This window comes from Martes martes (genome assembly GCF_963455335.1).
Source record: "Martes martes genome assembly, chromosome: 4".
Classification (NCBI taxonomy): domain Eukaryota; kingdom Metazoa; phylum Chordata; class Mammalia; order Carnivora; family Mustelidae; genus Martes; species Martes martes.
Window position 1 is genome coordinate 98,558,855 of NC_137891.1, and position 70,031 is coordinate 98,628,885.

Here is a 70,031-nt window from a genome sequence, read left to right on the forward strand (position 1 = left end):
TGAGGTGCTGTATGTGGGATAGATAAAGTGACCGCTCCACCGACACCTGTTAAAGCAATTCTGCATCAAGTGACAGGTTGAATTACGTCCTAGTCTCCTTGGCAGGATTGGCAGCCAGCCCTCCCCCTACCCCACCTTCTTCTTCCCGGAATCGCTACATGTCATTCAATTAATCCTGCATTTCCCAGAGCAGGAAGCCATGCAGAGTTTAGCGAGATCTACGTGCCAGGGCTGTCCTCAAAAAGCGGGTACCGGTCCCAGCTCCTGCCCTGGCCTCCTCCCAGAGGCAAATGGGCCACAAGACAGACGGGGAGATGCTGCAGGGGCTTTGCAGGTCCGTGAAGATCCCACGAGGGAAGCCTCGGGTCAGAAGAGGCCGCCACTATGACCCTGACTGCCTTCCTGGGCTGCAGGGGCTCAGATCCTGTGGCTGGCTGGTTGCCTTGGAGCAGGGAAAAGGGGCTGGGCTCCTGGAAGCACCCCACCGCCTTCGGGCCATCTGGCTGAGTGAGAAAGAGGATGGCTCCACGCAACCCGATTCTCCTTTTTGGCAAAGCAGCTCCGGATCAGCCTGATGGGGGCATCCACTGTCTGAGGGAGGCTTCTCTGCGTCTGGTTCCCTCCTGGAAGTCTGCGGGCACAATAGAACCTTGACTCCCTCTGCTTGGATTATTTCTTCCTTTGCCTGAGGCCCTCGCTGTTCTCTGATTGCTTTTCTTTCCCTTCATCCTGGAGAAAGGATCCTGTGGTTACCTGTCACATAGTCACATAGTGGACCACCTGTCCCTGCTGGCAGCTCATGCAGGGCCTTGGAGCCAAACAGGCACTCCACAGACCCAAGACCCTGCTCGAACCCTTTGGGGGGACACGGGGACATCCTCTCTTGGACTGGAACGTCCCTGCCGAGTGCTGATCCTTTTCAGGGCTTCCCCTGAGATGTTTCTAACCACCCCTACTGTCTGCGTCAGGCTGCCCTCAGAGCCCCTCTGAAGACACCTTCAACACACGGGGTGCCAGCAGGGCCCTCCCCCCCCCCCCCCCCCCCGCTCTGTGGAAGAAGAAATAGCAGAGAAAACCAGCTGCTCAGGGACACCATTCCATGAAATAGCTGAGCCTACATTCTAGCAAGAAGCTGGTCACCTGGGCTGGGACCAGCCCCTCTGAACCTGTACAACCACCTCACAAGGTCTTCAGGAAGATTCAGCCCAACCATGGACACTCTAATGCTTTGAACAATAACATACAGATGTGTGATTTATTCAACACCTACTAGCAGGCTATACTGGCCCCAGGAGACTCCGAGCTGCCCCATCCCTTCCTGTATAGTGCTCCCTAGGTGCTCCTTCCTGTGGCCAGTCCTTAGATCACTGCCTGGAGCAGCCAGACAGCTCACCATCATGGGCTTGGTCTCTAAGACTCCCTAATGTGGGACACCCCCCATCCCTACCTTGGACCTATGCAGTTAGGAGAGGCAGCCTGGAGTGAGCAAGAACCCTGAACTGGGGACAGAAAAAGTAGCGTTAAATCTCCTCGTTTCCTTCGCATGCACAACAGGACAGAGTCCTGACGACTCATCTCCCAGGTTTGATGTGAGAACAATTTGAGTTAATGTCATCCTCACACTTTACAAATAATCATGAATGACCAAGTTGTTTAAATACTTCCCTCTCTCTTGGGCAAATAATCCCAAACCCTGGAGTTCAAATCCTGTTACTCTTTCTGCTACACATTTTCATGTTCATGGCCTGTGGTGCTTAAAGCCCTCTAAAGCAGCTCTCTAAGCCAAGCTGGTCCCTTGTGCAGCACGGGATACCGAGGTCCTGCAGGGACTCTGGCCAATGAGCTCCCCTACCTCGGGGGTGCTCCCCACTACCCTCTGGGTATGAGCAGCTGTCACCCTGGATACCTGGCTATTCTCTGTCACCTGTTACTGCCCCCCCCCCCACCCCCTGGCTGGCTCAGAGCAAGTTTGGGTCTGGTCATTGGGCCGGTGGGGCAAATGAAGGAAGGAGGGAAGGAATACTTGTGTTAAAGGTGTCACAAACAATTCCTCCCCTAGGGATGTGGTTTTCCTCGGGACATGAAATCTCTACCAACATTGAAAACTCCTCCTCCCCTTCCTTGGGCCAGCCACGCGGGCATATTTCTCTGAGAGGATAATTCCATCTCTTTCCCTGGGAGTTTCCAACCCCAAAATGGCTCAGACTTGCGCAGTGGTGCCAAATACGGCACACAAATTATTCTGAGCAACTCCCAGCCTGGTCTTACACGAATAGTGAAGTAGAAGAGGATAATTCTGGTTTTCTCTCCTTCGTGCCTGTCTTCCCTACTGTCATTGATTGAGTGAGTCACTCATTGATTCATTGATTCAAACTGTTCCCCGAGTGCCCGGCACTGGGAGGTTCAGGTGATGCGAAGGGACAGTGTGAACTGCGCCCCGGAGAGCATGTGGCCGGGAGGGGGTTCATACATAAACAGGTAACACAGAGGGCAGGGAGCCTAGTCGACAGAAGGGAGTCCAGGGAAGCTAGTGGGAGGGACCCATTCTGGGGTTGTAGCTGGGAAGATTTCTGGTGGACATAAGGCTGGAGCTGGGGCGTGTGGGCTTTAGCCAGTAAATAAGGGAGGCCTGGGGATATGGGAGGAGGAGGGGTAGGAGGCCAGGGGAAAGAGGAGCTTTGTCTGGGAACCGTCTGGAAGGCAGTGTTTCATTTGACCTGGGGAAAGGGGAGGTGATGACCCATTCTTCTGTGATTCCTGCTAGGATGTTAATTGGTTTTTGTTTTTGTTTTTGTTTTTTAAGATTTTATTTATTTATTTGAGAGACAATGGGAGAGGGAGAGCACAGGCAGGCATAGGGGCAGAGGGAGAAGCAGACTCTCCACCGAGCAGGGAACCCCGGGGAGAACTAAGGATCCCAGGACTCTGGGATCGTGACCTGAGCCGAAGGCAGACGTAACCACCCAGGCACCCCTAAGATGTTAACTGTTAATTAAAGAAAGCATTAGCCACCAAAAGCTTTAAACCGTGGCCCCTCTTTTTGAAGACCATATCTGTTTTCATTGCCTGCTGCCTGGGAAGAGCTTGACCTTGGAATCAAGCCGACCTGGGTTCAAAACTTGACTCACAGTCACTATCTGTCACCTTGAACAAGTCATTTAGTTTCTGGAATCTTCACTTTTTATAAACTGGAGACAATAATCTTCATCCCACAGGGTTGTGATGTGGATTAAACAAGATGTCATGTGGAAAGGGCCTAGCTCAGAGCTGGTACCACACAGGTGCTCAGAAATGTTGCTTTTACCTCAGCAAATTAAACAAGTACTACCCTACGATCCAGCAATCCCACTTCTAGGTATATACCCAGAAGAACTGAAATAGATCTCAAGGAGATATCTGTAGACCCATTATTCACAACAGGCAAAACATGGAAACAATCCAAATATTCATTAACACATGACCGGATAAAAAAAACGTGACACGCACACCAGACATGATGCTAAGCCAATTACCAAAGGACAAATACTGCATGATTCCACTTCTGTGAGGTCCGCACAGTAGTCAAGTTCATAGAGACAGACAGCAGAACCGTGGTTGTCAGGGGCTGGGAGGAGAAGGGAAAGGAGGGCGTTGTTGTTTAATGGACACAGGGATGATAGGAAAGTTCTGGAGATGGATGGTGGTGACAGATGGTACAACAATGTGAATGTACTTAATGCCCTCAAATGATACACTTAAATATAGTAAATTTTGTTATGTAATAAACATAATAAAAAATAAATAATAAAAAAATTTTCACAATGAAAAAAATGTTGCTGGGGCGCCTGGGTGGCTCAGTGGGTTAAAGCCTCTGCCTTTGGCTCGGATCATGATCCCGGGGTCCTGGGAATGAGCCCTGCGTTGGGCTCTCGGCTCAGTGGGGAGCCTGCTTCCCTCTCTCTCTCTGCCTGCCTCTCTGCCTACTTGTGATCTCTGTCTGTCAAATAAATAAACAAATAAATAAATCTTTAAAAATAAATAAGTAAATAAATAAATCCCTACCAGACAAAAATCTACAAGTTAAGGGGCACCCGTGTGGCTCAGTCAGTTAAGCGTGTGCCTTTGGCTCAGGTCATGATCCCAGGGTTCTGGGATTGAGTCCTGCATCAGGCTCTCTGCTCAGCGGGGAGCCTGGTTCTCCATCTCCCTCTTCTGCAACCTCTGCTTGTCAGATAAAATAATAAAATCTTTTTAAAAATCTACAAGTTAACATGCAACTTGACAGTCTGAGTTCTTTATTAGTAAAGGCAAATGACAAAGTCAAACAATGAAACACTCTTCTTCAACAGCACTGTCCCCTAGATCTATAACACAAGCCATGTGTGTGATTTAAATTTTTCCAGTAGCCACATTAAAAAGTAAAACTGAACTGGAGAAATTAATGTTAATAATACATTTTGTTTGACCCAATGTGTCCTAAATATTGTCATTTGAACCTGTGGCATTCACACTTAAATGTCAAGTGTTCAAAAGTCCTATGCTGATAGCAACAGTTCTAGAAAATCAAGAAGTCCTTATGTAGGTCTATTAAACAAAGCTTCACTATGACATTGCAGGTATATACAGTCATCCTTCTGGCCTTTTTTAAATTTTGGATAATTTTCCCTAATATATTTACTATCCTAGTATCTACACAGGTCCCTTGGCCGAGTTAGCAGAAGTACAGAAAAGGTGAGTCCGAGCTATGACTCTTTAAAAGGTGGCCAGGTAAATACCTAGTGTGAAGAAATGCTCTCATAAAGGTGTCTCAGGGGCTGTGAGGGCCCAGAGTTCTGCTGGTGGGCTGCGCAGATCAGGAAAGACTTCACCAAAGATGAGTAGTTTTCACAAGGTGGAGCGAGAGGGGGTCACTGTAAGGAAAGGGAAGAATGTGACCAAACGTAGGACAGGGTACAAGTTGGAAGAACACTGCTACTTGGGTGTGTGGGGAGGGACGGTCAGGGACTGAGGCTTGATGGGCCAGATGGTCTTGGGCATCTCACTTTTATCTGACAGGGAACCATAGCAGGGTTTTCAGAAACGGAGGGATATGGCCAGACTTGTCTTTCAGGAAGACCTTTCAAGAAGGTGTTGGAATCTCCCAATTTTTTCCCCTCTCATTACCCCTGTGGTGAATAGGGATGACGTCTGCATCAAGGTTGGTAGCTAAAAATATTTCCTAGGCATCAAATTACAGATGCGATGCCCAGATTCAGAGCGAAGAAAGCACTGACAAAAAGGCCAAGGTGGTTTCCGAGGTCAGAACAGAGTTGAGATTCCTTCTGGGATCTAAGGAAGGGTGTAGATGGCTTTTATGGATTAATGGCTTAGTAGCTGATACCCTGGCAGCCTTTGGGGCCAGGTGAGTACAAAGTAAGAAGAATCTCAGCTTGGCATTAACACAGCACTGGCCAAGTGAGACAAGCAAGGGCACAGCCTTGGGTTATGTTTTGCTTTTTTTTTTTTTTTAAAGAATTATTTATTTATTTTAGAGAGCGGGAGTAGGAGGAGGGGCAGAGGGAAAGAATCTCAAGCAGACTTTCTGTTGAGCGCAGAGCCCAACACATGAGTCAATCTCAAGACCCTGAGATCACGACCCGAGTGGAAATCATAAGTCAGGCACTCAGCTGACCGAGCCACCCAGTTGCCCCGATCGCTATCGTCTGGATGGAGATAAGAGGTGGCTTTGATTTCTCTTGCCCTTTACAACTGAGAAGCTCAGAGTACTTGATGGGCATTCTCGGAGATGCTGGTCTCTTGTCTCGGCGAGAGGAGGCTCACACAAGGGCAAGGAAAGCTGGAAGAGTCACAAATGGTACAAGGAACCAAGAGGAACTCCTGAATTTTCTGAAAAACCCTCTTTGGTCCCCCAGCGCATCAGTGTCAGAGAAAAGGAAGCTAACTTGTTTTACTTCTTGTTCTACATGAAGTGCGTAGAACAAGCCGCTCTAGTCCAAGAGCCTGCAGCCCAGAGGAAGGGGAGAGGCAGTGGAGTGAAGGGGAGAGTTCAGGATGGCTCTACATTCAATGTCTCTCTTGGTGGCATATGCAGTGGGGGTGGGGGGGTCGAAGAGTCTTAAATCAGCTTCCTTATGGCTGATGTGTTTCTAAGCATCCAGTTTGGGAAAGCAATGGACACTGGGGGCCCATTTCCACTTGGGGTTTTATATATAATCACCATGTCCAGGACTAACCACCCAGTTGAAACAGGAAAATTCTTAGAGATAAGACTTCCTCCTTGCTTGTTGCCATGAACTGATCTCCAACAGGGGCTTCGTGGGAATGCCTTCTGATGAAAACTGGAGCGCAGAGCAGCAGAGGAAACAGAGTCAGAAGTTGGGGAATGGACCCACACCTGCCGGCTCCCAGGCTCCTAAGCCTTCCTCTCTTCATCCACCCCCAGAGCTAACCCCTCGGCCCCAGCACCTCCTGGAGAGGCCTGTGTTCTTTCTCTCCAGTTTAGGTCTCCCGAAACATCCTCTAGTGGAGTCTACCTGCTCAGTTTTGAAAGGTTCCTCAGTGTTCATCCAGGAAGGAAGAGAGAGAGGAAGGAAGGAAGTTAAGCTTTATGAAATATGTCAGGTACCGGGCTAAGCAGCCAGGACATGGGATCTTATTCGAGACTTGGGAGAACCTGCTAAGGTGGGCAGTATTATCCCCAATTTGACAAAGGCAGCTGCTCAGCAAGCAAGTGGCCAAAGATAGCATAGCCAGTGGTAATTGCAAAGCTAGAGCTCTGGCTCCCCGGTTCTTTCCTGTCCACGTTCGTCCCAAGGAGAGTTGAGCTGAACTCCAGAGAAATCCGTGATGGAGCAAAAGCCCCAGAGTGAGGAGGACTAAAAGGAGTCTCCAGGGGTCACCTGGCTCCAGCTATTTTCATAGTCTGTGCTGGCCCTACCTCTAACTTCCAGACTACTTCTCAGGGCATCTGAGGACAGCTCAGAACCTCTCCTGTGGGATGTAACATTCAAACAGCTTTGGCAGCAACTTCAGGGGGCTCAAGGGCCCTGAGAGTCAGCAAATGGTCTTTGAGACCCAAGAGTCTCCCTAGGAGCCTAGGTGGGAAGGCGTGCCAGGGTCTGGAAGGGTGGAGGGAGATGGAACAGCACTATGGGGGTGGGGCGGGGCGGGGGTGAGGAGCAGAGACTAGGCTGCCACTGACAGCCAGGGCAAGAGTCCCGTGGCAGAGCCCCAGGTGGGCAATGCCCCTCCTGGGGTGAAGTGTGCTGGCATCAGGTGAGGCCACCAAAAGGCATCATGGAGCCCTGGGGTGCTAAGAGAGACAGGGTCCCCCAGGCCAGTCCCGGCCCATCCCAGAAGTGGGTTTTGTTCTAACAAGGGAAAGTGGTATCCAATGACACAGCTCAGAGTCCTAAGCCTCCATTCGGAGAGCGAGAGCGGATTAAGATTTCTTCCCCTGAAGCCAGACGTGTCCACGGTTACAATAAAAATCCGGGAGCAGTCTTGGTCTCTGAGTAACTGAAGCCTCCCACTTGCCAAGGATGGGGTGGCGTCAGGCTAACCCAACCAGCAAGGCAGCCTGTTAAAAATAATGCTTACGTAAAGAAAACACCCTCGGAAAAAGAAGCCTGAGTAATCTGGGCGGGCTGGAATAAAGGCCTCCTGTTCTGACCTACCTCTGAGATGAAATGATCTATTTCTTCCTCGAATTGCTCCCCCAGTTCTGTTCATTCACGTGCTTGCTCAGCAGACACCCAAACAGTGTTTTGGGTTTGCCCAGCTGTTCTATTTCCAGCCTGTTGAGTTCATTTTAGGTCCCACAGTCGGGGATTGGTCCCTCCTGCTTCTCCCTCCTCCCCTCCTCCCCTCCCGGCATTTTCTCACTCCTCCCGCCATGCTTCCCCTCCCACTCCTCCATCCTCCACCCTTCCTCTCTGCCCCCAATCCTTTTCCTCCCCGTCCCTCTCGCCCCCCCTCCTTCTCCAGGATCCCTCCTTTCTGCCTCTCCTCTAGCGCTTTCTCCTGCCTACTCGCTCTTTGGCTCCCATTCCCCATAGCTTGCAGGTGTGTGTGGATAAGACTTGGGGGACAGGGAGAGGGCAGGCAGCTTGGTGGGCTCTCCCATCTCACTGCCTTGGGAAGGACATACACAGGAGCTCCTGGGTCACCAAGAGGGAAATGGCCACCCCAGCTGGTCATCTCATGAGCATTTCCGACCCAGGGCCCCGCATCATGCTGGATGGTCTTCGTCCCGTCACCCCACAGTGAATGGCCCTAGCAAGGATTTCTGGAAGAGGGTTTCTAGTCGGGCCCACCAAGCCCTACTCCCCTGATTGTCTAAGTATAAATGGGGGACATGCCCAGAGCACCATCCGCCCGGCTGAGTCTGGCTAGCTGTTTCGTGCCTTACACCTCTGTGTATCCTCCCAGGGCAACCTCCAGGAGATGCCTCATTTCACAGGCAGGGGGACAGCGCCCAGGGAGGTTAAGTCATTTACTCGGTGTCACACAGGTCACAAGCAGCAAAGCCGTGGGGGGGGGCAAAATTCTGGGTGTGGGCAGTTAATGGGTGACAGCGGTGGCTCCAGAGCCAAGCGGGCCAGCTTCAACCTGTGGCTGCGTGTGGCCACAGAGCCAGTGGCCAGGGGTGTGGGGGCCAGAGCCAGGCGGAATGGGTTTGGGTCAAAATCGGCATGGGCAATCTATTTGTGAGATCTCTGTCAGGCTAACCTCTGTGCCTTGGTTCCTTATCTGTAAAACGGAAGTGATTAAAAGAGCCCTCACCTCCTGGGTCTCCTCTGAGGATTCATCCACATAGAAGGCTCAGAACAACACATGGCCGGTTACCCACTCAATGTGAGCTCTTACTATTTCCAGAGGCATCTGCTCTCCTCTTCTGGAGGAACACCCCAACCCCTGAGAGAAGGTCAGAGGAATGATAAACTTTCACCTCAGGTAGTACTCTAGGGGTTCCAGAAGACTCTTCTACCCACTTCCTCATTTAACCTTCATGCCTCCCTTGGATGAAGGTAGGGATGGTTGAATTCCCATTTCACAGATGTGGAAACTGAAGCCAAGCAATGACCTGGGACTGGCCCCGGCTCCTGTGGGAACAATCATCACCAGTCTCTCTCTCTCTATGGCCCATGCCGGCAGCAGGGATTTTGCCCAAATTGGCACTCAGAGAGTTGGAGAGGGCCGGAAGCTCCTAAAAGAACACTCTCGTGAAGACTGAGCAGCGGGAAGATGGAGAAGGGAAGAACCCGGGATGTAAGCCCTTAGCCATCCTAGGTAGACTCCATGACAGCCAGTCTGAAGCCATTAGCCCCAGGAGAGAAAGGCCCAGGTGGTCAGACCCTGGGAAGTGGAGGGGAGTCAGGGCTGTGGTTGGGGGCTCTGATGGCAGGAAGGGAGACTTGGTTGGCACACGGGGGTGAGGTGGAAGAGGGAGAGGCCCAGCATCCCAGGGAATTGTTCTGGACAAATTCTGAGACCAGGCATGGGCTAGAATGACAGGTGCGCATGAGGAAAGTCAGCAGCAGGGAGCTAATTCATTCCCTGTCTGCTCATGCATTCATCATGGAGCTCCCAGCACTGAGCAGGGGCTGGAGAGAAGAGCGTTAATAAATGAAACACCCATAAATGAGCAAACAGGCAACAAGTTATACCAGTGCTAAGTACTACACTGGCGGGGGGAGGGTGTACAAGGTACTGTGAGGCTATAAAGGAAGAGTCCAGAAACTCTCCGAGAAGGTGACAGTTGAGTGGACCTTGAGGGATGAATAAGTGTTTGCTAGGCAGAGGACTCAACACTGGAATATGGAAGGGGGTCAAAAAGGAGAGAGAAGGTCTTCTAGACAGAGGCAGCTTCTACTGCATATCACTTCTAATTTCACTTTTGCGCTCCATTTTCTCTTTTATTAGTCAAAGCGAAGCCAGAACTCCTTGTAGAACCTTGGCGTCTAATTTGATTCACATAAGGAGTTCCTGCTTTCTTCTCTGATCAAAACAAACAAAAAAACAAAAAAACTACCCTGCTTGGAACTCTCCAGACTCCCATATAATAGAGAAGGGGGCTCTTACTCCATAAGTTGAGAGGAAGTCTAGTAATCCTGCGTCCTGGGAAATAAAATATATGTGAACCCTAATTTATACTAGAGTGTGGATGACTGGCACAAGGTACTTTTTTGATCCATAGATGACACCATGAAGAGAGGGCAAAGAGAACAGAAGACCCCTGGAAATGTGTGTGTTTGAGATGCAGATAAAGGGGTGGCGTTTAGTGAGGGTAGAGAAAAACCCAGGAAGAGAGATGGAGGATTCTAGAAACCAATTTTTCAGTTCTGTCCAGAGAAATTAGGTAGTCACAGTCCAGCACACTGAGGCCCAGAGGGAAAGTGGTACCACTGGGGCCTTCTTCCATACACCCTACCCTCATTATCCTATCCCCAGGCTCCCCAGGAGCTGGTTGCCACCTCTAGGGGTGTCCTGAGAGAAATGAGGTCCCTAATCGATCTGCCAGGAGTACAAACAGTGTTGTCCCTCAGGGGAGGAGACAGTCCTGAGGCATGAGGTCGGATGCAGCTGGGATATTGGGAAGGCGGCTAGTTCTGACTCCTGTTTTTTGGTGCTGTGGGCTTCTCTAGTCCACGGGCCCCCAGGCTGGCCATCTAGTGGCCTAGGAAGGGTGAGGATCCTGTGGCAGCTTCTCCGCACTGAGAGTGGTGGCAGCGACAACGACGATGAAGCTCTCTCTCCATAGCAACCTGGCAGCCGCCCCCCCAAGGGAGGGCCACCATGGCAACAGCTAGTCCAGGAACAGCTCCTCTGGGCTTCCTGGGCCTCCTGGGCTCACCCTTGGTCTTCCCAAAGGGCAGCTGGCCAGGCCTGGGCCAGGTGGGACACCTTCTCTCTGAGCCCCTCTTGGGTGAAGTCTGAGGGCATGGAGAAAAGCCTGTTTTTGTGTGTTTCTCTTGGTTATATGATTTGAACATTTGATCACTGATCATTGAATTTGCAGCAACTGTCCTTGGACCTGGGGCCTACAGGTAAGAAACTGGAGGGGCCAGGGAGGTGGTGAGGGGGTCTCTAGGGATATTCGGAATGGAGTTGCCCCCGGGTTAAGGAATCCCAGGCTCTGGTCCCTACAGAGGTCCCTTCAGGGGTAGTCATACCCCAGTGGCCCCAAGCTCTTGAGCTGAAGGCTCAGGATGTCCCTGGAGGAACACTGCCAGCCCACCCAGGGACCTGAGCTGGACCAGGAGGTTCAGAGTTCCAGAAAGAGCGCATGCCGGGAGGCAGACTGGCTTGAGGGCCACGCTGGCCCACGCAACTCGTGTTCTTTCCCTCTTCCACACATCCAACTTTTGTCCCCTCCAGCCTTGTCTTCCTTCCTTCACTCCCCCGTTCCAGGGGGAGCACTTACCATGCAAGGTGTGCCCCCTTCCCCAGGGGAGCCAAGGTGAATGGGCTCCCTCGGGTAGCTCACTGGTGGGGGAGGGGGTTTGCACAAATTCCCCAAACTGCAGGTGGAAGCCAAGTTCCAGAAGGGAGAGCAGGAAGAGCTCTGAGAGCTCTCCTCTCAGCCTCCCTCTCTCTCAGCCCTCCTCATTATTCTGACAGTTTCTCAGGCAGGAAATGCATAATGTAAAGAGAAGAGCTTTCACGTTCCTCCCCAAGGACTCCCAGGAATGCCCTAGAAGGGAGGTGCAGAAGCCAGCTGGAAACAGCTTGGAGGAAAAGGAGAGGGTGTAGTTCGGCGGCTGCTCATGGCCCGGCCAGGTCTGCCCGTTCATTCATTCATATAATATTTATGGAGCCCCTAGCACTGTGCTGGGCCCCAGGTACTTACAGGGAGGCAGGCAACAGACAAATAGGTCGGTCCAAAGCGTGCTAAGCCCCTGGGGGAAAAGGAGCCTGCTACAGTGGTAGGAGACAGCACAGGGCACTGGAGGGGGCCACTAAGAAGTGACATTTAAAGTCAGAGCAGAGGGATGAGAACTCAGCCTGGCAAAAGGAGTCTGGGAAGGTGGGCACAGTATTCCACTAAAGCTGGAAGAGATGGTATGTGTAAGAAAGGCTCAGCGGCTAAGAGGGGAGAAGCCTGGGGGACAGGGCAGAGGCTGGAAGGGGCCTGAGGAGCCACAGGCCCTTGAGGTCCCTCCCCCCCTTACCTTGACAGAGTTCAGATTTTATTCAGATGCAGTGGGACCATGAAAGCCACAGAGGGTTTAAGCCGGGGGGACGGGATCCCTGTGTCCAATTTAAGAAGCCCTATCTCACTGCTGGGAGGAGATGGGCTTATAGGAAGGCAGCTGGGAGCCAGCAAGGAAGAGTGAGGGATGGAGGGCTTGTGAGGTATATTTCAGAGGGAGGAATGATGGGACCATAAGGGGCTGGCATGAGGGTGGGAGAGATCTTTACTGGTCTTTTGTGACACAAACATGAGCCCCCTGAGGGCAGGGGTCCTGCTGGCTTGGTTCCCTGCCGGTGCCCCAGGATGCGGTACCGGCTTAATGTGTGGTGAGTGAGTGAGTGAATTCAGGTTCGAGAGGGAAGGGTTAACAACGACACCCCAGTTTCTGGCTCAGACTGGGGAGGTGGAGAACTTGTGGTAGCACACGGAGGGGAGAGCCGTGAACTCAGAGCCCAGTGTTGGGTGGGCGAGGGGGGGCCTGAGCGGGCAGGGTGAGTGTGTGGAGAGTAGGAAGGGGAGGGCCACTGATGTGCACCCGGCATGGGCCGGGAATAGAAGAAAAGCTCACTGTGTGTCTGTCCAGTGAACAAATAGAGTTGAGAGTTCTGGGCCCAACCTACCAACGTGGCCGTTGCCAGATCCTGGAAGGTGTTTCAGACCGTAGGTGTGGACAAGATAGATCACCTAAGGGAGAGTGAGTAGAGAGAGAAAGGAAGGGACCTCCTCTGACCACCCCCTCTCCCCACACCAGGAATTGCTGAGGTAGGGAAGCAGGGACCCTAACTCAGCAAAAAGCAGAGCCCTGAAGTTTGGGGAGCCTCTTAGGGAATAGCCCTGAAGGCAGGTATATATGGTGCCCGGGGGTGAGGGTGGGGGTAGGGTGGCAGGCTGGTCCCTCAGCGCCATGAGGAAAGAAGCTTCCAGCACCAATAGCCAAAGGCCAACGACCCCTCTGACCTGGAGACCCAACAGCTCTCCTCCTGTCTCCCTCTCCTCAGCCCATGATGCTATGGTCAGGCCCAGCTGAGGCTCCCCAGGAGAGAGCAGGTCCCAGCGTCCCTGGCAGCTCTTGTAGCCTTTAGAGAAACGCTGTCCAGGGCTCAGGTGTGGTGACCACAGCCCCAAGTGACTGGGCCAGTTCATGGGCCACCTGTTGTGTCGATCCCACAAAGGCTGAGAGCCTGGCAAGGAAGGCAGGTCCTCATGGTGACCTGTCATGGTGACCTGTCAGAGCCCCAGGAGGCTGTAGGGGTGGGGACTGGCTACACGTCGTCAACCCGAGCCCAGGGTGTCAACCAAGTCATCGGCTCAGACGCCCCACAAATGCCAGTCCCTGCCCTGGCAGGCAGCCATGATTGGCTAGAAAGAGGCAAACAGAGAGTCTACCAGGGAGTTCCCCACCAGAGTAAAGAGCTGGGAGGAAAATCATGCTGGGAGAGGAGTTCATCCGAGTCCTGTTAGGAAGATCTGGGCTCCAGACCTGCCTGCCCCACTATGGAGCTGCAGGGTGCCACCCCCAAGCCCCCAGGCAGAACATGTGAGAACCGGAAGAGGTCTTCTAATTCAACCTTCCACGCCCAGCAGATATTCTTCCCACGAACCCTGGCACGTGACCACCCAGGATCTCTCCAGACATTTCCAGAAACGGGGACCTCATACCCACAGGGCAGGCCATTCCTGTTTGGCAGTTGCTAGAAAGCTTCCCTTTTCCTTAAGGTCTGGAAGGACCCAATTGCCAGTGTCACCAATTAACAGTGTCACCCCAAGGAGGAGCGTAGGACTAGGGGAGGGGGACGGGGCCTTCCTTCCCTGTTGATTTGATACGGGGTGCTTTTAATACAGTGCATGAAATTTGTTAATAGCAAGGAAAACAAAAAGTCAGGTTCTTCTTTATTTGACCCCAATCTGTCCTCCTAACATTTCCATCTTTTGGTCCTAGGTCTGCTCTCTGGGATCAGAAAATAAGCTAAACCCATTTCCCCTTGGATAGGAATCCCATTTCTTCTCCAGGCAGAGCCACTCCTGCTGTAACTTGGTCTCCAGATCAGACCTTATCCCAGTCAGCCCCTTCTGAGCCTCAGACAATAAAACCCAGTGGATTGCAGAGGAAGGAACCAATTCCGAGTTGGGAATCATGCTAATTAATTAATGACATCCCCTTTTATGTGTGTGTGTGTTGAGGGGGAGGGGGAGTACCACCAGATCCCTCACTTCCTCAGTCCTCGGTTATCTATAAAAGGGGAAAACATACCTTTGCTAGCAGAATCAATTGAGATGAAAGAAGTGAAAAACATTAAAAGCGCAAATCCCTACCTACCCTTGGGGTTCTGACTTAGAAGCCCCATTCCTTTTAAAAAGCAGCGGAGCCTTGGACTCATGGAGACAGACGGCTTGGGTTCGAATCCCAGCTCTGCCACTTCTCAGTTGTGTGACCTTGGAGAAATGAACCCACCTACTATGCCGCAGTTTTCTCCATGAAACAAGAATGGGGATGCCAATCTCGGAATGCGTATTTAAGGGCATTGGATATATCGGCCAACATTCCATAAGTGTTAGCTGTCTGGTGTTGGAGACACCTACTCTGCCTTCTCTACACAGAGAGAAGGGCTTTACCAAAATGAGGTTAATCTGTAGCACTTACTTGGAAGGAGAGGCCGTAAACCAAACTGGGGAGGGCTACTGGGGTAAGTTGTTCCACAACACTCCCCTTGCCCCCAATATCTGTGGGCAACGGTTCTGTGCTGGGCACTGCACCCACGGCCTTAGAGGCGAGTTCCCTGAGTGTTGCCAACAGCTCCGTGAGGTGGGCGCTCTCCTTACTCCCCTTCCATGGATGAGGAAACAAAGGTTCACAGGGGTTAAGTGACTTGCCTCAGGTCACACAGCTAGGAAGTCACAAAGCCAGGACTCCTGAGTCTGGATTAAAGTCCTGGAGCCAGGGGCACCTGGGTGACTCAGTGGGTTAAAGCCTCTGCCTTCGGCTCAGGTCATGATCCCAGAGTCCTGGGATCGAGCCCCAGATCGGGCCGCCTGCCCGGCGGGTAGCCTGCTTCCTCCTTTCTCTGCCTGCCTCTCTGCCTACTTGTGATCTCTGTCTGTCAAAAAAAATAAAATAAAATAAAATAAAATAATTTTTTAAAAAACTTAAAAAAAATAAAATAAAATAAAGTCCTGGAGTCAGGACTCCTGAGTCCAGACAGCTGAGTCTGTCTGACTCCCAATGTCAGTCTTGGACACCTGTGTCCTGTTCTCTTGACCAGCTCGGTAATTTGAGCTCAGGCACTGCTTTTTGAGGAAGTCACTGCCTTTCCTCCCTGACCGCACTGCCCGCTGTTTCTGTGAGGTGAGGCAGAGGGCTGGTCTGTTCTCTCCCTGAACTCTCCGCCCCTGTACGCCGCCCCTCTCCCCTCCAGAAGTCTGTCATCAGACGGTCACCAGGGACTCCAGCTGCATCTCCTGGGGTCCCCTCAGGGCCACCCTGGCATTTGGTACCCCTGGGCTGTTTGTTGGCCCTTGGCCCCTGACCATAAAATGGTTCCACTCATCCTCAAAAAAACACAACAAGAAAACAGCCATTTTGGACGTGGGCCCTGATGCGTAATATCATTACGGAGCCAGCAGTGCATCCCGGCCCATTATCGCTCGGCCAGGCTTCTCTGAGGCGAGCCTGGCTGCAAATGGCTTTCTCCGGTCTGGGGGGCCCTGCAGCCCCCACTCGCCCTCCATGGCCAGAGGAGATCTTATCTTTAATTGACAACTGGCTGCCTGCCATCGTTTTGCCTCAGCTGGCTCCGGCTCCAAGCCCGATTTCCTCTCCCACTTCAGGAGCAGGCTTCCCCTCACTTCTTCTGTCCCCTCGGCTCTGCCCCTCTCGCCCCTGCACCCTGTGACCGGACATGGAGGAGAGCTCAGAAGTCTGAGAGCTCAAAGGCCTGAGAGCTACAGCAAGGGCTGAGGAGGGGACTAACAACTTGCCGGGCACCCATCATGTGTCATGTGTACACCGAGGGCCCCAGGCCAGGTCTGGACACTCATGGTGTCTGAAATGGGGGCTGTTGTGATTCCCGTTCTCTCCAAGCCAGGAAACGGAGGCTCGGTGAGCCGCCCGCAAGTTAACCCAGCTAGCATGTGGTGAGCTTTGAATAGAGACGTTGAACTGAGGCCCTGGGCCTCTTGCTTCTGCCTGGAGTAAGAGAGGGTGAGGCAGACGGAGACACGTCCCCAGATGTGGCTGCGTGGCTTCCAGAGCCCAGTGCCAAATGAACACGCAGGGCCCCCTCTGCTGTGATTCAAGACGGTGACAGCTGAGCATGAAGCTGCACGCCTGGGAGTCAGCCCCGCAGGTGCCCCGACGTGAGTGAGCGGGGAAACCCTCAGGAAGGGCCGCGTGTCACCACTACACACCACGACCCCCATCCTCTCTGGGCCCAGGATTTGGTCATTCCCCACCCCTCAGTAGTCCCAGATGTGCCGTCACTCCCCTGTTGGCCTCAGTTCGACAGCCACTCAGTCGTCACCGCACCTTGGGCATCCCCAGAGCCTTGGCCCACATAGAATTAGCACAATTGCAGGGAGGAGCCCCTCCCCCACAGAAACAAGCAGGAATACAGGGGGACTCCTTCCAAACCCCTCCGTCCTTCCGGGCTATGGTGGGGCTCAGGGGGCACCAGCGGAGACCAGAACGCTGGGGGATGGGGGGGCTGGGTCTTCCTTTCCCAACCCCAGGCAATCCTTTTTCCTCTCTGAGCATTCACGTCTAGCTCTGAGTGCAGGGTGGCGAGGTAGCAATGATTCCTGGTGGGGGCGGGGCTGCCAATGATAGGAGTGTGCTCCTATTTCTCAGGTGTCGGGATAGAAGCCCAGGATGTCCCCGCAGACACAGAGCCAGAAAGGAGAGGCAGAGGCAGTCACTCACAGCAGGAGCAGCAGGACGCTCCAGATGTTTTTATTGGGGCTCAAGCACGGCATGACAGTGGGGGACATCCAGACAGGGCGGCAGGGCCCAGCCTCGGCATGCCTCAGACACACACACGACGGGACAGCTCTAGAAAAGGACTGACCAACACTAGGAAGGGATAGGGCGGGAGGTGGGGGGCGTGGAGTGGGGAGGGAGGGCCGCGGGAGGGGCAGAGGCCAAGGTCGAAGGGGTCACCCGGCCTCTGCTATTGCACGGTCCTCTGGCCACCGGCCAGGAAGTACAGTATTGCAACTGGTCTCCACTCGCCCAAGGTGTCCCCTTCTCAGACCCCTGAGCCGGATGGGCAGACAGACCCCTTCCCTGCCCGTCTGCCCAGCAGCATCTTTGAAAACAAACGGACGAAGGGGACAGAACAAAAACTCCCAAATAAAAAAAAAGACAAAACGCCCCCCTCAGTCCAGGACAGAGGGTAAGGGGGAGGAAGGAGTGGAAGGAGCGGCCAAGGAGCCCCTGGAAGTCCCCCCCAAACTGAGGCGAGGGTGGGAGGTAGAACCTGGGGTGGGATGGGGCTAGTGGGAAGTGGCCCTGGGGGGAAAGCAGGCCTTCCACAGACCACAAGCCACAGGAGAAACCACCCCAAGAGGGCAAGTCTAGCCTGGGATCCCCTCAGTGGGACTGGCTGTTCCCAGACGCTCTTTTCCTGGGACATTCCACATACGTGTCCAGCAGAAATAAGGAGTCAGTGAAGGGGAAGGGGATGAGCGTGGGGGGGCCTGGGGGCGGGCCTGGGCTGGGGGAGACACAGCCTGACAAAGAAGACAGACCACCAAAAGCACGTGCACTACACACGAGAGTATAGTATGTATGAATATAGATGCTATATGTGCATATATATCTCTTCAATGTACAACAGAACAGAACATCAGGCCCAGATGGCTCTGGGCCCAGAGGGTCACATGGGAGGTTTTCCATCAGTCCTGGGCAAACAAGGATCTCTGAGTCTTTCTCAGCAAAAGATTCTTGCCAGGGTTCCAGAGTTCCCTAAGCCTTGGCTTTCTGTCTGTCTGCCTGCCTCTCTCACGTTGGTGCCGCTTAAGAGAGGGTGAGGACTTCAGCCTGGGCATAGCTGGGCGAGAGGGCGTCTCGGCAGGTCTCTGTGTTTAAAGAGCACAGGTGTGAGACACTGGGACGCACGCTTTCAGCTCAACATTGCCTTCTGGGGGGGCAAGGAGTTCAGCAAAAGAAAGGGAGAAACAAAGAATGAGATGTTAGAAGGAAGCCAGCTGCTGACCCACAGCCTGTGGGCTAAGGACTAGGCCAGGAGCAGAGCTGGAAGGCAAGGGGACCCATGGCGAAGAGGCGGGAAGCACAGGGATGGGTCAGGGAATGGGGTGAGCCCTTCCTGCCGCCCATAGCTGCCTACCCGGAGCTAGGCCAAGTGACTCCTAGGTCATGTTACAGCTTATCCCCATATCTCCATATGTACTCAGGTATGAGCTCCAGGAATCCCCAGCCCTTGGGTTGTCACAACTCCAGTGCGATGGGCAGGAGGACCACAGCCCTGCAGCCTGGCACAGAGGCCTGGGGGAGGTTCCTGGCATGGCCTATGGTCCAACGTGAGCTCACACACAGCTCCTGAACCCCCATAGAGCTCCACCCGCCATCACCAGCTGGGGCCATTCCACTGTCCCGGGGGCTAGTGAAGAAGGTCCCTAAGTGTGCTGCCTTGTGGTGCCCGGCCCCTCTTCCTCAATCTGGCAGGAACAGAGTTGGAGCAGCTGGAGGGTAGATACCAAAGGGGAAGGTCAGGGAGGACCCATGTGTCCATCTCAGGAGACAAAGCCAGAAAAAAGCATCTTATTGAGAAACCCAAAGCTCGGTGAGCTCTTCTTGCCATCCCGTCCTCAGCCTGGAATGTCAGTGGTGTGGGCCTTCCCTTCTCCCACCTTCCCAGCACTGACACAGGAAGGGCAGGCAAGGAGGCTGCCATGGGGGCGGGGATTTCGGGGTGATACTCTGGCCAGGGCAGAGGAGGCCCCCCTCTCCCGGGGGACTCTGGGAAAGGGCAGCCCAGGGGCCAACAGGTGACTCCTGGAGTCCCAGCCCTTGGGCTGGTATTCCGTCTCCCCTCTGACTCCTGGGCCTATGCTGAATGGACGTCACCCCCGCCCCAACCCTGGTTTCCGCTCACAGCCCAGGGGAGGAGCTCCTCCTCAATGCCCAGGGTTAAGAAATGCCTCTAAGGTTGTCAGTAAGGTTAATAGCTCCTATCTGGGCTGCTTCCCTGCTCTGCCAGGACAGCGTGGGCCCCAGCTGTGGGAGATGGCTTCTTTGTCTTAGAGACAAAGTAATGGGTACAGGTCCAAGTCCACATGCAACACAAAGCAAACTGTGCTCTCAGATTATAGGCAGAGGAGAGAGTCTTTCCCTGAGGAGGGAGGCCCCAGGTCTGGATAAGTTGAGCCTGGGCAGGCAGCCACCTCCTTAGGCAGGGCCTGGTATACAGTGGGTCTCTATAAACCCAGGACTCACTTTGCCCCTTCCCGGGGCCCAGAGGTCCTGAGAGGTCGCTGTGGCAGATGGCCTACTCCGCCGACATTAGCTAGGTCCTGTGTTTCCCCAACAGAAGCCAGAGAACCAGTGCGGGGACAGGCGGGAGCCCATCTCCCAAAGGCACAAGGGGCTCCAGCCCAGCACTCCCATATCATGTCTCCCAGGGACAGCTGTACCCACCAGAGGGGTGCCATGAGCATGCCCGTCCCTGTGGGAGGGAAGAGAAGGAAAGAGGAGGTGGGTGCCGTGGAAACTTGGACTCCTGACAACTTGAGGGCCGTTTCAGAAATAGCCGCCTCAGCTCCCTGAGCCAGGAAAGCAGGCCCAAGCACAGAAGCGCTGTGGGGCTCGCGCTGAGCCGGACACCACATCCCCGCTGGGGCCGGGACCCCAGGGCCAGGGACCCCTGCTGGGACAGGACTGAATCTGTCCTCACCTAGAAGAAGCAGCTGGGCTCTCAGCCCCAGCTTTGATAGGGCTCCTAGAGTCTTCATCCTGCTCCACACGGCTTCCCTGTCCCTGTCACTTGAAGGGGCCTGTCCCCTCTTGAAGGGGCCTGTCCCCTCTTGAAGGGTGGTCACATGGATGACCCCATATTTTCTCACCTCTTGGGGGGACATCTCATTCTGAGAGCAAGCCAGAGACAGGCCCCATGGACCACAGCAGGGTTGGGGTATCCCAGGACCCGCTGCAGACTTTTCTGGAAGGCACATCCCTGTGTCTGCCCCAGGCTGAAGACAGAGGGCACTGAAAGGGGGTGATCCTGGCAGACGCTTTTCTCAACACCCAATTCTCATGAAATGATCTGGACTTTCTGCCCAGTTCACCTTTCGGGGGCACCTCCAGACTCCCCGGCCTCCTCCTAAGTCCCTGAAGGCTGTCTTGCCATTCTTACCTTTGCCCACCCTGGAAGGAGCAAATATGGACCTTAGTCATTCCCTCTCCAAAGTTGTGTAATCTGACTCTAAAAATTGCCAGGCTCCACTGTCAGGTCAAATTCCCATCAGGTGAAACAGGAAATGTCTTGGCTGAGGGCTTCTGGGGTCCTGGGACAGAGGGGGTCTGGAGAGCCTCCCCTGGTTCATTGTTAGAGAGGGGCCCCCTGAAGCCCAGCCTGGCCCTGCCTGGGAGTGACAGGGTGCTTAAGCAGGAGTGGGAGGGGGTGGGATGGCTTCTGTCCCCACACTTCCCCTCAGCTGCCCCTGCCCAGGGCGCACCCCTGCTCCCTCAATGACTCACACACCTGTTGTGCTCCCGGGCTCGTTAGGTAAATGAATACACTTAATTATAGAAATTAGATGAGTCTCCGGCTCTGGCAGCCATCCAGAGCACAGAGGCTGGGTGGGAGCGGCAGGTGACTCAGGCAGGGCTGGGAGTCTGAGGCAGCAGGAGGAGGAGGGAAGAAAAACTCGTGGAAGCAGAGAGAGCAGCGCGGGAGAGATACGGCTGCTGGGGTGCAGATGGGATGCCAGGTTCTGCTGCCACAGGGTGTCACTCCCGGGAGGAGGGCATTCCCATGCCCCAGCAGCCAGCCAATCGTGGGGCCCTAGGGACCCCACCTGCACGCCAGGCCAGAGCTGGAGAGCATCAGGCCTCCTCTCCCGGGGAGCACCGCTCCCCTGACCAGCCAGCTCCCTGTGCACCAGCAGAGATGGGGGCGCCTGCGGGACAGCCTTATTCTTTGCTGGTCTGGGAGTGGGATGGACAGACAGACAGACAGAGATAGTCAGTCACAGGCTGGTTACTGACTGAAGGCCACAAGGAGTGGAAATGCATTCACTGGGATGAAGTTGGGACCCTGAGGGGAGGCAAGGCTCAGAGGCACAAGTCCCGGGGGGCAGTGGAGGGTAATGCCAGCAGCTCCGGTTCAGGCCGGGCACCAGTGCAGGAGGAGACCTGGGAGTAATCTCCCCCTTGCTCTCAGGCTCCAGAGCCAAATGTTCTGGGGAGCTGGGTGCTGTGGGGGAGAGGCTTGGGAGCCTGGGTTCTCCTGCCTCCTGCCCGGCTCCCTCGGGCCTACGGAGGAATGAGGGCTGGAGGGCATGTGAGCGTGGCGTGCGCCCAGAGATGGGGAGAGCCGGGGGCATGGCTAAGGGCCCGGGTGTCCGGGTGGAGGGCTGGTGAGAGGGTGGAAGGGGTGGGAGAGCAGGAGCTTTCTCGGAGGATAGGGTGAGCTGTATCTTGATGCCAGTGGAGACAGCCCCAGACTGGTTCCAGCTGCTCCTGCTATGCTGTTTAGACTCCGGGATTTTGCACAGCCTTGGTGAAGAAAAGGCACATGGGTCAGAGAGGCATGGCCCCTCGTCTGAGCATGATCTGTGGGATCCATGCTCCAGGGGGGCCCTGTGGGGCAGGCATCCCCACACTGGTTGAGGGATCTGGCCTGCCTGGGGAAGGCTCCCTGACTTTTCCTGAGTTCCAGGTCATCTGGGCTCCAGAGGACAGACCTCAGGGCCCCCCCAGCTGATCTCTGCCCTGTCACTGTCCCCAGGTAAGCTCCCCTCCAGCAACCCAAAGACTCCATAGCCTCCAGCAGCCCTCTTCTCCATCCTAAGCAACCCCAATCAGCACCAGTCCCCTTCTTCCCAGGAAGTTCACACTCTGATCCTCAGGCAGCCAGAGGCTAACCATGGGGTCTGTGCCCATGGCTGAAGGAGCCCCGAGCTCCCCGCTCCAGCTCCTACATGGAGCCTGAGTGCAGAGAAGGGAGGCACGGTCTGGCACGGGGAAAGTTGCCGAGTGCTTCCTGGGAGTTTGGCGATGCTAACTGCCACGTTTGCTTAGCAGGGCCTGTTTCCCAGCAACCCACCTGTTCCTTCTCGAAGGTCACTCTAATTGGCTGAGCTACATGCTTGTTGCCAAGAAGCAGTGTGGAGGCATCTTGAAAATAAAACAGCCGGGCCACACAGGCACCCAGAGGGATCTGGCGCTGCGTGCGATCCAGACTCTCCCGCCCATGCACACACGTGCGACCCCGGCCCTGGGTGTGACCCAATCCCAGGGACCTCATGGTATCTCCTGACTCGCACCCTCGCAGCTTCTTCCATGCTGCCACTGAGCCCCTCACAATACCAGCAGGAAAACTGGGGTGCCCAGCACTCGGCTCAAGTCCTACGTGGGAGGTGGGGATCCCTCCTGCCCTACAGGAGTACCTAGGGCCTCTGGGCCGTCTCCTTCCAGCTGCCAGATGGCTGCTCCTGCTGCTGCCACCCAACAGGACATATGTCCAGCAGAGCAGGACACATACCCCTCAGGGTCTGATTAGGGTCACAGTGCCCTGGAGATCCCATGGGGCCAGGGGCCAGCAAGGTGCCTTGCAGGCTGGGATGGGCAGGCCAGGGGACATCCTTGGAAGGACGTAGGCATCCTGGGCTAATCCCGTAGCAGCCCTTGCCCCACTTCATTCAACCCAGATTTGGTCTGGAGCTTGGGGCTAGTGAGAAGTTTGGCAGGGGTGGGGAAGCAAATTTGGCTAAAAGAGGGCAGATTAAGAAGTGGCCTGAGAACCCAGGGGCAAGGGTTTTTTTTTGGGAGGGGGGGCTCAAGGTTTATCCCAGAACTAAGTGTTTAGGCAGGTTATTTCACAGGAACAGGGCACAAAAGACAAAAAAAGGATCAGGAACGGGGCAGGAGCACCTGCTCTTGACACTCCTGTTCTCAGCCACTACTGGCCCTCAACCATCCTCGGTCATTTCTGACCCCCTTTTGGCAGGCGAGGAATCCCCAGCTCCACCGCCCGGCCTCTGCCCTGTTTCTGCTGCAGCCTGGGGCCTGCTGGGAGACTTTCAACCTTCCCTTATGGAGAGATCACGCTACTTCCCAGAACCCTCCAAATCCTTCAGAACACACTTCAGAGGGATACCCATTCCCTACCAACTCCTACCCCAATCCCCACCTCTTGGTCACCTTCTGGCTCTGCCTCAAGAGGCCTGTAGAGCTGGGGGGGGGCCCTCCTGGGCTCTTGGGCCCCCACCCCCTCCCATGAAGGATGGCAGAGATAGGGCCTATGCTAGGCTCTCCGAAGACCGCATACCAGCAGCTCATTCTTACCCTGACTCCTGAATGTTGTTGGCATCTCTCGGGACTACTTACTTAGGAAATCCTAGCTGTGTTTCAGGGAGGTCTAGGGAAAGGGTGGCCGTGACCCTGGGGAGCCAGACCTCAAGGTCACAGCAGGAACCAGAGGGAGAGGTGGTGATAAAATGGAGGGCAAAGGCAGGGACACCTGATTTGGTATCCCCTTACCCTCTAGCACTTGTCTTCCCCGTGGGGTGGGTTGTGCTGGGCTCTGTGTACATCCAGGGGATGGCCTGAGGCCTTTCTAATCCAGGGACTGGGAGATCAGAGTACCCATCTTAAAAGCGGGGGCACGTCCAAGGCCGAGGAGATGGTGGCCAAGGCCTCAGGGGAGGAGGGGACCTTAAGTTTTGCGGGGGATACTGGGGAGACTCAGCTCCCCGGGGGCTCCCCACCTGCCCGGCCTGGGGAGCCATACCTTTCCGGACACTACCATCAGCACAGGCATAGTCCCCGGCGCTGAGCAGGAAGCAGGCGGCTGCCTTCTTGTTTTTGTCTCGGGGGCCAGAGCGTCGCAGGGCCCGGCGCTCCTCAGGGGTGGGGGCAGAGGCCAGGGGCTGGGTGAGGCCAGCTCCCTCCTCATCTGACAGCACCGCATTGGCATCACCGTTCTGCTTGGAGTCTAAAGGGGGGCAGACAGAAAGGAGGCTGTATGAGGGACTGCCCAGGCCTTCCCCACGGGCTTGCCTGGGGTCTCAGATCCCGGACTGAGAGTGTCACTTCCCCGATCCAGGGGGGGCTGGCATCTGCCTGGGAGGGCCAGGGGAAGGGGGCAGGGGCCCTGCCTCCTTCTCAGCCTTGGCCTAGCATCCTTCCCAGGACACAGAGTTACAGATACCCGAAGCAGGGGTTCCTAAAATCTGTCTGCTGCGGGCTGCCCCAAGGGATTAGCCTGAGGCAGGTGGCAGACTGCTTCCTCCTTTGGTCTGGCTCAGGCTGACACTTGGATGAGTTTGCATTCTGTCAGAGAACGCCTGGCTTGCTGGGATGAGGGCTGGCATTGTCAGGGTTAAACCGAGAAAGTGGCTTTCTCGGCCATCTCCCTGGGCCTCCTAAAGGCAGTTACTCTTGTTCACTGGGCATCGAAGGCAGAGTCGAGTGCCTGAAGGATTCAGAGCCCTCTTCTTGGGGCTCCCCTGCCTGGGGAAGACCCTGAACTGGAGACGCTCCAGTACAGCTCCCACTGTTGTGGGCTCCTAGCCCCAAACCCCTGGCCTCCGTCAGGCAGCAGCACGGGGGTGCCCTCAGCTCTGGAGAGGGGCCCGCTCGGTCTAAAGGCAGTGGCCTCGGCATCGGCCACAAATGCCCTGACCATGGCCAAACAGTTAGGATCAGGCTGAGGCATAGCTGACGGGGCCATGGTAAGTGTGCATTGAGGAGCTGGTGCTGGGCCTTATCCATTCTGACACTAGGTTTCTCTCTGAGCTCTGAACGGGCCTTGGGGTACAGCTGAAATCCCCTGGGGCACTGGCTGGGAGATTTACCTTCAGGGATCAGGGAAGGGGGTACCACTTTGGTGGGGGAGGTCCCACCAAAGACGCCAGGTCCCAACCAACAGGCCAAGTGAGTGTCTTGAGTCAGGCATCCTCCCGCAGAGGATGAGTCCCACTTTGCCCCCAGAGCTTGTCTGTAGAAGCTACTACCTTTGTCTCCTGGCCCACCCCCAGCTCCCAGGAGGGCTTGGCATCCAAGGGCTTGGCATCCAAGGGCTCCCCAGACTAGGAATCCCAGACCTCCCTTGGGAGCCCACAGCATATTTAACCCTCAGGTTCCCGCTCTCCATCCTAACTCGAAGTTGCTGCGGGTTAAGCCAATTTCCTTTCCCATCTCTTGACTCGGGTGGAAGCCATCTTCCCAAGGGCGGCCTTTCCCATTCTTGAAGAACAGGTTTCAGGCCCTCAGGCCCTCCCCTTCCAGGATGCAGATGCCACTTCTTCCACCTTTCCTTTTCCCCTGCCTGACTCTGTCTGGCTGTTCCCTCTTGGTTCCCTCCCATCCCATGTGAAACCCTGAGCCCAGGACTCAATCTAGTTTGTGCTGAACAGAAGGCAGCCTCCCACTGCTGTTACGTTATCACATTTATTAGGCCAAGAGACATCAGACTCCAGTGTTTGAAAAGAAATGATTCATGCGTTGATGCACCTTGGAAGAACAGCTGTCCCTGCTGTCTAGCTAATAACGACAAGGCCTGGTGCTTGTAAAGTGGCTTTTCCTTCTCAAAGCCCTCTCACATCTGTCATTTGTTTGGGTCTCATCAACATCTTGGGAGTAGGAGATCATTCCCATTTACCAGGTGAGGATCAGAGAGGGTAAATGACTGGCCTCAGGTCACACAGAACAGCAGCCAAAGTGGTACTGGAATTTACAACCCCATGCACTGCCCATCACAGCCTAAATTGAGTGGGACATTCACTCCCCAAACCCCGACGTTCAGAAAGCTACTGGAACACCAGAAGATAGAGATGGGCCTCAATACTTTGCACTCTTAAAGGCACATCTTATCCTCAGGGAAGCCCAGAGTAGTAAAGAACAACCCCAAATTCCAAGGGCCTTAGTTCATCTGGGGACTCCCTGGGCCATGGGGGGAGAGGTGGCTTTCCTTCCCAACCCCCAATCTCACCTGCCCGTTTCCTCTCAACCACACCCTCTTCTGGGGCAGGGGGACTGGTGTCACTGTAGGTGCTGTCCCGGGGCGAAGTCTCCTCAGACTTGCAGTAGATGGGTGACTCAAGATGGGGCGGCCGTGGCACATGCTTCTTTCTTTTCTTAGGCAGCTTCTGCTTGGCCATGGCCAGGGAGTAGTACATGCCGAAGTTGTTGACAATGACCGGCACAGGCATGGCAATGGTGAGCACGCCAGCCAGTGCACACAGCGCGCCCACCAGCATGCCTGACCAGGTCTTGGGGTACATGTCCCCATAGCCCAGCGTTGTCATGGTGACCACCGCCCACCAGAAGCCGATGGGGATGTTCTTGAAGTCGGTGTGGTCATTGCCCCGCGGGTCGGAGGGCCTGGCGCCAATGCGCTCAGCATAGTAGATCATGGTGGCAAAGATGAGCACCCCCAGGGCCAGGAAGATGATGAGCAGCAGGAACTCGTTGGTGCTGGCGCGCAGGGTGTGGCCTAGCACGCGCAGGCCCACGAAGTGACGCGTGAGCTTGAAGATGCGCAAGATACGCACGAAGCGCACGACGCGCAGGAAGCCCAGCACATCTCGGGCTGCCTTGGAGGACAGGCCGCTCAGCCCCACCTCCAGGTAGAAGGGCAGGATGGCCACGAAGTCGATGATGTTGAGCAGGTTCTTGACGAAGTCCAGCGTGTCCGGGCAGCACACGATGCGCACCAGGAACTCTAGCGTGAACCACAGCACGCACACCCCCTCAATGTACGTCAGGATGGGCTCTGTCTCCACCTCCCGCCGAAAGTGCACACTGGTGGTGTTCCCTACGCGGTGGATCTCCGTCACGTTGCGGTCGATGTTAAAGGCCTCGTGGGTCTCCAGGCAGAAGGTGGTGATGGAAACCAAGATGAAGAAGAGAGAGGCGAAGGCCACCACCTGCGAGGCAAGGAGGACAGGGAGGTGGCTGTCAGGGCAGGGGGAAGGGGGTGGGGGGGGTTCTCTTGTGCGCGGGGGGGGGGGGCGGGTTTGGGTTTGGGATGGGGCAGGGGTGACCAAGCAGTTGTTAGGTGGTGAGAGGCAGGATTAAGGTACACAGTAGGGGCTGAAAGCCCCTCCCTAGACGGTCTCTATCCAACTGCTTGGGTGTTTTAAGGTAGTACTTCCAAATCTTTGTCCTGGTGCACAGAAGATCCAAGATAGTCAAGTGGACAGGGAACAGTAGCTGCCTGGCCCCGCCTCCTAAGCGGCCCCACCCCCTGCCCAGCTCCAAGCTCCTGCAGTCCTGTGGTGCCTCAAAGCTTCCCAAACTGTAACCGGTATATAAACCATCTGGGAATCTTGTCAACATGTGATTCTGATTCAGGAGGTCAAGGGCAGGGCCTGTGATTCTGCTTTCCTAAGAAACTCTCACGTGAGGCTGCTGGTCTACAGACTACACTTGGAGGAACCAGACTTTAAGACAGTGGGGCTCAAAGTGAGGCCCAGGACCAGCAGCAGCATGGACTGGGAACTAGTTAGAAATGCAAATTCTCGGGCCCTGCGTAAACTTACTGAATGAGACATACTGGGGGCAGGGCCCCCATAACCTGTTTTAACAAACCTTCCAGGTAATTCCGATGCACGCTAAGCTCTGAGGTCTGCTGCATTAAGGGATAGGCCCAGGGACAGGGGGCTGGTGGGAATGACCCGTGGCCTCTCTCTGCCAGCTGAGTCTTTAAGCTCCAGCCATGACCCACCCCCACCTCCTTAGGCCCTAGGTACCAGCCCCCCTCCCCTACCTCTCAGTTTAGAATGTCCCAGACAGTGAGAAGCGTCTGAAGGAAGACAGCATGCTCCACGGCAGGAGACAGGGGGAGTGTGCTCAGAATAAACTGAGCTCCAACAAAAAATAAACTGCACCCATTGGGATCGGAGTGTGGCAGCGGCTGGTCTGGACAGCTGCTGGGATCTCAGCTAGAACGATGACAGCAGCACTCGGCAGAGGTTTAAGTGTCCAATCATTATGAATGGAGAGGAAATGTGCATGTGTAATAACACCAATTAGGGAGCCTTCATCTGTTATTCACCACTGTCAGGGTACCTGTTGCCAAGGTCTACGCCCCCTGCTGCTGCCCGCCGTCCCCGAACAGAGGGCTGTACTTCAAACAGGTGCATGAGGAAGGACTGTGGCCCCTCCACCACTTGGCAACCCCTACGCCTGCCCCGCCCTGATTTCCACCTGACTATCGTGTTGCCTCCTGTCTAATGGTGCCTCTCGGAGATGCTTTGCTCCCTCAGAGTCTGTGCTGGGAGGGAGAGAAGGCATGACTTGCTCTTACTTCTGCTGAACACCAATGGGAGCTCCTACGAGGGGAGCTGGGAAAATGAAGCAGCAGCATCTCCGGGGCTTCTGAAGCAGGAGCGAGTCTGAGGAGAGAACTTGGGAACGAACATTCATTAGCTGTCTATTCTGTCCTGGCACGGCTGGGTACGGGTACATGTTACCGCCTTCAGTACCCCCCGTGACCCAAGACGTAAGCCTCGTCATCTCACTTCACGGATGGGGAACTGAGCATCAGAGAGGTTCTGTGCTTGCCTGAGGTAACACAGCCTGGAAGGGGTGGAAACCACACTTGAACTCACCACGGTTTAACTTCAGAAGCTGTACCTTCTCTTTACAACACACTGTCTTCACCACCTTCTGGGCAGGATCAGTTCACAGACCCAGGAAAGTCTTCTCTGAACCGTCAGCACTGCCCCCAGCCAACTCCCTGATGAGTGCTACTTCAACCTTAGGGATGTGTACCTTTGGATTAAGACAGACACCCATCACACACTAAGATCTCTTGTGTGTTACCCTTGAACAGGGACAAGTTGATGAGATCAGCGAGGGAGGAGAAGGGAGGTGGCAGGCCACAGATAACACTGCCCCTCCTTGAACAACTTTGCCTGGAGCTTCTCCTGTCCCCTGCTTTCCTGTAAAGGTAAATTTCAACTTCCTTTTCTGACCTCATTTTACTTCCCTGAGCAATGGGCTGGCCAGGCAATACGGGTGATGTGGGCCTTAGGCAAATGGCTCAGCTGCGGGCTCTCCACGGCCATCCTGAGACGAATTGGTGGAGGGACCTGTCTGGTGGCAGCGGGGATGCTGGGAACCCAGAGTCCCGGCACTGCCCACTTCCCCATCCCCAGAAGCAGAGGAGGTTGGGGTAAGGGGTGGGGCCAGCATATCCCGGCTCTGCCAGGGAGCATGGGAAGCAGGAGCTCGCTCTCTCCGCTCGCTCTCTCCGAGGAAAAGTTAGCCAGGAGAGTTGGCCCACCTGGGAGCTGAGCGTGAAGTTAATTAGTGATTTGGAAAAACAAGTTCAGGAAGAGCTGCCAAGGGGCTGAGCAGAGGGCACAGAGAGGGGGGAAGGGAGGGAGGCCCATGTGCCCGGCTCCTTTCAAGTTCCTTCCTCCTCCCATGTTAGGGAACAACTCCCTGAATTCCCACAGTATTCACTCACTTTCGCTGTGTTTTTAAAACACAGAACTCTTTATCTATTTACTCCTACCACTCACCTCCGCCCTCCCTAAAGATGGGGCAGGCAAAGGGTAGCCACCCACGTGTGCCCATTTCTCAGCGCAGCAGACACATGGGAGAGGGCAAATGACTGGCTCAGGATCAAACCAAGGCCATGTCTCCTGCCTCTCAGCTCAGAGTTCTTTGCACTTGGCCCTCTAACCAAACAAGTAGGGACGGTCCACTCCTCTTTAGTGACCCCGTCATGTGACCGCTCCAGGGCTGGCAGCCGGCGACGGGATGGCCCCAGAAAGCCGTCCCTCCCCGAGGAGACAGACAGACCTGAGGCTGAGCTGTGACAAATGCAGGCATCTGGGCTCTGGCCACGTTGCCCCAGGTGAGTCCCGAAGTTATGAGTCCCCCTTCGGGACCCCAGTTATTCTTTTCTCCCCCAAGTTCTCCCCAAACTGAACTATTTCCTAAGTGGTGGTCCTAAGCAAACGGAATCAAGGCCCTTCACCAGGCCTTCCCCTCTGGCAGTAGGGACACTGCTTCTTTTTTCTCCCACTCTCTTGATTGAGGGTTTTGGGGGACAAAAAATGGCCAAGGAAGGAGATAGTGGCTGCAAAAATCACCCCATTTAGGCACCAAGGCCTGGAGCTCTCTGAGCAGCCCTTCTAAGGCCATCCTGGACAGCGAGCCACGAGCACCGGCACCTCCTCCCAATCGGCCCCTGCCGACCAGAGAGCGAGCCCAAGGAGCTAAGTTACCCTGGGGTCAGAAGGCCTAGGTCTATCCCCCAGCCCGGGCCTCTGCTAAGTAAATGGTGTGCTTTGTGCCTGTCTCTCCCTACAAAATGGGGACACACTACAGCCCACCTCGTGGTGTTACTGAGGGACTAAAGGAGCTTCTAATGGCAAGCATCTGGCACACAGTATGTGCTCAGTAAGACAATGACAGAGCCGAGGTGTGGGGGCCTCCACAGACCCCTGCCTGCAGCTTCTGACAACGGAGTTGGATCTGGAGTGAGAAAAATCACAAAATCCCTGCTTTCTAAAAGCAAAGGGTCCTGGAAGCTCCCCCCTTTCTGCTTTTTTACAACCGAAGAAACTGAGGCCAGGGGAGGAGTGACTCGCCCTGGTTCCCACGGCGGAAGCGGTCAGTTCTTTCTAAGACCTGAGGACACAGGGCGTAGATTCTGCTGGAAGACAAAACTGCCCAAGCGGAAAACCGCTTGTGTGAACTGATCTGGCCAGCAGCTTCTCTGTCTCTGCTGGAAGGCTGCAGGGCGCTCTCACCATCCTGGACAGGAAGTTCCTAGAGGAAACTAGAGGTTCCTATGCAGGAAAGCACTGCTCCTTCCAGCTTCCTGCTCCGCATGGACCCCACGTGGCGGGTGCTATATCTTCTTGGGGACCCGCTGGTCTGGAGACCCAGGTGCTTCAGCTGGTGGATCAGCTCTCTTATCAGCCTTCTTCACCGAACTCATCCTGAGATGGTGGAGGAAATCTAAAATCCCACACTTCTGGGTCCAAGTTGGGCTCTGCTGCCGACTGCCTGAGGGACCTTAGGCAAAGTTCTTAACCTCTCTGAGCCATCAGATTTTTGCTCATAGAATGGAAACTGAGAGCCTACTACGTGCCAGACACTGTTCTGGGTGCTGGAGAACAGCAGGAAACAAAATAAACACCCCGTCCCTTAGGCCTTACATTCTAGTAGAAGGAAACTGTCAACAAATTAGTAAACTATATCGTATGCCAGCTGCTCTAAGTGTTAGGAAGAAAAATAAGAGTCAAGGGGGTAAGGAGTATGAGGGTGAGGGAAGCATTTCAAATCGGGTGATGAGGCAAGGACTCAGCCAAGGTGACATCTAAGCAGAGGTCTGAAGGAGTGAGGGAGGGGGTTATGTGAAGGTCCAGGAGAGCTCAAGAGACAGAGAGAGCAGGCAGTGCAAAGGCCCTGAGGCTACAGTGTGCTTGCTGTGTTGAGGGGATGAGACCAGTGCCCACCTGATGAGCTGTTTTAAGGATTAAAAGAAACGATATTTGTAAAACTCAGCACAGAGCCTGGAGTGTCTCAGGAATCTGGCACAGGCTGGGTCGGGGTGGGGGGGGGGGTAGGGGGGAGGTGACAGACACCAGTCATTGGGAACTGAATACAATCAGCGGGGGCAGGGGAGGGGAGCCCAAGGAGAAAGGGCCAAGGAGACAGATGGACAGATAAACATAAGAAGACTCATGCCCAAAACCTATATTAAGGATGAAGTGTAGGAGAAGAGAAATTTGAGAACACAGCCAAAGACGCTTGCAGACGAATATCTGTGGGGATAGAATGAGGAGTTGAAGCTTCCGGGGAAGTGAGATCCTAGTGCCCAAGCAGAGCTGCAAAGGGAGCAGGCAGCCCCTGGGGGCTCAGAGGCAAGCAAGAAGAGAGAGTCTGCCAGGCAAGGCATCTCTCTGCTGTACCTGGGCTCCTGAATGAGGGCCTGCCCTGTGAGGTCCAGGCCCAGCCTACATACCCCTGCTCCTCTCCCTTCACGGGCTCCCCTAGGAGCAGACCCTGGCCCCAGGACCTCCCATTCTGCTCCAGGGGCCAGAGCCAGCCTTTACCCATGCCCACCTCCTGCCAAGCCAGCACATGGGGCTTCTCAGAGCCTCCAGGGTGCCGAGAGCTGAGGAGTCCGGCCCCACAAGGAATTCAGCCCAGCCCGGCTCACTGGCCAAGAACTTACCCAACCAAATGCAATTCCTGGCTATTGCCTATCCATGTTCTGTGCTGTCCCATCTCTGCCCAGGCTGGTCCCCTGGCCAGGAAATTCGCCCCTTCCCTAACTTTGCATGGTTAAACACTACCCACATTGAAAAACTTATTTATTTATATATTTATTTATAGCCTGCCTCCTTCTAAAAATTATTTAAGAGAGCTAAGTCATTATCCTGCAGGGCCTATCCAGCTTAGCTTCTGCTTCCTCGGGGAAGCTTCCCTGCCTGCCAACGCTCTCCCCCGCCTTGCCTCACCTCACACAGGACCGGGATTTATCGCTTTCTCCTCGCAACTCCTCTTGGACTTTATTTTTTAAGACTCCTGTGGCACCTCTCATGATCTTTCTTGTATTATTATTACTATTCCTTGTCACCTAATTTTCCTCAACTGCCATCTACTCCCCCTGACCTAGCTCTCTTCAGGAACAGGGACCACGTCTGACTCATCTTTATATTTATAGGGCCCAGCCTGGTGTCTGGCATGTAGTAAGTACTCAATAAATGTTTCCTGAATGTCTGGAGCCAAGGTGACTGCCTGCTTCCTCTCCTGGAGCCTGTCATGAGGAGACATGGTCAGCCCCACTAACTGGGGCTAGAGGTGACAGGTATGCTCAGCACTACCTCCAAGCACGTGGGCTCTCAGACTCTGTGGCTTTCCAGGGTCGGCCAAGACCACTGCCTGATGGAGTCCTGTGCCAGGGGCTGGGTCACTATTACCCAGCCTGAAAACAAAACAAAACAAAACAAAAACAACCTAGCGGGGAGCTGGGCCAAAGGTTGTGGGGGGCTGGCTGGTGCCCGGCATGTCAAGACAGCACTGTCCACGGGTGGATGCCAGGGGCCTGGGGACTCCCCATTCCCCAGCCCCAATTGCCTGGCTCTGTTCCTGCCAGTTCTTCTCCCATTGCCCCAAAATAGCCCAAGTTTATTTTAGCCCCTCCCCCACCTAACACCCCACCCCAAATGGTGACAAAGAGAAACACCTCATTATCCGGAGACAAGATGTTCAGAGGCAAATGTTGGTCTGTTGAGAACAGAAAAGAAAAACACAAAACAAACCCAGGAGGAGACTGGGAGGCTGCCTCAGGGCAGGGCAGCCACAGGCCTGCAGACTTGGCCTGACACCCCTCCTGCTCTCGGGAAGGCACATGCTGGTACTCCCTTCCTAGAGGGCTGGGGAAGACAGGGCAGCCAGCCTCCCAGGCTTGGCTTCCTGGCTCTCCCGAGCCCAGCAGGCTTGGAACCAGAGGGTCCTGCCCACCGACCAGCTAGTCCCAGGCAGTGTCCGGGCCAGAGAAGCAGGGGGTCTTCTGTGGGGATGAGCAGGAACAGAGCTCTGCATTTCTTTCCAAGAAGCCCTGTTTCATTCCTCTGCCTGGGCCAGGGGACACCTAGTCTCCTCTCGGAACTAAGTCCCCTTTCTTTTTGTTAAAGTCCCACAGTGAGAAAAAAATAGAGAGCAAGATCAGAGGCAAGCATTTCTAAGGAGTGAGGGTATGGGAGCTTTAGTCTGGAGGGAGAAGTGAGGGGACAGGTGAGAGGAGAGAAGGCCCCCTCTGGGGCCCCAGAAGTCAGAAGCCTTCTGCAGATGTGGTACAAACATAGACATGGGTTCACTAGATCTGGGTTTGGAGCCTAGTTCTATGGCCAGCTGTGTGACCTTGGACAAGTCCCTGTGGGGCTCAGTTTCCTTCACTGTAGACTAAGGTGAATGATCCTGCCTCACATGGGACAGATGAGATTCGAAAGCAGGGGTGACAGCCCCTGACATGCAGTGGGGGCTGAATCCAGGTGAAAACCCAGCTCCAGCTGCCTCCCTGGGGCAACAGGGACCCTTGGGTCACATCCTCTACTCAGAAGGGAAACGTTATGGGAAAACTAACCCAGGTACAGATTTAGCCACAGGAGATCGACTATCCTTCTCAATAGAGCTAATAACTGAGGCAAAGCCAGTCTCACTTCTGGGTCATCAAGAGGTTGGGGGTGAGAGACAGGAGTGTCCCGGGGCCCCATTCCTCAGGCATCCTGTCTGCCCTCAGGAAAAAAGAAAGGCCTATTTTAGCACTCTCAATACTGCCCAAACCCCCACCGGTCCCCCTGAGTCTGGGAAGCCACCAGGCTGTGGCAGAGCCTGGGACAACGGGGCCCTGGGCAGGTGGGGACTGGGGACTGGATCAGCCAGCCCATCGTGCCGGCTGCCAGGCCACGGACACGGAAGCACGGCAGCTGCTGTCATGGGCCTGGCCCCAGTGAGGGGAGCAGGGCTGAGCACCCTGGCCTGCCTGGAGCCTGCTTGATGGGGAATGGCTCTGCAGGCCAGGCCGGGAGCAGGGCAACAGCTCAGCAACAGCAACAGGCTCCACTCAGTCCACTTTCCGTTTGTATCTGTTTTGCTCCTGTCATGGCGTACTCCTCAGATGACCAGCTGCCAAGTGCAGAGAGACGCCTGGGGCAGAGCGCTGCTCCACTGCCCTCCCACCTCCAGTGAACGCCCCAGGCCCCGAGGAGGGGAGGTTCGCCCACAGACCCAGGGGCCGCTGCTGGAGCAGCCATGGTACCGGCCTGGGGGGTAACAGAGTTAAGCAGGGAGGGCACAGCCCCAGAACCTCAGAACACCTTCCAGGCCAGAGTAAGGAACAAGCCAGCTCTCCATCTGAAGAACAGCGCGTATGGCAGAAAGCACATGTGGCAGTCCGAGGAGAGGGGGCCTGGACTCCCAGCGGGCCACTATCTGGCTGTGTCATCTCAGGCAAGCTCTTTACCCTCCCGAGGCCCCAGTCCACTACCCGGGGAGGACACCTCCCCCCTAAGTTTCCTGGGAGCGCTAGAGCTTAATGCAAAGTACAGTGAAGAGCTGTTACGAATTTTTTGAGATGATGTATTCCCATGTGTCTGTCCCAGCAACGGCTGAACCGGAAGGCTTGCCTCCCTCTTGTGCTCCTTAGCAGGAGACAATTTCTCTTTTGGGACAAGTGCCATTAAGCTCCATACAGCTGTTCACATCGGTATTCACAACCAGAAAGCTGGAACCTAGGGAAGGTGTCCTGCTTGTTGTTACTTAAGTGTGTTTGACGACATCTAACGCCTCTGAATCCTGGTAACTTCATCGCTTCAGTGCGGAGAATTAACCCTGCCTGGTCCCGGACTCCTGACCTCAATGGGAAGGTGCTGGCTGATGGGATTCCATATCAAGAGGACAAGTATCTTGGGCTCCTGGAGGAACTAGAAGGGCCAGCTAGGCTCTGAGTTTGCTCAGAGAGTCCCTTGGCTGGCCCACCCTGGGGTTTTTTGGGCAGAACATAAGCTCGCTGATGGAACAGTCCCTTGGAATCCAAAAGAGGAGAACCAGAGAATGTGAAAAGTCCCCCAGAGACCCCAGAATGCCCAGAAATAGGACCTAGCTCTCCTAACCACCTCACCGCATTCCTGCCTCCCTGGCTTGTCCCCTTCCGCCATGTCTATGAAGCCAAATATACCGCCTCCTCCCCTCACCCCCAATTTGGAAAGAACCTGAATTCCACACTTGTCACTCTCCCCTAGCAGACATAGCCTCGAGCTGACATGAGCAGGGTCAGTGAGGTGCAGGAGAAGTCCCCAGAACTCACAGCAGACCCTGGCCAGGCCATGCCCCGGGCCCTTACCTTCTGAGCTGATATCAGGACTGTAACTCAGGACTGTAGGAGAAGAAACAAAGGCAGTTCCCCAACCACCCCCCGCCCCCCCCCGGCCGGCTTCACTCTCAGTCCTGAGAAAGGTCTCTGCCCACCAGGGGCTGCCCGGGGGATGCCTGCAGCCCCCGCCTTATAGGCCTCCACCACGGGGACCTCTGTTCCTCCCAGGCAGGAGCTGCTTCTGCCCAGGTCTGGCATTGACACCAGCCTGGCCCACCCTGCAGTCTCATTTCGGTCTCCTGTCCTCCCCTGGGTGGGGAAGTGGAACTTTTCCTTCCATGACTAGGCTGAGGCCCAGCCCAGGAGGTGCTAGGGAGGGTGACAGGGCTCTGAGACTCATTAACAGGACAACTGGGGATGCCAGAGGTGAGGACCAGCTTCCACAGCAAGACCCGATCCCTACACCCAAAATATGTTGTTCTTTCCTGTCTCCCAGACAGACCCCAGCCAGGCTTCAGGCTGCCAACCATGAAGCCAGACAACAGCCCCCAGGGTTCTCTTTTTTTAAAGAATCTTAAAGCCATCCTTCAGGAATTTTCTTTTTTTAAAGCTCTTCAAGCAGATCTCCGCCCCTCCACCCCCTTTCACCTAAGGGGGTTGGGAGAAACTGGATTGACTTGGGGAGGGGGTGGTGGGAAGGGACTAGACCTTGCCTAGATCAACCTATGCCATCCTCCCTGTCCCCCCATATACCCGTTTCAAGCAGTAACCTGAACCAGGGTTTTCTGGGAAACCAATCGATGCTGCAGCAGGAAGAAAAGTGGCAACACATCTGGGATCATCGCAGGCAGCCTGTGGCTGGCCACTGACCGCGGGAGCCTGCAGTGCCCAGAACATTAGGCCCTCCCTGTCCAGCTGAAGCCAGGCCATCCCAGGTGACCCGGAAGCCTTAGGGGCATGGCATGGGGCAGACATCTTGACTTATCTCCCTGAAGAAAAGGGTTCTCCAGAAACCTGGATGAGAGGCCTGGGTTCTGGTCCCAGCTCTGTCACGGGCCGAAGCTGGCATCCCCTTTGCAAAACTCATACTTCACAGCATTCAGAGGTACCCCGAGCATTTAAAGGAGGTGTCCTGCCACAGAGTAGGCCCTTAACACACCCCGTTTTCTTCCCCCCAAAACCTGCCTGCCTCAGGCAAGAGGCCTCATTCCAGCTCTCCAGGACGCTGGCCCTGTGGAGGAGCAGAGGGATCAATGAAGAGAGGCAGCCTGCACACAAAGAAGGGGGTGGAAGAGCTCAGCTAAGGGTACCCCACTCCCTCTGAGGGGATGCGGCAAAGCAGGCAGCTGGGACGAAGTCCAAGTGGTAAGTCAAGTGTGTGTGTGCAATCTCCTGGTGAGGCGTGCAGGAGAGAGGCTGTGTGGGGGGAGTGAGGGGGGGGTTGTGAGTCCCCTGGGGACCCAGGGAAGCCGGAGGGAATTGGGAGGGAGGGAGAGGCCAGGTAAATCAGTCTCTGCCGGCCCCTCCCGGCCCCTATCCCCACCGCCACCGGGCCCCCTTGCACCCCTGAGAGGAGACCCAGGCTCCTGCCACTCACCCTGGCCGCCCGGGAGGAGTAGGGATCCTCGAAGAGCGCCCACATGCGGGGCTGCCAGCCACGGCAGCCCCCGGACCCGGGGCCGGGGCCCGCACCTCCCTCGTGGGGCCCCAGGCGCTGCAGGGCCAGCTCGCGCTCCTCGTCGCCGGCCTCGTCGCCCGTCCCCGCGCCACCGCCGCCTCCGTCCGGGCTCTCGAAGATATCGAGCGCCTCCTCGGCGTCGCGGTGCTGGCGGTAGGTCATCCAGCAGCAGGGCTCCACATCGGTCTCGTCGATGCCCCAGAAGGTGAGCTCCTCCTCGAAGAGCGGCCCGCACACGTCGGCGGGGCAGTGCAGCTTGCCGGTGCGGTAGTAGTTGAGCACGTAAGCAAAGACGCCCGGGTGCCGGTCGAAGAAGAACTCGCAGCTCCCGCCGCCGCTGCTGCCGCTGCTGCCTGCACCGCCGCCATCAGACTCGGGCCGGCCCCCGCCGTCGGGATCGGCCAGCCAGGCGAGGCGGGTGCCCGGTAGGGTGCGCAGGGTGCTGCGGTAGGTCTCATGTCGCGTGCCGCCCACGTTGATGATGATCTTCTCCGACGCCTCGCCCTTGGCCATCTCCTCCTTCAGACATGTTTTGGACGGAGGCTTGTTCCCCGACTTGCGCCCACGGTAGGAGGAGACACACACCGAGCTGATCATAAGAAGCGCTGCGGGGCTTCGGCTTGGGGCGGCCGCTGCCCTCTAAACACCCTTCCCGAGGAGGCAGCGTCAGACGGGGGAGGGGGAGGAGGCGAGGAGGAGGCAGGAGGCAGGAGGCGGCGGCGGCCCCCTCTGCGGCTTGGCCCTGCCCCTGCCTCCCCCCCGGGGCGCCGAGCAGGAGGAGTTGGGTTTCTCGGGTGCACAGGTGGTTGGGGTTTGGGCAGGCAGCTTCGGCGAGGAGGCAGGGAAGAAAAAGGCTAGGCGAGGACCCGGGCGAGGGGCCCGGGGAGGCAGGGGCAAACACACACCTCCCCTGCTAGGACTGGACACTCAGACGCTCGGGCCCTGGACACGCCCCCCCTTCACCCCCAGAAGGCGAGTTAGCGCACAGTCCAAGGCGCACTGCGAGGGTCCGGGGAGCGCGCGCGCGCGCGCTCACACTCACACGGGCCACCCTCCGGCTCTCCCAGACCGTGCCGAGTCCCGGGAGCCGCCGGCTTCCCCGCGGCGGCGGCAGCGCAGCAGCAACAAGTTCTCGGAGCGGCTGCCGGGGCCGGGCCGACGCTCTCACGGCAGCTGGAGCTCCGCGGGCCCGGGGTGCTTGCGGTCAACACGCGGCGGCGGCGGCGGCATGTGGCCTCTTCCCCCCATTCATAAATCCAGCGCAGGGCTCCGAAGGCGGGCGGGGCTGAGCAGAGCGCGGCGTTTAGGCGGGCGGGGGCTGCGCAGGGCGAGGCGGCCGCAGGAAAACAAGCGCGCCCGCAGGAGCGAGTCTCCGGTCCTGCGTCCGCCGCTCAGCAGCGGCTGGGAGCGGCGCTGGGCTGGCGCTGCGCAGCGGGGGCCGTGCTGGGGCGGGGGGGCCTCAGACGGGGCGTCCTGCGCAGCGCCGATCCTGGGGGGCGGAGCCGCTCCGGGGCGCGGGGTTCTGGGCTCCGGCGGCCGAGCGGCCAAGGACACCTGCAGGCTTCCCAGGCTGCGCCGATCGGGAGCGTCAGCGCAGCGCCCCAGCGCCGGGCTCCTGCGATCTGGCGGCGCTGGGAGCCACGCCATCAGCGCGTCTGCCCATCTCCGGGCGGGGTGCCGGCCTTGGCTCGCGACAGGAGGCGGGCGAAAGGTGGCCTAAGGGTAGAGGAGCCTTGGCGCCGGTGGGCTGGGGCTCAAGGGGGGCTCTCGATCTCCCTCCCGCGATGGTAGCGGATGCTACTCTTCGCTGGCGCCTTTTCCTCCCGGCCCCGCCTCGCCCGGGCGCGCCCTCCGCGGGGTGGGGTGGGCGGGGCGCGGCGCGGGGCCGACCGGGCTCGCTGCAGGGCCCCGGCGGCCGCAGAGCTCAGCCTTCCTCCGCGGAGCCGAGCCGAGCCGAGCCGAGGCGCGTAACCCCCTCGCCGCCAGCGCCCAGCCTGGCGCGCCGCCCCTGCGCGCCTCCGCCACCGTCTTCCCCCCACCCCCCGCCCCCATCGGCCCGGCTCCCCGCCTACCCCCGGCCCCACAGCTCCTCCCACTGCAGCCTCGGTGACACCCAAGCGCTCGCGGCCCTTGACCTCTAACCCCCGCGCGTCCCTTCTGGCTGCTCTGGTCTCCCCCTACCCACTATTGTTGCGGTTTCATTGCGACGGACTGGAGGACGGGGAAGAAAGGGAGTGGAGAGACGGTGTCGCGAGGAAGAGGCTGTCCTCTCCTGTCCCAGACACCCTGTTGGGACTTCCTGACCACCCCGCCCCCATCTTGCGCCTCCGAGGCCCAACTAGGCCCAAGATGCCTGTGGCCTTGGTACTGTCTCTGTCACCGTGGAATGCGAGACCTGGGGGCCTTGCGGAGAGAATTGGCTCCTGGTCTGGGCGGAAGAAAACCTGAGCTCTGGCACCCATGGGTATGAAGTGTGTCGTCCTGAAAGATCATTAGGTTAAAGGCGTGGCTCCTCCATGCCCTGGAAGCACCTAGAAAGTGCCCCCGTGCCTGCCTTGCGACCCCCTCCTGATTCTGTGTTGCTTTACTCATTGCAGTTTGTCTCATCTCCCCTCTCTGACCCTGAGGTCTTCCAGAACCTGCTGCTTTTTCATCTTGATAGCTCCCACAGTGCCTGCCTCTGAGAACCTGTTTGCTAAGTGATTGAGAAGCTGCCATACCCAAAACATTAGGCTCCAGCCGGATGTTACTGGCCTCATCCCAAGAGCAATTTCCAGATTCATCTGTTTTTATTTGCTTTTGAGTCCAGAGCCTCTTCGACATCTTTATGTTAACCCTCATTTTTTTCTTACAGCTTGAGGCAGGCTCCATGTCCATCCGGGTGACGTAAGGAGGATTTTAAGGCCAAACTGCAAGGCGATGGACACTTGGTCTGGACACCTGTGCACCACCCAACTTCCAGATCAGGCAGTACCTGGTTATTCGGAAAACAAGACAAGGGCTTGGGTGTGCTCCTAGGAAAAGTTAAAAGCTCAATGCAGATGCCAAGGGTTGTCTGCAAAAGTATCATTAATGAGGTCAGAAAACCAGAGGGATGGTGGTCTTTGATGATCTGTACTAATATGCAGGGAAGGTGGGTACCATCTTGGACTGTGGCCAGAAACACACATTTGCCAGCACCTCTTATGTGTCCAGTCCCTAATGTCTGCATTTCAGAGTTTGGCTGGCTTTGATTTTGCTGCAGCAAAGAAAAAATATCCCAAGTGTGACTGGGAAGAGGAGACCCAGGACTGGACAGAAGCTGGAGTGAGAAAGGAAGAGCCATAGCAAGGATTTTAAAAGAACTGACCATGATGAATGGTTTTACCATGCTGTCTGGGTGTGTCCTGGCAGACTCCCTTGGGGGTCTCTCCCACTTGCATTTTTCAGGCTGGCTGAATTCAGTCATTTTAAGAAGACGGAGAAACTGATGGGAGTGGGATGGGAGTAATGGAGGGGGGGGACATTCCTAGCATCCCATAGCTGAGTCATTTATTCATCCAGTAAATATTTCTTGAGTACCTACTGTGTACCAGAAGCAGTTCAGGCACTGGAAGTCAAGGAATAAAATAGCCCTCCCCGCCCCTGCCCCCACCAGATCCCAGCAAATCTTTGCACTCTTGGTTCTTCCATTCTGCAGTGTTTGTGGATGGTGACAGCATGTGGGGAGATGGATGGAGGGAAAAAGCTACCAGGCAAATAGAAGGCCTAGAGGGAGGAGTGTAGGATCAAATAGTTGGGGTGGGGGTAGGGGAACCCAGGAAGAGTCAGAGAAAACAGAGAGCCCAGCCTGGGAGAAGGACGGAGTCCAGGTGGCAGGGGGTTGGGGGTGGTGAGGGGTTGGGAGGGTCCCTGACTCAGCGCACTGACCAGCTCCTGAAGATGGGAGCTCAGCCAGAGGCCTCCAGAGACATCCTCTCCACTTGCTGAAGGCTTTATCCTAGAGCTCTGAACTAATCTGTCACCTGGCCTTTCTGGAATCTTCTGGGGGCTTAAGAACGTTGGAGCTGGCATCATAAGGCTCCTCTCCACTAGTTCTGAATGTATGAAGTCACGCTATTTCCCCAAAGTACAGAGCCCAGGGCAGAGTAGAGAGCCCCCTGCCCAGCCTGCCCTGTGCCAGCCTACTCTGGATGGGTAGGTGCTGCCCCCTGGTGGTGCTAGGAATCCCTGCACCAGACTTCACCACTCCGGGCTGTGGGGATGAGGAGAAAATGAGTTACAGGCTTGGGGTAACACCAGATTCTGGGGTTCCTGTCAATTCCCAGCCTACTTCTCCCATCGGAGACTCTGCTTGCTCTTGCCCTTTCCCATTCCTCCAAGACTCCGGTAACCAGCAGGCTTAAGCAAGGTTGTGAAATAGCCACAGCTGGAAATTCCTAAATCCTCAAGACTCTTTCCCTCCATTGTCTCCTTTTCTCCACCTTCCTTCTCGGGGCCCCAGAGCTGCATCTCGCAGTCAGAAAAGAGCCCCTTTCTGGGTACTAGCTACACTAAAGTGGCAGCCACAGTGGTTCCCCTTACCAGGAATAAAGGGATAGCACTAGAACAGGAAAAGAGGGCAACGTTTGTTCCCAGAGTGACACTGATGGGCTAGCAAGCCCCTCAAATAAGGCCCTTCATTGGTCTCTGAGAGCTGAGGTCGTCCCTGCCCACCCAGAGCTGGAGAGCCTGATATCAAAGCCATTTGCCCTTCCCCTTTCCCTCCTGGGGCTTGGAGTGGGGCTCAGCCACTTTGGGTTGACAGGAGCCATCCAATATCCTCTCCATCTTCCCGTTTTGGACTCTAGTTGTTTTGCGGGGTTCCAGCTATAGCAGCAAGTCCCACAGCTGTCAAGCAAGGATCTCTCCTCTGATACATCTTCCCTTTTTGGCATTCCAGTTCTGGCCAGGGACTGACCCCTCCTTCCTGAGGCTCAGGTCAAGGAGCCAGCATCCTCTCCCAGCCTGCCTGCTCCCCAGCCCAATTAATTGAAAGCTTTATCGGTCATCATCACTGGGGGGAACGTGATAGAGCCTTTCCTGCCCTCTCGTGGAGGCACTAAAGAAGAGAGCGGGAGGAGGCTGGAAGGTTCCTGTTTGCTTATCAGTTCTTTGAACCCTGCCTCCTGCCCCCACCCGCAGGCAGCCTGCAGAGACTAACAGGCTTCAAGTCAAATTCGGAGAGCCTTCCTAAGAGGAGCCTGGGGAGAGCCCAGCATGGAGGACAGCCCTCGGGGGCCTCTTGGAGGTCCGCTATAATGGTTTTGCACAGGGGCAGAAGGCAGGGTTGGGTGGCTCTTAAAATCCTATGAGGGTGTATTTAGAACTCAGGAGATGGATTCTGATGTCCCAGCCCTTAAAGGGAAAGGACCAGAAGGGTACAGGCTGGTGGCTCAGGCTTGGCCAAGACTCAAATCCTCATAACTCATAGACTTGGAGTCAGACAGTTGGCAGGGACCGGAGCACCAGCTCCCAGGTTCAGTCTTCTTAAGAGATTTCAGGCCTAAGGAGCAGCAGTGAGCTCTGGGAGACTGAGCTGGGCCTATGGTTGGTCCAAGGGTAGAGAATGATACGGGATCCCACATGGCCTCTGCCTGTAGGATAGTATTCATGGCAGTCACAGGACCAGGGCCAGCTAAGTGGACCCCCAGAGCCCTCTTTACTCAAGGCTGCTGGGGTAGAGACCCAGTCTTCAACCAGAGAAAGCGTGTGCGGGTGTGTACGTCTGCGTGCACGCGCGCGCGCGCACGCTCACACACACTAGCTCAGGGCCCAGCTGGCAGGACTTCTTGGCACTCAGCATTTCTCCATCTAGAAAAGTACAGATTCCTCCCACCTGGGCTAAATTCCAACAAAACTGGTTCATTCCATTAGATTGTTAATTAGTTATGATGGTCCCAGGCCGCTCCAGCAGTGTCCTGGGGAAAGGGGAAGGCGTTGTCTGGAGAGGCAGACCCAACATTGGCTCCTCTTGGACGCTTATGAAGCCCAGGGATCCCTCCCTGCTTGGGCTAGCCCTGGGAAGAATGGAGAGACCCAGAAGCTGGCCAGCTCTGACCCAGGGAGCTGCAGGGTGGATCTCCACTGAGTCTTTCTGCTCTGCACCTGGCACTGTGGCTGGCATGGAGTAATCTTAATAATGGTTTGTGGTTGAGTGACAGACATCATCTTCTCCCCATTTCCCGGGTCTCCTCCCACATAGGACAATGTCAGTGAAGAATGCACCTGGGTGCCTGATACCAGTGGGTAATGACAGTGGTAGGACCTCCAAGTCAGAGTATGACTGCCTACACGAGGCAGATGGCCCCTGCCTGACCCTTATTTGTATATTCCCAGTGCTTAGCACAATCCTTAGGATTCAGAACACTTAGTTCATGCTTGACACATGGAACTTGTAAGGTGGGATAAGATGGGGGGGAAGGTAGAAGCCCTCCCAGTCAGAACTTGCATTCTCTAGACTGGGAGTCAAGAAACCCAGGTGTCAGCCCTGGTTCCCCACCCCCCCCACCCCGTTTGCTTGTGGGAATTCTGGGTCAAACTCTTCCCCTCTCTGGGCCTCAGGTTCTCCAATTGTTCTAGAAGGAAGTTGGGCCAGATCATCACTAGGCTTCATGTTCTGGTTATCATTGCTTTGAAGCAAATGTCCCCCAGAATTTAGTGGTGTCAAAATGACAAGCATTTTATTTTGCTCAGGATACTCTGGGGCAGCGGGTCAGAAGGGCTCAGCTGGACAGTTCTGGCTTTGGGTCCCTCCCGCAGCTGCAGTCCATGGGGGCTGCCGACCTCTCGAGCTCAGCAGGGCTACATGCTCACTGCAGCATGCTCCTGTGGCTCACAGTAAAGGCAGCCGTCGGCTGGGAGTTGGGCTGCGCCTTTCGACAGAACTGCCTCCAAACACACAGCTCCTCTAGCAGTCTCGGGGCAGTTGGACTTCCTACGTGGCGGCCGGGTTCCCCTAGAACCACTAGCCCTAGAATGCCAGGTACAATTGGCACGTCTTTTCCTAAGCTAGCCTCGGAAGCCAGATAGCATCACTTCTGCTGTGCTCTGTGGGTCCCGGAAGATGTTTACTCACCCAGATTCAAGGGGAGGAGCACAGACTCTACTTGAAGTATTAAAGGATTGGGGTCATTTTAAAAAAAAAGATTTTATTTATTTATTTGACAGAGAGAGAGAGCGCGCGCGCAAGCGCACAAGCAGGGGGTGGGAATCAGAGGGAGAAACAGGCACTGAGCAGGGAGCCCAGGGCTCGATACAGGGCTCGATGGGGGGCTCAATCCCAGGACCCCGGGATCATGACCTGAGCAAAAGGCAGATGCTTAACCGACTGAGCCACCCAGGTGCCCCCAAGGCCATTTTTTTTAAACCACCACATCCTGTGGTGTGTGGAATCCTTCAACCCTGACCCAAGCCCTTACAGGTGGGCTGAGGCTGTGGGGCTGGCTGTAGCTATTTTCTGGGGGGAGCAGGGCAGTGTGTAGGATCAGTGATACTCCGTTCTTTGGAAACGATGCCTTCTTGCCCCTCCTTTCTTAGTTTCTTTGGGTTTGGGGCTGAAACCGTCCTTTCTGAACGGCTCTGTGAGAATGGCTCATTGCACGGGTGATGGGACCCCCGGAATGAGACAGGCCCCCCCTGGACTTACTCCAGTTGCAAAAAGGAAGGAAGCAACTGTTTAATGAGTACTGTTGTATTCCAGTATGGAAAGAATTCTACACTGTATTCTAGGAGGTGTTCCAGAAGGAGTTCCTTTTTCCCTCACAGCAATCCCTGCGCAGAAGAGATCTGACTGCTATCCTCCGTTTACAGACTAGAAATGGAGGTCCAGGGGCTTGTGGCCTGCCCAGGTTCACACCGTCAGTGACAAAGCCATGATTCAAACCGAGGCATGCCACCTGCCCCAGGCAAACTCGGGGCAGAATGAGCTGTTCTCAGGTCTTCCCACATGCCTTCCTCCCTGTCTGCCCTGTCTTCCCACAGCCCCAGCTCAGACAGTCACCTCCCCATCAGAACAAACCTGTTCTGTGCCCCACTTTTGTGTCTGTAAGTTGATATCCCTCCAAGGAGAAAGCTCCCACCCAGATGTCAATGGTTGTAAATCCCTAGCACCCCATGATGGGCCTGGGACATGGGCTGCCACAAGTTCTGTGGCCGCCCTTTCCCATCGGCAAGAGGGGTCTATATGCCCTCCTGTTAACCCTGGGCAGATACTGTGATCATAGAACACAACAGAAGAGACACTGCATCATTTTCCAGGCCCTCACCTTAAGAAATTGGCAGCTCCCACTCTTATCTTTTGAAAGGGCCTCTCTGGACACCCTGAGCCATCACTTAAGAAGTCTGGCAACCCAGAGAGGCACTATGCTGGAGAAGCCGGGTGTGACACTCTTCTGGGGACAGTCCCAGCTGAGTTCATCGGGATGAATGTGAGTGAGGCTCCCTCGGCCCTCCAGACCAGCTTCTCTGCAGTTCAACACCACTGAGGGACCTCGGTTGCCACCAGAAGAGTCACTCAGATAAGCCCTGCCCGAATCTCTTACCCCCAAACCCACAAGATAGAATAAAATGGTTGCTTTAAGCCACTAAGATTTGGGGTAACTTGATAGATAGCAACACGCATAATCTCATCCAATTCATTCATTATACCTATTTTACAGACTAGGACATTTAAGCTCAGGGGGGTTAAATAACTTGCCCTAGGTCTCCCGGGAGGCAGGAAGTCCAGCTGGCATTTCAATTTGAACTTGGAGAGTCAGACTCCATAGCTCCTTCACACCCATTGCTTCTTAGTGGGTCTATGTGCACCTCCTGCGGGACGGGGGGGGTCGACATTTCAACCAAAAACCTTCCCTTCAAACAAATGACTGAATGAATTTACAAGGAGGGACATTTTCAGCACAGAGACTTTCAGGATTGAGAGGTACAGTGGGGTGGTTTGGAGTCTGGGGATGGTGGGGAGAGGTGTTTCCTTCAGAAAAGGACAACAGGACGATTTACTTATCTTTGTGCATCCATCACTGGCACGTGACCCGTCACCGTGGACGCTTAATATATGCTCGTTCAACAGTCAAACTAATCCACAAAGGCCGAAGTGCTGGAGTTGGAGAGAAGGGTAGAGTCCGAGGATCTGGAGGGAAAGGTTTTCCTGCCATCTGGTGGCTATTTCTGGAATGACACTGTTTTCTTCTAAAGCAGGAGAAGGAATAGGAGGGCTGCTTGGGGGACCTTGGCTGTACATGCTGTCCGGGGTGTGGGGGGAGGGGCGGGGGAAGGTGAGACAGCAGCATTCCAGACTGGAGTTGGGTGCGGTAGGGGGGGCCTTACCTTCCGCTGAAGTTTGCAAAAGATGAGAACTTAGAATGTGGCTCCCCGAGACCCCTCTAGCCCCCTGCCATCCCTCTCCTCTCTCCCAGCCCCCAGCTCTTCATCCCTAGGTGGGTTTCCACCTGCGCCCTTCCTTGCAGAGTGACAGGTACCACTCTTCCTGGCACTAAGGCAGGATTTACCCCACAAGACCCCACAAGCTCCAAGCACCTTTCTCATGTCAGACAGAGCCTCATTCTCCTCCCTTGGGAAAACCCGGAGCACAAAGCACCTCCCTTCGAAGCTGTTCATGTGAGATTTTGTGTGTGGAGGACTTGGACCCCAAAAAGGCCTGCTACAAGTGTGTGTGTTGTTCAACACCCAGGATGATTCTTAGGAAAATAAACATGCATCCCTCCTCATTGTCCCCGAACTCCTCAGCCAGCCAGCACCCACAACCCCACCGCAGTCCTCTCTGCCCCATACCATCCCACACTTGTCCTCCAGAGCTTCTGTTGGGATCTCTGGCCTTCCCATCCCCTCTCCCTGAGCCCGGAGGAGGTCAGAAAGACAGGAAGGGTTTGGTAAGAACAGACACTTTATTGTACACCATGGGGGGGGGGGTGAAGAGAGGAAGGAGGAAGGAGGGGATCTGGGGGTGACGATGCCTCATCCCCTCCCCTGGGTTCAGTGGTCTTCACCCAGGGCTCTGGCCAGTCATGGGGCACATGGACTTGAACTGTTCTAAACTTGTACCCGAACCAAAAGTGATACCGGCTGTATGTGCTTGGGTCTGTACAAAGCAGCGCTCGGGATGAGGAGGGACCCTGGGCCCTTCTTCCCCACCTCTGGTCGTTAGGCTCCAGTGAGGGGGCAGCAGGCCCCCAGTTTCAGGGCCTAGTGGATGCTCCGGGAGTCAAGTGTGTTCCAACCTGTTGTCTCTCCTCTTTTCCACCATGGGAGTACTCTAGTGGGAGGAGGGGGATGCAGCTGTGAGGAGGGGCTGGAGGGGAGCCCCTGCCCATAATACTGTAGGCTTGCTCAGGGCCCGGCACCATGCAGCTTCCAGCCCCCAGCCTCAGCCCATGGCAGGTGACTCAGGAAGCTTTCTCCCGGCACTAGGAGAGTGCAAGTCCCCTCAGATTTATTGCTGGAGGGCCGAGGCCCACCCCGCTGGTATCAGCTGCCCTCCCTGTCCATCCCCATCTGGATCTCAGGCTTCACGCTGCCTCAGTGGAAAGGGCTCCCTGAGCAAGAAGCTGGTGACTGGGGCTGGAGGACAGGAAGGGGCAGGGACCAGGGGACTCTTCCAGGCACGCCCCGCCCTGCCCTGCCCTGAGCCCGCTGTCCCCTGTGGGCACTGCTTGGACAGCACCAAAACCAGTAAGGGATGGGGACCCTGCATAGGGATGTAGGGGCCTGCCCCTCTCTGGCCCCCTCCTGCTCCTCCGGGGCATCTGGGGAGGGAACATACCTCATCAGATGCCCCACCTGTTCTTGACTCCCCCACAGGCGTCGCCTCACTCCCAGCTGCCCTGAGGAGTGAGGAGAGGAGTGTGCATCAGAAGCTCAGGGGAGGGGCAGCTGTTCCTTTCAGAACTCTTTCAGAACCATCTCAAGGACAAACGCGGGACAGAGGCGCTGCAAGCTGCTCTCCTGGGGTGTCACCATCTCAAGAAACCCAGTGCTTTTCCTCAGGATGAAGAGCTCAGGAGTTCAGGAGGAACAGGGAGAGGTTAGCTAGAAAACAGATTTAGGGGCTCTTCGGCCCAGAGCCCCTCCTTCCCTGCTTCTGGCATGCCCAGTCGTGTGAAGGCAATGAGTCCCCAGCACGAAACACCCGCCTTTCCCCACAGCACCCTGCCCTGCGGCCTTGCCTGACAGAGCTGGGAGGAGAAGGAGGCAGGGGTAGGGCAGTGTGGTCTTCAGGAACGTGGTGAACCCTGGGAATCACAAATCACCCTACACGCACCCACACCCACTTATGCACACACGCCACGCGCGCACACACACACACACACACACACGCACGAGCCAAGCTCCAGACCCTATGTCTAACACAACGGAGACACAGCCAGGACAGGGCCTGGCCTACGGCAGAAGGCTGCAAGCATTACCCAGCTCTTGCGATCCAAGCAGACGGCCCAGCTCCGCCGCCCCGATACAGACTGGCGGGCTGGGGCCTGGCCCAGCCACACGCTACAAAATTAAAAATATATCAAATATACAATGAAAATAGATCTGTACAGCACTGAGGATGAAAATAGTCCACGAGCCATGGCAGAATATGGGGTTTGTCAGTTAACCGCATTTACACCCACGTGTACAGATTGAATATACAATAGAAATAGACTAGAAGAGTATATATAGTACAGTGTCTCTCCCGGGGCCTTGCTTTTCCTGTTGCTAAATCTGCCGGGATTAGGCATGGGGCCAGGCAGGAGGCGTTAGGTGAGGGTGCCTCAGGCGGGATGTTGTCCCCCAAAGGCTCATGTCTTTGGGGAGACGTGGGTCTCCTTCTCCCCTCACACTCCAAAAGGACGGGTGTGGCTGGAGGGCTGGAAATGGGAGTAGTTGTGGGGGAGGGATGAGTCAAGGAAACGGCAGGGTGGGAGGAAGGACCCGCAGGGAAGGTAGGGGTGGGTGGATCAAGGGGCTAAGGGATGAAGGAGGGAACCCTGGGTCTTGTCTGTCTCTCCCCGTGCTGAGAACACGAGAAGAATTCAGGACCTTCCGTGAAGGTGCCCAGACCTAGCACTGTGGCCTGCAGCCACTCCACCCACCATGGCGCTCACAGATGGAGTTGGGCCGTCCTGGCCTGCCTGCCTGCCTGCGTGCCATCCATCCACGGCTGCGCACCATGCATGCGTCCCTCCACCAGGCCATTCATCGCTCTACAGACACGATTCGCCAGCCAGGCTCTGATCCTCCCAGCCTGAGCTCTGAGGGCAGCTCTCTTCTGGGGGAGGCCTTACGTCAGGGTGGGTGGGGTGCTGGGGGCGCTGGGCCCCAGAACAGAGACCCAGCCCTTCCCTTCGGCAGCCTCTAGTGTCCACAGCACTGTCTGCACCCTCCCCACCACGGGCTGGGCATCTTGGGGAAGGTTCCCAAGGTTATTTGCACAAGACGGGCACACCGCGCACAAGGAGAATAAGCGGCAGCCCAAAGGGGCAGTGAAATTATCCATCTTTCCCCAGGTGTGAGGTTTCCTGGGTATGAGCCCCTGAGCTCCAGGGACCCCCATTCCAGGAGAGAAGCTGCCGCAAGCGAGGAGGTTGGGCCCCAGGTAAGGGAATGTGCTTCACAATTGTGCTCCAAACTGTCTGAATTGTGCTGTGAACCATCAGGTGTGCTCTGGAAACCTCTCTGTGTACTGTCCCCTCCTCTCTCGAGGAAAGAGGCACAGGCCACAACTGTGGGCTCCCAGGTGGGGACAGAGAGGGCAGGCAAAGCCCGAGTGAAGGTGGGGAAGGGTCCCAAGCAATCACCACCCTCCCAGGCAGGATGTGACAGGACACACCCTGCCCCAGGCAGGGCCAAGGACATGGGAGATCCCACCCAGAGCCTCGGGCTGAGGGGGCCCCCATGCTTAGCCCCCTTCCGCTGCCAAGGCTGGCGCTCAAGGCAGAGCGTGCCATCTGCCTCGCAAAACAGAACTTGGGGACTTCTACAAGATTCCATCCCAAGGCTGAGCCCTGAGTCCTGGCACAATTGTCCCATCCCCAGTCTTAAATCAGCCCCTGGGATGCATCACCCCTAGGATAAATCAGTCAGCATCCTACCCCACTGGGTGCTTCTCATCAGCACAGAGGGATGGCCAGGACCTAAGACCTACAGGTGCCAGGTTACAGAGAGAGAGAAGGTGTGGGGTGCGACCCCTACGATGGCCACTTGCCATCTCTCCTGTGCTGGGAATCAGGGCTTCTGGACTGTTCGAGTTAGTCAGCTGCAGTTTGGTGAGAGGATCTCAGGAGGTTAGACGAGTTGGGAGCCTGCACTGGGGACAGAGTCTCTCCCAGCCCCTGCTCAGGTGTAGGGGGAAAGCTGGCTGGGACTGGGGTGGGGGATGAGGCAGGGCAGACCCCCTCTCCTTGGGCAGAGGGCCTGGCCTAAGAAGACGGGCCAGGTTGGGACGAGCGGGCTGGATGGGCGTGGGGGGGAGAGGCAGGCAGGGAGTGGGGGGCAGTGGTCACAGCTCCGACTCAGGGGTGCCGGCCAGGAGGTAGCTGCTTCCGTAGCGTCCATTGGGGTTCCCGCTGGTCTCCAGGGGGGACGTGCTGCCAGGCCCCAGGTAGGAGCGGTGAGTGGGCATGGGGGACGGCGCCTCACTGGGCACCTTGCTGAGGATGAAGCGGGTCTCATCGTTCTCCTCCAGGTTGGAGATGTCTTTCATCATGCGGCCTTTCTTATAGGACACGGAGAGGGTGTTGGAGCCGTCGGAGAGCAGGTGGAAGTGTCGCAGGACGAACACCACGGGGATGGGCAGGGTCGCCACGACGATGAGGGTTATCAGGAGCGCCATGGCCCAATTGGGGAAGTACAGGTAGCGTTCGGCTGCCTGGTGGGGGGGCAGGGATGAGGGCTGTGAGGAGCTCACCCTCCGGCACCTCCAGGCCGGTCTCTTCCTGCCCTCTCCCACCCCACCCCTTTCCATCCTGGCCAGGCCAGAGATGGAGGCCCTCACTGTCGCTCTTTGAGTTAGCTGGTCCCCTTGGTTAAGGGCCCGAGCTCCCCTGGGTCTCAGTTTCTACATCTGTAAAATGGGTGGGTGATTCTGCTCCACAGACATGGAGAGAGAACACGGGTGAGACCTGGACAAGTGTGTCAACCTTTCTGAGCCTCGGTCTCCCCATGTGTGCTAGGGGATAGTGCCACCTCTTTCTCCTGGCTCTTGTAAAGACAGAGGTCCTGGCAGGGCCTGGTACACAGCAGCTACCCTCTGAAGATTCATCTCTATTGCCTGTTGTATGAAAGTGACCCTGGGGTTTCAGGTCCCCCTCACCTCCTCCTTGATCCACGCACTGTACCCTGGGGGTGTGACCCCCAGCTGGATGACGCTGGCCGTGGTGAGCACAGCCATACACAGTGGAGACACGAACTTCCACATGTAGAAATAGAAGCGATAGGGTCGGAAGCCCAGCATCTCCGTTAGCTCCTGCATGAACCTGCCAGGAGCAGAGGGCCCAGCATTGGCATCCCCACTGCGCCTGCGCATTCCCCCACAACCGCCTCCTCCAGGAAAACTTTACTGACCAGTCCCTCCCTCCCAGCCATTCTTCACATCCGGGGCTCCCAGTTTATTATTTGGTGGCCTAGCTGGCCTCTGGGCAGGCTCTGGTGTCGCCTGCTAACCTCCTCTGAATACCTCACGTCACACCGCACCCAGGGATATGGTATAATCCGCGGGACACGCCGGGGCAGCGGGGCAGGCACCTGAGGACCTCTGCGGACACCATGCGCCCCGCCCCATTCACACTGGCCTGGGCCTGGTCTCCCTCTGCTGGAAAGAAGGTGACGTGCACTTCCGTAGAGTCCAGAGGCCCTGACTTGGGGGTTTCTAACCTCGGGGTCTGCGGGTGGGATAACCGTAGCCGCACGCTGTGTATGTATATGAATGTCATAAGAAAAAAATCATCTCTACTTGAATAACACCTAACTGAAGCCTCGCGTTTCTTTCTACTGTAAATGCAAACCACCACAGTGGTATTATCCATATCTGAGGCTTTGTCACCAGCTGATTTAATGACATATATCTCCCTATCCCATTACAACTGAACCTACCTACAAACGTCATTTATATTCATCACTATTTCACAATTACCGTTATTATTACCCTAGCGAAATCTTCTGACTTAATGCAGTAAAAATAACACATATACAAGAAAAAAACTGCACATACATTACTATACCAGATTTTAAACAGTATTTTTCCTATTTTTCAACTTAACTCGTTTCCTATAGAATCCTATCTATTTTATTTTGTCCACCTCAAAATAATATTCTGAGAAGGTGTGCAGGGTCTTCACCAGACAGCAGAAGAGTCAGAGCCCCTTCCAACCATGGCTCCCAGGGCTGCTCCTGACCGACCATTGGGCCCCACCTGCGTTCTTGTAGGAAGGAGATGTCTGTAGCCAAGGCCAAGAGAGAGCCTGATTCTGAGACCCGGTCCAGACATCAGGGGAGCCCCGGGCCTTGCAGAGAGAGTGGGAGGGGCCTGGCCCTGGGGGTTCCCAGGCTCACAGATTTATTAAATAAGGGACAAGGCCAGGGGCTGATGAGGAGTGTGGCTCTGCCCTAGCCTCAGGCCATGAAACCCAATCCTTCCTTACTCCTGACTTCCCTGACCCGACCTGACCCCACACTTCCGGCCCTAACCATGTCGCACACCCCTAGGTCGATCACCTGAAAACTGCCTCAGGCTGCTGAAGTTCCAGAATTTTTTGAGGGTGGAGCCCTCTTAGATACCCACTAAGTGCTCAACATAGTTAACAAAACTGAAGAGTTTTGGGTCTCAGGTAAGGGGGCTATGGTAATTTAAGGCAGTTTAGGGTCTCAGTTTCCCTGATGATCTCTGAGGGCACTCTCAGTTCTGACATTCTGTCTCTGTGATCTCCTGTCCCACTCAGAAGCAGCCCGGGGGAACGCGGCACTCTCCAGGGGGTCAGAAGAGGACAGACCCCTCCTCCCATCCCACCCTTCCCTGTGGCCCCCTTACTTCTTGGTTCCATAGATCCAGGCCACGGCGATGTTCTCAAGGATGACGATGACGGTCAGTGGCAGGGTGGCCGAGTAGTCATCAAACATAGTGACAAAGTAGTTTCCGGAGCGCTGGACGAACAACAGCCCCACGAAGAATGCAAAGACACAGCAGCCCACTACAGAGAGCCGGGAGGCCGGTGTGGGGGCACAGGCGCAGGGTAGGCGGGGCCCGGGGGGGTTAGGGGGGCACCCAGGCCCCTCCCTTCCCACCCCTCCTCCCTGAAGGCCTTCAAGGGGGGAGGGATCCGGTGCTGGGGTTCTGAGCTCCCACTCCTTTAGGAGAGATGGAACAGGTGCAGGCTGGCATGGGGAAGGACACCCCTGCCCAAGAGGATTCAGCAGGTCCTCAGAGAGAGGGGCAAATGACCCGAGGAAGAGGCCGCCCCCAGCTCAGCTGGGTCCAGATTCCCAGACAGCCTTCTCCTGGCTCTTGAGTGCTCTTCTCTGGGAGGCAAGCCAGGCTCCAACTGCATCCCAGTGAGGGCAGCGGGGAGCCTTCTCAGCATGGAGTCTGTCTAAGTCAGAGGCCTGTCCTGCTTGTCGTCCCTGAGGGCAGCCCACCGGGCCAGCGGGGGCTGCCAGGAGGAGTTACCTGTGAACATCTCTTTGGGCACCTTGAAGGTGTCGATGATGGGTGTGGTGATGCCAGCCATGGTCCCAATCATACTGCCCAGGCCCAGGTTGATAAGCATCAGGAAGAACATGACAGACCAGAACGGGGAGGCAGGGAAGTGCGTCATGGCCTCGGTGAAGGCGATGAAGGCCAGCCCTGTGCCCTGCACGGACTGGGGGTGGGGCACAGGGCAAGGGCTCAGTGAGGCCCATGCCACTCCTGGAAGCCCCTTGCCCTCTTATCTTTGCCCCCGGAGCTTTAAGAATAACTCTTCCCTCTTTCACAGGAATCCATGCCCTCGCCTAACTCCTCGTCTTTCTGCTAGTGGGTCTCAAACTTGGGTGAGTATCAGAATCCACCCTACCCCAGGGAGTAAGATACCAATTTAGAGGTTCACCTGTGGGATCTGGAAGCTTTGTACAGGGACCCCAGGTGATTCAGATGGAGATGCTCACATTTAGAAATAACGCCCCGCTTGAGACCTTCCTCCTCTAGGAAGTCTTCCCTGATTGCTCCACACACAACTACGGGAGCTCCCAGCCCTGAGCTCCAGACTTTCATAGAGTGGGCTCAGCCTCAGCTGCCTAATGGGACCACACTGGAACCTTTAGAACACCAATGCCTGGGTCTCATCCTGGAGACAGTGCTTTGATGGGTCTGGGGGTAGAGCTTGTATCTGGGTTTTATTAAGTCCCCAGGTGCCTCTAATGGGTAGCCGAGAGAGAGCCACTGTGTTAAAGCTTGGGCCCCTGCTCATGGGGCAAGTGACCACACACTGCCCACTGATGTCACTTCTCTGTTGTCCTGTAAGGACCCATGACGTGAAGGAACACCTCCCCCAACTGTATGAGTGTGTCTTTCTTGTCATTTGGCTCTTATCAAGGTCCTGTTGTATAAGAAAAACGGCTACCATCCTAGTATCCATAGCACTGGCCTGAGGGCCAGAGGGGGAGAGATAGCAGAGGGTAAACACTAATGAAAATGCTTATTTTCTGTGAGCCGTGTACAAAGACGGTCACAAGGACGTTACAGACAGCAATGACTCTCCTCCCCCCACTCAGAAACCCATTCGATGAATCTGAACGCCACTCTGTGCAATTCCTGTGATTTTGATGACAGATGTGTTTGCCTCATCTCCTCCTCGAGACAGCTTACCTCGGGGCAGGGGTTTAGCTGATCCCTTTCCTGTCTCCCTCCCTGGATCCCTAGTCCATCCTTGTTTCTCAAGCAAGTAAACGCGTCCCAGGCAGACTTCTGAGGCCTGCTTGAGAGCTCCAGGCACCTGAGTCCCATCTCTGGGTCCCATGTTCCCACATCTGCCTTCCTGCCGACCCCGGCCAGGAAGGGCAGCCTGTCCCACACCTTGTCCAGCTCGTCCTCCAGAAGGCAGGGGTCGAGGCCCAGGGAGGCAAAACGGTCCTCCTTCACGGCCCTGATGACTTTGTACATTTCCGTGTAGTCCTTGGCAGTCAGGTGCGAGAAGTTGACGTGCGGCGGGATGAGGTCCCGGCTCAGGACGTTGGTATGGAGGTACCCTAGGATTTTCTCGGCATTCCTGCGGCACAAAGCGGAGAGGGACAGGTAAAAAGGCTGGGGTGGGCACGGTCCTGGAGGCACCTCCCAGGCACCTAGGCAGGAACCCCCATAGGCCATCGATGGAGACACTTCTGAGCCTGAGCCTGGCTGGGATCCAGAGCTGGGGACAGAAAGAGCTCCACCACCGGGGGGAAAGGGACTCTGCATCTGTGGCCCGCCCACCCCACCTGGGTAAGACGGACAGGAGGAGAGAGGCCACCTACTCGACCACACACTTCTCGTTCATGATGTTGGCCTTGAAGCCCAGCACGGCAAACACCACGAGCGTGGCCAGCACCGAGGTGAAGAAGTTAATGAAGGACACCAGCGCGGCGTCGAAGTGGCAGTTGTTGTCTTGCTTGTTGTAGCTAGAGAAGGCGATGACGCCCCCGAAGCCCAGACCCAGGGCGAAGAAGACCTGGGTGGCCGCCTCCCTCCATACCTGGGGGTCCAGCATCTTGTCCAGCTGTGGGGGGGAGGACCAGAGACACACAGATAACGGTTTCCTGCCACACCCCTTTCCACATGGCAGAGTGCGAAAGCTGGGGCTGCGTGAACTTGGCCATCCTCCACACCCCTCTGAGCTTCGGTTTCCCCATGTGCAGAACACTGGTAATGGGAGTATCGACTTCAGAGGATGGTTGTGACGCTTAAGATCAAATAAATGCTATGTGCTTACTCAGTAACTTCTCAGTCAATTTTAACTGCCATCTTTGCTTACCTTGGAGCTATTATACTGAGGAATAACTTCAGGGCCATTAGGTATGAGGCCTGGTGCACAACTCCAGGGAGTGCCATTCACTTGAATAGTGCCTCCTAGAGTTGTGCAGTGTACAGCCTGCACAACGGTACCAGAGCACTAAGAACATCAATATTTCCCTGATACCTCCCCTCCACTTCAAACCATGAGAAAGGACACCAACTTCTCCCTCCTGCCCACCTGACCTCCCTTTCCCCGGGGGAGTGGGGGGAAAGGCCAATGTTCATTCATACACATTGACATACTCTAGGTCACAAAAGTCCCCTTCCCCCTTCCCACCCACCCAACTTGAAACACAGAACCCAGATACTTCTGGAGAGGGGAAGCCCCCGCCTGACCCTCTATGTGTCCTCAGACCTGACAGAACCCCGAACCACACCAGCATGTAGAGAGCAGGGGACAATTCCCAAAGTGCTTTTAGTATCCATTTTCCTTTTGCTCTTTGCTCCTCAAAGCAGGGACCATGGCTTGGACCCAGCACAGAGCTGTCCAGTCAGACAGACCCAGGTCTAAACCTGACTCCCATCTCTAAATAGCCAACAAGGCTTAGGAAAATGACAGTGCCTATTTGATGAGGCTCAGTTTTCCCATCTGAAAATGGGAATAATAATACCACGTCCCTCCCACAGTGATTGTGAGGATCAGATGTGGCAGCAACAAGTAAACCCAGAACATAAATAGCAAAATGAATCCTGCCGAAGTTCCTCTGACCTAGTCGGGACAGGTTTCTTTGGTGAGGAGCAGGAATTATTATTCACATTTCGAGAAAGAGTGAACAGAGACTCCCAAGATGGAAATTCCTTGCTCCCAGTGACAGAGCTGGTTGCTGGGACAGAGGAGTTGCTCAAGCACAGGTGGTCTGATGTGGCCCACGACACCATCCTACACCATCCCCTGATGCCTCTACTCCTCTGAGCATTGTCCCTGGACCTCTGCAGCTGAGGTCCACCCGTGTGACAGACCAGGGAGGTGAGGAGGCGCTAGACAGCTTGCCATCGCTGCAGGCACCAGCCCTACCTGGTCTTGGTCTACCTCCCCTCGCTGAGTGCCCGAGGCTCAGTTCTTCCTCGTGTGCACACTGAGGCATTGGACTTGAAGCTCTGTTACAGCTCTAACATCCACGACAGAGACCTACCTGCCTGCCACCTCAGCAGCTCCCTGGGTCTATGTGAGCACTTGGAGTCCCTCCACTAGCTGAGAGGGTGTTGGCAAGCTTGGGGGGGTGGTGGTGCGGCTGGGGGAGGAGCTGCAGGCTGATGGGGAAGAGGAGGACAATGGTAGTAGAGACTTTAGGATCAGTATGCCAATGGAGCCTTGGCCCACAAGCATGTGTGTTCTAGGGGAGATTAGGTCCCCCACCTCGCACAAAATAAAGTCATCTCTGGTTCACCAAGAAAGCCCAGAAGCCAAGCTTTAAGGAGCTACGAGCCCCTGACATCCATGAGCAGGCGACACTCCCCCCTGTCCCTCCCACTCTCTGCAGCCTTAGTAGTACCATGTGGCCTCCCTGTGACTACACCTCATCCATGCAACACTGAGCACCTGCTGTGGGTCAGGCCCGGGGCTAGGTGATGGGGAGCCATGGAGAGCAAGCACAGGCAAGGTCCAGCTCCTATGGAGCTGACATTCTAATGGGAGAGACAGCCATTGTCAAGTGACTCTGCAAACAGAAGCTGAGTCGCAAGTAGGACAGGGGCCATGCAGGCCAGGTACCCAATGCTCGGAGAGCCTGTAGAAGGGGGCCTTGAGCCAGGCAGGAAGGCAGGGCAGGCTTCCCCAGGATGAGGGGATCCTTGAGTGACATCTGAGAGTATGAAAGCAAGGCTAAGAGGGGAGGAAAAGCATACCAGCAGAGGGAACAGTGTGTGCAGAGACTTGGAGTCAAGGCAGAAAGAGGAGGGCATGTGAAAGTTAGGGGAAGAGGCCAGGCTGCCTGAAGCTGCGAGGACAAGGCGGTAGAGGTAGAGGTGAGGTGGGGGGTAGGGGGCAGAGGAGTCGGATCAGAGGTCCTGTAGGGATCCTAAGTGGAGGAATCCTAAGAAAGCACTTAATATGGGAAAACCACTAAGGGATGGGGTGGAGGAAGGAAGCAACCAAACCATCCTTAGCCACAGACTGGAGATGGAGGGATGCTGGAGGGTCAGATGCCAAGGGGACAGCCACGCTTCTGGCTCACGTACCTGGCAGGGTGCAGACAGAGTCCGAGAAGAAGGGAAAGATCTTGATGGGGTTGGAACAGGGAAGATCAAGGCATTCGCTGCAGAAATGTTGAATTTAATGTGTCTCTACGCTATCTAAGAGGAGATGTCTAGTGAGCAGGCAGACAAGTGGGTCTGATGGCCAGAGCGAGGTGGAGCCAGAGATATAACCTGGGAGGAGCAGGTGTGCCGGGAGGAACCCCAACTGTGGAGTCGTGAGAAGAGGCAAGCCAGGCAACAACTCCAGGTTCAGTGCAGGGAGGGAGAGGAGGTACAGCAGGCCAGACAGGAGGAGGAGCAAGAGAGGGCTGGATCCAGAGGCCACAGGAAGAAAGCAGGGCTGGGAGGGGGAGAGGCCCATGCTACTCAGAGAAATATACCGGGGTGAGCCTGTCCCTGGTGGGCTGGGTCGGAGCTGATGGGGCCAGAGTCAGGTAGGGGCCGGGAGAGCTGAGAAGCAGAGGGGAAGAAATGAAGGTAACGTGGATAATCAACTCCTTGGAAAGCTCGTCTTGGAACAGGAGGAGAAAGACAGCAGGTTCAGGCAGAGGCTATGAAATCAGTGAGTTGATTTTTTATCTGTTGTCTCCTTTTTGTCTTTAATGCAGTGACTTGATGATAGGTAAAGGCGGAGGGCGGGGATTTAGAGGGTCGGGGAGCTATCTCCCCTCGGAGACCTGGAGCTGCTCACGGAGGGACTAGGACAAGAGAACGGGATGCGGCAGGCAGGTACAGACCGGTTTGGACGTTCTGGGTCTGTGAGCGAGTTTCTGTCTCGGTGGTTCCTGTTCACCCCGGAAAGCAGGAGGCCAAATCATCTGTTTGGGGTGAGGTCAGGACATGCAGACAGGTGGAAGAGGTTGAAAATGGTCACAGTGAAGCAGGGAGAATGAGATGCCAGGGAGATGGGGTAGGGTTAGCCCACATTGTTGAGGGTCCCCTGTGCTTGAAATGGCATCTTTACAAAAGTAGGACAGGCCCACATTTCTTTATCTAAAAGCCCTGAGGCCAGACTGGTTGTGGAATTTGGGCTCTTGTTCCTAATTCTATTTTAGAAAGGTAATGTGGTACGTATGCCGCATAATTACATAACACCCCCGGCGGGGTCTGGGGCTGCACCCCATAATCAAACACATCAGTATTTCTGTAGCAGAATATGAATATTCACACCAAGTGAATCAATAAAGACTATAAATAGCCTCACATCTGTTCAGGTCACTTTGCCGCCAAACGAGTTCCAGGAGAAAGAAAAAACAACTTTTGTTTTCCGGGGCTATTTGGATTTTGGCATTGTGAGTAAGGACACAGGGGCCTATACAGAAATTCGAAGATTATTTTTAAAAGGAGAACAAAGTCATCGTTGTCCCACTGGGAAAGGCCTCTGTATCTTCCCTCTCCTGGGTGGGTTCTTAAATGATCCTCCCAGAAAGTTCTGGAAATTACTTGCACCTGGAGGGCAATGATGCTCACAAATGTCAGTCATGTCAGCTTTACCAATCGGCTGGAACCTGGGCACCTCCCTCAGGCTAGAAACCTAGACCTAAAGGCTAGACTCTGGGTGGTCCGGTGAGTTCCAAGCAGGAGGAAGCACAAGACTTTGTAAGAGAGGGTAGATTGAGACGGACACAGCCCTGGTCATCCCCCTTGCATGGGGAAACATCCTTGATGGTTGTGTCTGCCAGAAAATCTTTTCCCACTCATTGTCCCTATCTCTAAAGGCAGTGAACCTACTCTTCGAAAGCACAGCAGTCTCCGACCTCTAGCCTTTGCCCAGGCTGTTCCCTCTGCCTGGAATTCCCTTCCTCCTACTCACATTGTGGTGAAACTCCCATTTATTTCTCAAAACCCAGCACAAATATCACCTCCTCCCTGAAGCCTTTCCTGATGCCTCTGGCAGAGGTTGTCATGGTCGTTGGGCTCTTGCCGCTCTGGTCCACACCTGCATCTCAGGTTCATATGTCTGCCTTCTTCTCAACACTTTGTGTTTCTGAGTGTGTAAGCAGTGTCTGGTACACGAAAGACAAGGAGAAGAGTGGAGGGCGAGAGAGACAAGGCTGTCTCCTCAAGCTGAGCTGAGCGGGAAGGACCAAACCAGGCACTGCGAAATTGTCCTGGCCTTTTTGTGTGAGGATGCAGGCTTCTAGGACAAGAAGATCCTTATGGCTTTAAACTTCTGCTTTTTAAAGCACGGCTATTTTAATGTTGGCTTCCTTTCCTTTTCTCTTGCTTTCCTACCTCCCCCTTCCCCGCCCCCCTCCTCCTCCTCCTCTTCTTCATCTCCTTCTGGTGATTATTTCATTTTTCATCTATATCAATCATTACTAAAGTTTTTACAGAAGGATCTGGATCATCTGTGAGACCCAGACATGTCATTGTTAGGATTTTTATCACTCCCTGAAGCTAAAAATAAGACATGGGTGAACTCCTAGGCCCAGCCACTGTTCAAGGCCAACCTCCACCAACATCGCCAGCCCCCCTAGGAGGCTGCCATAATCAGACTGCATCATCTGAGCTCACCCTCCAACATGGGGGACAGACTCCCTAAGGACAGGATAGGAATATCTTACATAATGTCATGATTTAGAATGGGAATAAAAATTATTTGTATGTTAAGACTGTATTTGCTGATCTTTCCTCATTTTTAAAAATTACAGAACAGTTACTATAAAATGCACAAAAGCGGAGAGGATAGTATAATGAACCCACATGTACCCATCACTCATTTTCAGCAACAACCAACATAGGGCCTATCTGGTCTCCTCTGCACCCCCAACCTCCAGCCCTAGATTATTTTGAGGAAAATCGGTGGATCCAAATCTACTGTTAATGAGGCCCCCGGAAAGAACCTGACAGTGCCAAAATTTGACCTTCGAGGAGAAAAGTGCCCCATGTGAGCCTGGGCACCCCTCTCAATGGGGCTTGGAGGGGCTCTCTTGCTGATGGAGATGACCAGATCTCCATGACCATCTGGGGGTAAAGTGAGTCAGTCACCTTTAGGATTCAATGCCTGTAGTTGTTTGAATTTAAAGGGGCTCTATCAGGATTTCTGAGATGTTAGTGCATAATTCCAACAAGGTCCTAGGGGTGCCTGGGTGGCTCAGTTTGTTAAGTGTCTGCCTTTAGCTCAGATCATGATCTCAGAGTCCTGGGATCGAGTCCCAAATCAGGCTCCCTGCTCCCCACTGGGAGTCTGCTTCTCCCTCTCCCCTCTGCTCTTGTTCTTTCTCTCAAATAAAAAATGAAAAGAAAACAAAGGGGATCTATGAGGATTTCTGGGGTGCTGGCACATAGTTTTAACAAGGTCCTGATCATAGTGTCCAAGAGGCTGAACTCATGGCCAGACCTCAGGAAGCCCAATGTCCTTGCCAAACGTCAGGATGTGACTGCAAGAGGGGAGGTGGGAAACGGGCTCTCCCCACCAAAGACAAGGATTGCACCCTCCTCAGTGTCGAGCGGGAAGAGCAGGGGGTGGGGGGCAGATGCCCTGAAACACAGCAAGGGCTTCCTGCCACCTCCTTGGCACAACGGCTGAGTCACTTCCTCACACAGAGAACAAGGTGTTTCACGCACTTGACTCAGCGGCACGAAGATGGTTTCGGAATCCACAAGCAGCTCCCCAGCTCCTGGCCTGACCCAGTGCATGACCAGAGCCCACGCCCTTGCTTCTCAGCCCTGCCGGGCCCCTGCCGGTGCACGAGACACCAGATGGCACTGGAGCACCAGGTTCCCACCACCCAAGAACAGTGTCACCTTCACGAGGGAAAGAATAATAATCACTAGGGCTTCCCATGCACTCTCTGCACACCGGGAGCAGCCCTCCATGCTCTCCCGAGAAGGCTGTCAGGGAACTACTGTGGTTCGCCCCATCTCGCAGCTGAGGAAAACGGAGTGAGTTCCCCAGGGATCTTGCCCTCGAACCACGGACCATGGAGTGATGAGCTGGGACCAGAACCAGCCAGTCTGGCTCCAGAGCCCACCCTCTGGCAACAAGCTTGGCCTGTTTTGGTCATCCTTTCTAGAAGCCCTCCTCTACTCATGGGGGTCAAGGTCACTGCCCTCTGCCCTTGGGCCTTCAGTGCCTCCTGTCCACACCGGAGATGTCCACCACCCTGCCCCAGGCTCAACACCACTTCATCGTGCTGAGTTGGGGACCCACAGAGTTCTAGGGCTTCTGGAACTCACAGCCCATCATCCCTCAAATCCCCTGTCTCCACCCTTCCCTGGATGGTCCTCCTTGCTCTGACGTGGTGGTTCTCCAGCCTGGCTGCACCTCAGAACCTCTGGGAGCTTTTAATAGGTACTGCAAACTGGATACCACGCCCCGTGATCCCGATTAACCGGTCTGCTGGCTGGTGTCTGATTGGTCAAGGGTGGGCCTGAGGCCAAGGCTTCCCCTACAGCCCCCTGGGGTAAAGGCTGTTCTCACACGTGCCCATGCTGCCCTCAGGCCTGGAGGTGGGCAGGGTGCCGCCCCTCCCTCCAGGTCATCATTGCTATCCCAAGGTTTTCTCTCTCTGTCCCGCTCTACTGCCATCAGAATTCTCGGTTCCTTCAGCTCCTCCCTTCCACCAGTCCTATCCTTCACCCCACTCCTAGGGTCATTCCATAGCCTGTGTCATATCTGAGAGCTATGCTCCAACTAGGACCTCAACGTTAAGGACCCTGAATCCCCAAGCACCCCATCTTTCCAGCTCACTCGTTCTAGTATTTTTTAAAAAGATTTTATTTATTTATTTGACAGAGATCACAAATAAGCAGAGAGGCAGGCAGAGGGAGAGAGGGGGAAGCAGGCTCCCTGCTGAGCAAGAGAGCCTGATGTGGGGCTCAATCCCAGGACCCTGAGATCATGACCCGAGCCAAAGGCAGAGGCTTAACCCACTGAGCCACTGAGGTGCCCCATTCTTCTAATATCTTGATTCCAAAATTCTCCGGCCTCCCTGGGACCCACCTACGTTTCACTCCCCCCACCCTGTGTGTAGCCTAGTTAATGGGCTTAGTCAATGGCCCATCCCTTGGCTACTCGCTTGCTACCTTAACCTTCTTAACTCCCCAGCCACCTCCCTCCATGGCTGTCCATTGTCATTGCCTCCTGACCCTGGCCCAACCCCCACCGACCCCCAGCAGCTAAGCCCAGCTGGAGAAATCACACAGCGCACACCTTGGGACCTTGGACGGGTTATTCAACCTTTCTGTGTGTCAGTTTCCCCACACGAAAAATGGCAAGAATAACCTCTGCCTCCAGTGTCATTATGAGCATTAAATGAGCTGATATATGTCAGGTGCGGGTAACAGTGCCCGGCACCCAGTGAGCACCGTCCACTGTAAATCACGGGATTATTCTAAGTAGCCCCTCACTGTGGGAACTGGCATGCTTTCCAGAGTGTGAACCAGGAGGAACTGTCCAGCTTGGAACCGGAGAAATGTTAGTGGTGCCATGCTGGCTGACTGCACCTCACACCCATGACCCTGACTGCCAGGGAGCCCCCCCCCTCCACTGTGCTGCACGCCTTCCCCATCCCCTGCCCCGGCGCCTCACACTCACCCTTCCTTAGGCTCCCACCACCCCTCCACCATTCAGACTCTCAACTGATGCCCTCGCTTCCTCCTTCCCAGACAAAACGATACACTCCCCCACTTCCTCCAGCTGGGCAGCGGGTCCCACCTCTCCCGCTCATTCGAGCATTCTGGTTCCCTCCACCCAAGAGCATTGATTTCCCACTCTGTGCTGGATTTTCAAAAAGTGTACAATTTAACGGTTCTCAGCGTATCACAGAGTTGGGCAGCCATCGCCACAACCAATTTTAGAACTTCTTCACACCCCGAAAAGAAAGCCCATACGCATTAACGGTCATTCCCATTCCTCCTCCAACCTCCCCCCAAACCCAGCCCTAAGCAACCCCTAGTCTGCTTCCTGTCTCTACAGATTTGCCTATTCCGGACATTTCACGTAAATGGAATCACACGATACGTGGTCTCTGGCGACTGGCTTCTTTCACTTAGCCTGATGTGTTCAGGGTTCACCTGTGTTGTAGCAGGTGCCAGTACATCATTCCCACTTACGGCCTAATCACATTCCATCCAATAAACACACCCCTCTTGATTTTTCCATTCATCTGTTCACAGACATTGGAACTGCTTCTCCTTTTTGGCTCTTCTGAACAATGCTGCCAGAAACATTTGTGTACAAGTTCTCATGTGAACGTGGTTTTGGTTCTCTTGGAAATGTGGAATGGAATTGCTGGATGATATGCTTTAACCCACTGAGCCACCCAGGCGCCCCGCTGGATGATATGCTAACACCCTTGATCCCATGGCCCTCTCCAGTGTCCACCCCTTTCTCATTTCTCTGCTCCCCTATAGAGCAAAACTCCTGAAAACAAGTAGTCTTTACCACTTGTCTCCCAATTCCTCATGTCCCATTTTCCTGTGAACCCACCACACTCAGACTTTGTCCCCAGCACTCCACCAAAACAGCTCTCGTTGAGCTCACCAGGGACCCCTCTGCAGCCAGGCGCACTGCTCATTTCTCAGTGCCCATCGCCTGACCTCTCAGCAGCTTTGGACATAGCTGACCATTCCCTCCTTAAAGCAGTTTCTCCTCTCTGCCTCTGGGATCGACATATCCACATCTCTCTCCCCTTCCTCCTCCTCTTCCTCCTCCTCCCACATTGGCTACGCTTCCCCCAACCCCTAAATGCTTCTCCTGATGCTCAGTCCTCTTTTCTATGTTCATTCTACAGGTGGCTTTCACTAGTCCACAGTTTCAAATTCTCTGATTCCCAAATTTATACCTTCCCCTGACCTGCAGACTCGTCTTTCCAACTGCCTATTCAACATCTCCACTTGGATATCTTTTGTTTTTTTAAGATTGTATTTATTATTTATTTGACAGAGAGAGAGTGCACAACCAAACACAAGCGGGGGAGAGGCAGAGGGAGAGGGAGAAGCAGGCTCCCCACTAAGCAGGGAGCCTAATGTGAGGCTCCATCCCAGGACCCTGGGACAATGACCTGAGCCGAAGGCAGAGATGCTTAATGGACTGGCCACCCAGGGCCCCTCCACTCGGATATCTATTAGACATTTTGGACCTGCCACGTCCAAAACAGTAGTCTTGAACCTGCTCCTCTCATCATTTGCCCTCATCTCCATAAATGTCAAGTCCATGCTTCTAGGTGCTCAGTCAAAAGATGTTGGAGTCATCCTTGACCATTCTCTTTCTCTTGCCCCTCAGGTCCAATCCAACAACAAATCTTGCTGACCCTACTTCCTAAATATATCCTCAATCCGACCACTTCTCATCACTTCCATTGCCATCACCTGGGTTCAAATCGCAGTCACCTGTCACTTGGATGAATTCTAGAACCTGGATGGATTCACCTGGATGGAGCCTTCTGGCAGGTCTTCCCATTCTGCCCTTGTCCCCTCAGATTCTCTATAGCAGCCAGAGGGATCCTTCAAAGACAGAAGTCAGATCATGTTGCTCCTCTGTTTAGAATCTCTAATGGCTTCCATTTCATCAAGAGTAAACACCAAAGTCATCCCTGGCCCACAAGACCCTCGTGATCTGCCTCCTATGACCTCCTCGACCACATGTCCTTACCCCTCTCCCCTCCCATCCCAGATCCAATAGCTTCCTTGAATTGGATGCCAGACACATCCAATCTCAAGGCCTTTTTGCTTATTGCTCCCTCCAGAATGGAATGTGTTACTTCCAGATATCCACACAGCCTGCTCCCCCAACTCCCACATCTTTACTTTTTATGCCACTTTCTCAGGGAGGCCCTCCTTGAACCCTCGCTGAAGCAACCCCTCTCCTTGGTGTTCCTAATCCTTCTTTCTCTGCTTTATTTTTCTCCTTAGCAACACTACCCAACAACTCCTTATTCTTGTATTGTCTGTCTCCCTAAAATACAAGCTCCAGGAGGTTTGGGAAGTTTGTCTGCTTGGTTCATGGCTGTGTCCCAGGACCCACAACAGAGCCTGGAACATAACAGGCATCCAGTGAACCTTTGCAGAACGAAGGGATAAATGAATGATGGCCATTCAGGTTGTTTTCAATCTTTTGCCACTAAAACATAGGCTGTAGTGACCAATGTTGTGCACAGATCAGTTTGCTTGTGAGTGAATATATCAGTAAGACAAGTACCTGGGAGTGGAACTGCTGGACCAAAGGACATGAACAGCTGTAGTTTCGATAAACATTTTCTGCAAGTTTTAGTGGTGAGAAGTCTACCATAACCTACGACGACTTTGTGTTGAGCAAGTCACTTGGTGAATTCTGTGGCCCTCCATGCCAGCTTGGGTTTTTCTTTCGTGGAACGTGGAAGGGAAGTAATCAGGAGAGAGGTTGCCCAAGGAATCCAAGAACTTAATTAGCCATCAACATGAGTTACTGTCCCATCAATGATGCTAGTGGGTCATCATGGTATCCTGGCCACATTGCATTATTTCTGATTTTGGAAGAATTTGTAAGAGGACATTCAGCATATCCATGGAGAGCCTATGCTTTTTTCAAGTGGATTCAGAGATGCCCTGGCCAAAAGTCCTCTTGGATTCTGCCATGGCTGCCAAATGGCATGACCCCTGGGGATTTCCTTCCTACTGTGGTCGATACATATGGAGCAGTGCACAGCCTGAGCAGCTGTGTGCAATGACCCTAGTATTCAATAACACCGTTCTAGGTCAGAAACTTGAAATGGTTCCAGGATTCCTCATATCTCATCAATCCTGTGCTGAAATAGCCCCAGCTCCACAAGAGTAGACCGCCCGGTATGGACAGTCAGAAGACTGTTTCTGAGAGTGGATCCACCCTTCTTGTGGATGACTTGGAGGAATTTGTAAATAATAGCCTCACCCAGCCATCATTACTAGATTTACCTGCAGCACAGGCTGTGAAAGGGATCCTTGACGGAACAGTTAGGCCTCCCCGTCCCTGTGCGACACATCCCTCCAAGGTCAAGGGCTGCCCCATAGAACTGCTCAGATGAGCCCATAGGCTCTATCCAGACTAACAGTCCCAAGAGCTAGATGGGTCAGGGCCACCTGCTGGGTCTTGATGACCTGGCTCTTCCAGGGCCTTCCGGGTTTGGTTTCTTTAAACTTCATCTTTGGAGGACTCTGCCCCCTGCAGATGCTGAAGTGGTAACACACCTCCAGGAAAAGGTTTTGGAACGGAGGGCCTTCTATTTTTCCAAGGGCACACCCACCATCCTGCAACCATCTGATTGGCAAAAACAGAAGTCCCTGGAACCACAGGGACTCTCCCATACAGCTGGTGGGAGTGTTGACCTTGGCTGCCATTTTGAAGGGCAGTGTGGCCACCTTCTAGCATAACTGAAGGTACATGTACCCTTTGAGATGGCAATTCCACTCCTAAACACAGACACCCTCGGGAAAATTGTGCACGTGGAGACCTGTGTAATAAGACAGGAGACCTGTCTACTGTAGCATTACTAGCCATGGGGAAAGCTGGAAACAACATAAATGAGCCTCACGTGCTCATACATGAGCACAGTTTGGTGCTACAGTGGACTACAACACAGCAGGGAAGATGGATGAACTAGAGCTCCAAACAGCACTCTAAATAAATCTCAAGTACCAGTGCTGAGCAAAAATAAAAGCCAAAGCAAGTCACAGGAAGTTGCATTATAACATGATGCCACTTACGTAAAGTTTGAAAGTACGCACAAATGCGGTATGTTGTTTACACATACGCATCCATGCATTACGAGATAAAATATGTGTATTTTAAGAAATGTATTAGGAGGGGCTTCCTGGGTGGCTCAGTTGGTTAAGCAACTGCCTTTGGCTCAGGTCATGGTCCTGCAGTCCCGGGATTGAGGCCTGCATTGGGCTCCTCGCTCAGCGGGGAGTCTGCTTCTCCCTCTGCCCCTCTCCCCCTCACGCTCTCTCTCTCATTCTCTCTCTTTCAAATAAATAAATAAAATCTTTAAAAAAGAGAGAGAGAGAGAAATGTATTAGGAGGATACACCCCACGTTCAGGATAGTGCTTATCTTTGGGGGAGGAAAGACATGGGATCAGGGCAGGCTATGAGCACACTTTTATGGTCTCTGTAATATTTTATGGCCTCTCCAATGTTTATTATATTATTATATATGTGTGTTTACATGCCTGAGACATTGTATGATTAAACAGATGTTTGAAAGAGTGTCTGAGTCAAATGCGGAGCTGTCCTGTGTGTGCTGGGGCCAGAAGCCAGTCTCATGAATCCGTCCCATCCTGGGATCTCTCAAGATGGATGCCACCAAGGGGCCCACCCACCTGGAGACATGTGTGACTCTCCCTATTTATGAACATCTCCAGAGTATACCGTTTCCTCCCAAAGCCCAGAAAAGTATAACTGACTCAAGTGAAAAGGTTAGACTGATCCTCATTCTAGAAATACAGTAGAAGTAAGTCATAAAAACCACTGGCTTTCTTTTCATGGCCGTTTCTCCCCCCAAACGTGCCAGGTTTGCATTTTGCTTCTTTGTCGGATATCACAGGTTCACGATGACCTCATGTCAGCCACATGGCTCAGGAGGCCCACTTCAGCCTCAAATATTACATCCAAGAATGCTGGGAGCCAGTGTTATTTCCTATCTGACAAATATGAGTGCTGTGTGTCTTACCCACTGCTATCCCCCAACATCCGGGGATGTTCCCAGCGGCAGAGCAGCTGGGAGGGAACAGAGATTCCCCATCGGATCTGGGTTCTAGTCCCTGTCATCTGTATGAACTTCCCGTGTGAGCACCAGTGTGGGTGAGCACATGTGTGACACAGCACTGTCGAGGACCAAGGTTGGGGGCCTCACGATGGTGGCATTCTGACCCATGCCCACAGCCTAGAGTCTCACCGAGGAGCTGGCTGCTCACTGATACATTGGCATTTGGAGGTGGACATCCCCAGCCTTTCCTGCTGGGGT

At 54.9% G+C, this 70,031-nt stretch overlaps 2 protein-coding genes across 6 annotated transcripts in view; both read right to left on the minus strand.

Moving 5' to 3' along the window:
* Window positions 1-4,252: 4,252 nt before the first annotated feature.
* KCNC4 (potassium voltage-gated channel subfamily C member 4) lies at window positions 4,253-38,473 on the minus strand (the record flags this gene model as incomplete). Of its 4 annotated transcripts, none has more annotated exons than XM_080799963.1 (4): window positions 4,253-4,889; window positions 24,142-24,345; window positions 26,344-27,280; window positions 37,796-38,473. In XM_080799963.1, the coding sequence occupies 4 exons, from the start codon at window positions 38,471-38,473 to the stop codon at window positions 4,864-4,866; spliced, it is 1,845 nt and encodes a 614-aa protein (XP_080656089.1). The 4 variants fall into 4 exon arrangements, with proteins under 4 accessions (XP_080656089.1, XP_080656087.1, XP_080656088.1 ...); XM_080799961.1 differs by lacking the exon at window positions 4,253-4,889 and adding an exon at window positions 17,078-18,247; XM_080799962.1 differs by lacking the exon at window positions 4,253-4,889 and adding an exon at window positions 17,088-18,309.
* A 12,916-nt stretch (window positions 38,474-51,389) lies between these two features.
* Window positions 51,390-70,031, minus strand: part of SLC6A17 (solute carrier family 6 member 17) — a gene marked incomplete at both ends in the record, with an annotated part of 28,452 nt that continues 9,810 nt past the window's right edge. Inside the window, 6 exons of one of the 2 annotated variants that reach the window (XM_080799959.1) lie at window positions 51,390-51,758; window positions 52,203-52,365; window positions 53,916-54,075; window positions 54,552-54,735; window positions 55,935-56,127; window positions 56,372-56,613. In XM_080799959.1, coding sequence (XP_080656085.1) covers window positions 51,390-51,758; window positions 52,203-52,365; window positions 53,916-54,075; window positions 54,552-54,735; window positions 55,935-56,127; window positions 56,372-56,613 — 1,311 coding nt within the window. Of the gene's footprint in view, window positions 51,759-52,202; window positions 52,366-53,915; window positions 54,076-54,551; window positions 54,745-55,934; window positions 56,128-56,371; window positions 56,614-70,031 lie in introns of both variants that reach the window. The other variant, XM_080799958.1, reaches the window with a different exon arrangement.